This window comes from Nerophis lumbriciformis, linkage group LG02, assembly GCF_033978685.3.
Source record: "Nerophis lumbriciformis linkage group LG02, RoL_Nlum_v2.1, whole genome shotgun sequence".
NCBI lineage: Eukaryota > Metazoa > Chordata > Actinopteri > Syngnathiformes > Syngnathidae > Nerophis > Nerophis lumbriciformis.
In genome coordinates this window covers 20,080,460-20,152,548 of record NC_084549.2, presented here as the reverse complement: position 1 = coordinate 20,152,548, position 72,089 = coordinate 20,080,460, and the positions used below count along the sequence as shown (strand labels likewise).

The window sequence follows — 72,089 nt, the reverse complement described above, 5'->3', positions numbered from 1 at the left end:
GCTGGGGCTTCTTCTGTCCGCAACTGACTACTACATTTAAGACAAACACTTTATATTTGTGGTTATTATAACGATATGTGTTTGAAATTATTCAAGCCTTTATTGTGTCTTTAAAAATGCCAAGGTTGGCCTGTTCTATGGTATTCATGATATTGTAAAGACCTGGTATTGATCCGATGTTGACGTGCTAAAACCTCCTTCTTGTTTAGAAGCTTGGACTTAGACTCAGACAAACTTTAATGATCCACAAGGGAAATTGTTCCACACAGTATGTACAGTTTGCTCCACTACATACAATATTAACTGTTCTTTGTTCATGCACATAATAGGTGTAAAGTGTTTGGATGTTTTCATTAAGTCAATGTATTCAAAGCAATGTTTTGATATTGACGCATCTTAAAGGGGAACATTATCACCAGACCTATGTAAGCGTCAATATATACCTTGATGTTGCAGAAAAAAGACCATATATTTTTTTAACCAATTTCCGAACTCTAAATGGGTGAATTTTGGCGAATTAAACACATTTCTATTATTCGCTCTCGGTGCGTTGTGACGTCACATCGGGAAGCAATCCGCCATTTTCTCAAACACATTACAAACACCGAGTCAAATCAGCTCTGTTATTTTCCGTTTTATCGACTGTTTTCCGTACCTTGGAGACATCATGCCTCGTCGGTGGGTTATCGGAGGGTGTAACAACACGAACAGGGACGGATTCAAGTTGCACCAGTGGCCCAAAGATGCGAAAGTGGCAAGAAATTGGACGTTTGTTCCGCACACTTTACCGACAAAAGCTATGCTACGACAGAGATGGCAAGAATGTGTGGATATCCTGCGACACTCAAAGCAGATGCATTTCCAACTGGACTGGACAGATCAGCTTTCAGGAAAAGAGAGCGGATGAGGGTATGTCTACAGAATATATTAATTGATGAAAACTGGGCTGTCTGCACTCTCAAAGTGCATGTTGTTGCCAAATGTATTTCATATGCTGTAAACCTAGTTCATAGTTGTTAGTTTCCTTTAATGCCAAACAAACACATACCAATCGTTGGTTGGAAGGCGATCGCCAAATTCGTCCTCGCTTTCTCCCGTGTCGCTGGCTGTCGTGTCGTTTTCGTCGGTTTCGCTTGTATACGGTTCAAACCGATATGGCTCAATAGCTTCAGTTTCTTCTTCAATTTCGTTTTCGCTACCTGCCTCCACACTACAACCATCCGTTTCAATACATGCGTAATCTGTTGAATCGCTTAAGCTGCTGAAATCCGAGTCTGAATCCGAGCTAATGTCGCTATACCTTGCTGTTCTATGCGCCATGTTTGTTTGTATTGGCATAACTGTGTGACGTCACAGGAAAATGGACGGGTGTATATAACGATGGTTAAAATCAGGCACTTTGAAGCTTTTTTAGGGATATTGCGTGATGGGTAAAATTTTGAAAAAAACTTCGAAAAATAAAATAAGCCACTGGGAACTGATTTTTAATGGTTTTAACCCTTCTGAAATTGTGATAATGTTCCCCTTTAACAGTATCTGTGCATCAGTGACTAGATTACCCTTAGGAGAATTATACATCTGAAAATATAGTCTATAATGTAATGTGTACTTGTTGAAAGCTGAAAGCTGTTTCTGTGTTCAAGTAGCCTTTTTGAAATGTGGAAATCACCCCCAAAACTGCCATATGGTGTCTTCCAAAAACATTTTTGGCCATGTAGATTTCTAGCTCCTCGTTGGCCAGCTCACTTCAATTAATTGTAGTCCAACGAGTGTTGAATATAGTTCATCAGTAGAAGATAAGTATTTGAAATACTGAAAAAAATATTTTTTCTGTGTGGTACTTTCCATACTTTTCCCTACAGTTCAGTATAGACTTTATTGTATTTACTGAATGTAACTCGGTGGGCAGTTCTCCTTGTGGCTCAGTGGATTCCCTCCAGGTACTCCGGGCCTTCTCCCACCTCCAAAGATATGCACTTGGGGATAGATTGACTGGCAACACTAAATTAGCCCTAGTGTGTGAATGTGAGTGTGAATGTTATCTGTCTATCTGTGTTGGCCCAGCGGTGAGCTGGCGACTTGTCCAGGGTGTATGCTCCAGCCCCCCTGTGACCCTGAAAGGGACAAGCGGTAGAAAATGACTGGATGGATGGATGCAACTCCCCTAAGGGTGATTTAGTAACTTATGCACAGATAAGATGCGTCAATATCAAAAATTATATTATACATTTATTGATGTGTTAGTTTGACCCCAATGTCTTAGACCAGTGATTCTCAAACTGTAGTGGTACACGGGCTTCATCTAGTGGTATGCCAAAAAAATCACTTAATTATGTGCAGTTATTTTTTTTGATTCATTATTTAAGTACAATGGGTTTTTTTGTCCTATATTCAAACACAGTGTTACTGTTCAAACTGTGTGTAATGTTACAGTTTTTCCGATGGGGTCGTTCTCGTTTCCCCAAGATGCAGACGGAACTCCGGAGACAGTGTGCAGGTAGGAAAATTATTTATTTTCTACAAATGCAAAATGCAGGATAGCGCGGAAACTACGGCGAAGCTTAGAACAGGAATCAAAAAGGTATACGAACGTAACTGTTGCGTGAAGCAAACAAGACAGCTAGACCGAGTGTGGCGAAAGTCAGGAATAAATAGCTCTCTGATTAGTGCTTGGGAGCAGGTGAGCGTCCCGAACATTATTTAGAGGCAGGTGAAAATAATCAGCACCCATGGCAACTAAGGAACACAAACCCAGGGGTGCTGAAAACAGAACTAATGGAGTCAAACTAAAATAAAACGGATCATGACAACAGTGGCCAAAAATATTAAATATACTTGTTAAATAAAACCGCTGCCTTATTTTAAATGATTACTTAGGCCTACTACGCTACTGTATTTCAATGTTGGTCATTATGGTGGCACTTGGAGAGCCAACAAAAAGTTTGACAACCACTGTCTTAGACAATGCAACACTCTATACACTCGCAACAACTGGTAGTGACCTCACACATTAAGTTTGTTTACACAAATCACAACAAAGAAACACTATTTTCCAGTCTCTGAGCACTTGCGCTATTATCTGAATCGCACACTGGAAAGCCAGAGAGAGGCCGGGGTACACCCTGAACTGAACACCTGGCCATCAAAGGCTCTGTTAGAAATAATAAGATCTAGTAATTAGTACAAATTTGCAAAATGTTTACCAATGAACATTTGGTTGAATGTGTTCAACCTAAAAAGCACAGCAATGTGATGCATTGCTTGATGTATACAACACCCGTGTGATTGATTGACTGTCACTCCCACTTCCATTTGTGCAGGTTTTCATGCATCACTCAAAGAAAGACACAACAGTAGAGAAATTGCATATGGAAAATTGGCGGGTATACATGAAGCTACAGCTGCAGTAAATGGAAAGTAATTGCTAGAAAATGAGGATATTATTGATGGAGAACGCATCCATGTAGGAAGAAGACAAGCTTGGTGATAATCATACGGTAACTATTACATATTATCTTAGGAAACAATTCATTGGAAAAAACCTGCTTACGCTAATAATCTATTGCAAGAGTTGCATCAAAATGTCTGCTTTTGCAAAGGTAATAAGTAATTTATCCTTTTGATTGACCTAGTCATGATAATTTATCATTAAATAAAAAGCATTCCAATCATCTAAGAAGGACAGCTCCAGACTGGAGAAACTGATCAGGCGGGCCGGTTCTACGATCGGAATAAAACTGGACTCACTGGTGACGGTGGCAGAGAAGAGGACTGTGGAAAAACTAGTGAGCATCCTGGATGATGCCAGTCACCCTCTGCATACCGTTGTCAGTAGCCAGAAGAGCCTGTTCAGTGCTGGACTGCTTCATCCCAAGTGCAGGACTAATAGACTAAAAAACTCCTTTGTCCCACACGCCATTAGACTGTACAACTCCTCTCTGGGGATGAGGGGGGGTACGAGGATGACAGGGGATGCAAAACAATAACAGTGCAATACTTTTTCAAAACATGGTCACTACTGCCTAGTTTCTCTTGTTATATTCTTATTTTACTGTTATATTTTTATTATCATTGATGCTTTTTATTTTTAATCTTATTGTATTATTTTTCTATTTTGTTTCCATTTATACCCCCATTATTTACTTTTTACTTTTTAAATTCGATCTCAATTTTGTACACTGCTGCTGGAATTTTCATTTTCCTGAGGGAACTCTCCTGAAGGAATCAATAAAGTACTATATGTCATGTCTGTTGATCATGTTTTTGTTTGGCCATGAGCTGTTTGTTTTTTAGACTCTTTTTAGGCCGTAGCAGCTCCACGCCGCCAAGACGCACCACCAAGCCAAGACCCTCCAAGCCAAGACAGCTCCACGCCGCCAAGACGCACCACCAAGCCAAGACCCTCCAAGCCAAGACAGCTCCACGCCGCCAGGACGCACCACCAAGCCAAGACCCTCCATGCCAAGACCCTCCATGCCAAGACCCGCCATGCCAAGACCCGCCATGCCCCGACCCACCATGCCCCGACCCGCCATGCCAAGCTTTGCCGCCTGCCACGACGACGACGCGCCCACCTCCTCGTCGGCCACGGATGTGGCCATTTCCTGGGCGTCCGCCACGCCAAGTGCGTCCGCCTCCTTGTCGGCCACAGATTTGGCCATTCCATGGGCGTCCGCCACGCCAGGTACAACGACTTCCTCGTCGGCCACGGATGTGGCCATTCCCGGGTCGCCCACCTTGTCAGGTGCAGCGGTATTCTACACGTCGCCGCCACCTAACTCTGCCCCGGTGGATACGGGGACCCACCGCAATGTCCCCCTCCCGCCCTCCCATGACTCTTGTTCATTTTTTTTTGTTTTTGGACATCTAGCATCTGTCCTTAAGGGAAGGGCTCTGTCATGTCTGTTGATCATGTTTTTGTTTGGCCATGTGCTGTTTGTTTTTTAGACTCTTTTTAGTTGCTGGTTGTGCACTCTTGCTTGTTTTGTTTCCAAGACTACTCATTAGTTTCACCTGTCTCATGTTTTGCACTCAGCGCACCTGTCACTAATCATGTCGGTATTATTTAAGCTTCCAGTTGCCAGGCAGTCTGTCTGGCGACATCACCCTCTAAACACCCTTGTTATTCATGCTGATGATCCATGTTGGTCTTTTTCACGCTCTTTTCTCGTTCCAAGTAAGTTTTCTTTATTCATGCCATAGTTTGCAAGTTTTGTTTTATGCCCATAGTTATGCCTTTGTCCTAGTTTTGTTTTATTAGCCAAGTTTGTTCCCCGCCTTGTGCGCGCCTTTTGTTTTCACCTTTTGATGGATTAATTAAAATATGTCATTACCTTCACGTCGTGTCCGGTCCAGTCACTTTGCACCACGGGAAAACAAACCACACCATAGTCCTAGTCTTGACACTATCTATCTATCTATTAAAAAGGTGTATGATTAAGGTGCGGCATCTTCAGTAATGCGGACGCTGTATCGATCCGTTGTGGTGAAGAAGGAGCTGAGCCGGAAGGCAAAGCTCTCAATTTACCGGTCGATCTACGTTCCCATCCTTACCTATGGTCATGAGCTTTGGGTTATGACCGAAAGGACAAGATCACGGGTACAGGCGGCCGAAATGAGTTTCCTCCGCTGGGTGGCGGGGCTCTCCCTTAGAGATAGGGTGAGAAGCTCTGCCATCCGGGGGGAGCTCAAAGTAAAGCCACTGCTCCTCCACATCGAGAGGAGCCAGATGAGGTGGTTCGGGCATCTGGTCAGGATGCCACCCGAACACCTCCCTCGGGAGGTGTTATGGGCACGTCCAACCAGTAGGAGGCCACGGGGAAGACCCAGGACACGTTGGGAAGACTATGTCTCCCGGCTGGCCTGGGAACGCCTCGGGATCCCCCGGGAGGAGCTGGATGAAGTGGCTGGGGAGAGGAAAGTCTGGGCTTCCCTGCTTAGGCTGCTGCCCCCGCGACCCGACCTCGGATAAGCGGAAGAAGATGGATGGATGGATGGATGGATGGATGATTAAGGTTTATTGTAAAAAAATTAGAAACACATTATATTCCGATGAAGCATATTGTGTTGGATTTGACTACAAAATATGGAAAACATGTTTAATTTCATGTGCTGCCATTCATACTAAGACACTTAGGTCGCACCTGTTACATGCACTTGAGCCATTGTATTTAACATACTGTACATCATTTTTTTGCACTGAAGTTGACACTGCAATAGGCTCCAGCACACCCCCACAACCCTTAAAAGGGACAAGCGGTAGAAAATGGATGGCTGGATGGACGAAGTTGACTCACCATGAGTCAAATAACGAACTTACCGAGAGAGTTGCCAATGAGTGAGACGAAGAAGACGAGGATGTAGGCCACAATGAGAACCCACTCGTACTGTTTGGGGTGCAGGTACTCCGTCCAGATGTATCGCAAAAGTTCATCGTCGTCCACCGTGGAAAGTGCGGGGTGCAATTCCGTGCTGTTGGAATCATGGGCAGAAAAACACTCCTCACAGGTTAAATCAGCCCCCGACATGATTTGGTGTGTTTGTAAAATTGTCCTTGATTGCTTCTCACTCGGCTGAGCACTGAATGAAGGAGAGAGTGTGGCAACCAAAGACGGCAGCATCACATCCAACGTGTGGGACTGCTGTTGCTCATCCACATCTTTTTCCTCCTCTCTCTCTCTCTCTCTCTCTCTCTCTCTCTCTCTCTCTCTCTCTCTCCCTCTCTCTCCCTCTCTCTTTCTCTATCTCTCTTCTCTTTTCTCTCCCTCTGTGTCCCCAGCAAAGTACAAAGAGCATATAAGCCATTTTGCACTTAACCTTGTCCTTATCACTTTGAAACCATACCAGATTTTTACAACAAACTGGTAATTGTTGCCGTAAATTGCTTTTATAATTACAACTCCTACAAGTTCTCTTCCGACAATTCAGTATCTTCAAAATGTCCCCTAAAGACATTACTGGAATGTTGTAAGCCAGGGGTGTCGAAGTTATCTATGGCCCCCGGGATGATATTTGATTAGTATTAGAACCGCCCCCCGGGGGCCACAGCCGCCTGCTGCTGTTTTGCACGCACCAAAACTCCATCAGTGTTGGCGCTAGGAATTCTCAAAATGGGGTCCCAAGGGACCCCATCAAGTCATAAAAATGGGATGCCTCAGTAAATTTTTGGGGTCCCACTTTTTTGTAACCGTTTTGAAAACAAATGATAAATGTATGCATTATCCTGTTATATCTCACATTCTATATTGTTTTTTGGAAAAAGGTTGTCATAAACCAGGGGTGTCAACCTCAAATACAGAGTGGGCCAAAATTTTAAACTGAACAAAGCCGCAGGCCAAGGTTGAACAAATTAACCTTTTAATAGGGACCCAAACAAGTTTTGCATTGAATTTTGAACAAGCAAGGCTTATATAACTTTATAGCTCGAACTGCTTTGCCAAGTCGGCGACACCGTCTGTCATAATTTTGATGATTTATTTACTTCAAATGAATGACTAAATCTACTTCTTCTGAGTGCTGTCCTTCACACTCACTTTCTTCCTTCTCATGGTTGGAATACAAAGTTCTGTCGATAATCGTACCGGGTTCATTCTGACAATCGCTGTGCTTAACATAACATAACATGACATAACATAACGCCAAAGCATGACAATAAGCTGAGAAACAGCTCGTATCTCAAATTACTTGTTTTTTTGGACTTCAGACTTAAAATATTTTCATTTTCTCAAAAATTGACAGTGCGCCTTATAACTTGGTGCGCGTAATGTACGTATTGATTCTGATTGTGCATACTGACCTCAAAGCAAATTTATTTGGTACATAGTGTAGTGATAAGTGTGACCAGTAGATGGCAGTCACACATAAGAGATACGTGTGGACTGCAGGTTGACGCAAGTACCTGTAAGCAAGCAAAACCAAAACGTTGATGTTTTAATGAAAAGATAGAACGTAATTCACGGCGCTTAAAAATCGGTCAAAATGTTTTAGTACAACTTTGACAAGCTACGAAGCTGCAGCGCTTGATTGAAAGCAAAGCATTAGGGCTACCGTAGTCAGACGTACTGTGCTTCAGCATACGGCTAATATTATAGTGTGTGTGTACAGTATATGGACCACAAATGGCAACTGTTTGGTGTTGTTTGGAGTGTTGTTTGGCAATATTATACATGTTGTGTATTTGGGATCTGCATTAGTCCGTCATTGTAGCCCGCCCCGTAGTCAATATGCTCCTTCTTTTTCTCTAGCCTCTTGTTGTGGGGCATTCATCCTCCACTGTTGCCATTTCTAACATAAAGTAACGTACAGTTCTAACTTATGTCTGTCAGTAGACTCGCTATGCAAGCGCTAAAAACTACCGGTACAAAAAAGATAGCAGGGCGAAGGCGCTGTCGAAGTGCAGGCACGTAAATAAGACCGCCGACAAAGTGGCGCATCCTGAAGAGACGGTGAGAAAGCGGCTTGAAAATAGTCCGTAAAACATAATCAATGCAACATGTTAACCAAAGAACCATCTTTATGTGCTATGTAGACCATAAGGAAGGGTTTTAGATGTAAAAAAGTGAATAAATAAATCCTAATGTGATTATAATCCGGTGCGCTTTTTGTATGAAAATAGACCTGAAAAGACCCGCTCATCTGCAGTGCGCTTTATGATCCGGTGCGCCCTATGGTCCGAAAAAAGTGGTAAATTGCCAAAGCAAATATGGTAAATTGGGGTACTCACCACAGCTTAATTTTAAACTGATGAATATGTGGCATTATTGAGTTGCCTGTATTGGTAATATACATTATTTGACCAACACATTTCTAGTGATGTTTTAGTTTTATATGGCCGTCATATAAATCACACACGCAAGAAGATTTAAGCCCACCAAAAAACTACCCACGTAAATAAAGTTCCACTAGAAACCAATACGGTTCCAAGTCGTTACGAGGGTCTTTGGAAAGTTCCTGCAGGAAGGGTCGGTCTGTGCTGTCGAACGCTGATTACTTGTTTACAGTACATTTTGTTATATGACAGCCTACATCCAAAGTGGAATAAATTCATTTTTGTCCTCAAAATTCTGCACACAATTCCCCATAATGACAATATGAAAAGTTTTTTTTTTTCAATTTTGCTAATTTATTAAAAATAACAAAATAAAAAAATCACACATACATAAGTATTCACAGCCTTTGCTCAATACTTTGTTGATGCACCTTTGGCAGCAATTACAGCCTCAAGTCTTTTTGAATACAATGCCATTGTCGATGCACCACTGTGTTCTGCTTGTTTCAAAACAACAACAAAATGCGACAGGTGGGGGCTTAATAACATGAATATGCAGTAAATGATTGATTGTCTCCCTATGATGAAAGTCCCGTATAGTCAGAGGTGGGTAGAGTAGCCAGAAATTGTACTCAAGTAAGAGTACTGTTACTTTAGAGATGTATTACTCAAGTAAAAGTAAGGAATAGTCACCCAAATATTTACTTGAGTAAAAGTAAAAAGTATGTTGTGAAAAAACTACTCAAGTACTGAATAACTGATGAGTAACCTGTTCGTTTAATGATGACGGTAACAAATAATACATTAAAATAAAAAAAATTAAAGGGGAACATTATCACCAGACCTATGTAAGCGTCAATATATACCTTGATGTTGCAGAAAAAAGACCATATATTTTTTTAACCGATTTCCGAACTCTATATGGGTGAATTTTGGCGAATTAAACGCTTTTCTATTATTCGCTCTTGGAGCGATGACGTCACAACGTGACGTCACATCGGGAAGCAATCCGCCATTTTCTCACTTTCGTCGGTGTGTTGTCGGAGGGTGTAACAACACGAACAGGGACGGATTCAAGTTGCACCAGTGGCCCAAAGATGCGAAGGTGGCAAGAAATTGGACGAAATTTGTTCAACATACGAGGCTGTGGGGAAAGCCGACGAAATGGTCAGTCGTTTGTTCCGCACACTTTACCGACGAAAGCTATGCTACGACAGAGATGGCAAGAATGTGTGGATATCCTGCGACACTCAAAGCAGATGCTGACATCAACTCCAAAACTGGACAGATCAGTTTTCAGGAAAAGACAGCGGATGAGGGTATGTCTACAGAATATATTAATTGATGAAAACTTTATTCATTACTCGCGGTTTTACGTAAATTATTATACATAAACTGTGTTTACCAATAATTTGCCCTGAAATGGGCTGTCTGCACTCTTAAAGTGCATGTTGTTGCCAAATGTATTTCATATGCTGTAAACCTAGTTCATAGTTGTTAGTTTCCTTTAATGCCAAACAAACACATACCAATCGTTGGTTAGAAGGCGATCGCCGAATTCGTCCTCGCTTTCTCCCGTGTCGCTGGCTGTCGTGTCGTTTTCGTCGGTTTCGCTTGCATACGGTTCAAACCGATATGGCTCAATAGCTTCAGTTTCTTCTTCAATTTCGTTTTCGCTACCTGCCTCCACACTACATCCATCCGTTTCAAAACATTCGTAATCTGTTGAATCGCTTAAGCAGCTGAAATCTGAGTCTGAATTGGAGCTAATGTCGCTATATCTTGCTGTTCTATCCGCCATGTTTGTTTGTATTGGCATCACTGTGTGACGTCACAGGAAAATGGACGGGTGTATACAGGGCCGGCCCGAGGCATAGGCCGTATAGGCAAATGCTAAGGGCGCCGTCCATCAGGGGGCGCCACGCCAGTGCCACAAATGTTGGAGGAACCCCCCCCCCCCCTCTCCCCCGCACGGTGCACCCCTCCCTTCCCGTATCATGACTCTTTTTGGATGTCACCACATCAAAAAATCAACACAAGATGTCAAAACGGCCAAAACTGTCAGGTGCCCAGGGAAGAAAAAAGAGAAAAGAAGAGGAGTAGAAACGAGAAAAGACAGAGTTAGCAGGTAGGTAACGTTAGCCTACATGAAATTATTTGTCTGTTACAGAATGTGATAGTAACCTGGCTTTTTAGCATTAAGCTAATGTTACATGATTCGGCAATTGCTAATCAATACATAGCTAGTTCTGTTTTAACGTCGGGTTAATATTGTGGAGGGGGCTAAATTGTTATGGAAAATAATAATGTAACGTTAGGTAATTACAGTACTCACCTTACATTCCTCAGGGACATTTGTATTAGATCTTTTAAGCAGGTGTTTTTTGTTTACATTGTTATTGCCTTCTGATTGCTAATGTTTGCCCTGCAGGTAATAGTCACTTGTCCACCCCTTTATATATTAGGTATAGTTGTAAGTAAAAAAAAAAAGGTCAAAGACAAAGCTATTCGGTTTCTTGTGAGTATATACACTTCACTGCCGATGTGGGGGGGCGCCACCTAAAATCTTGCCTAGGGCGCCAGATTGGTTAGGGCCGGGCCTGGGTGTATATAACGATGGTTAAAATCAGGCACTTTGAAGCTTTTTTTAGGGATATTGCGTGATGGGTAAAATTTTGAAAAAAACTTCGAAAAATAAAATAAGCCACTGGGAACTGATTTTTAATGGTTTTAACCCTTCTGAAATTGTGATAATGTTCCCCTTTAACAGCACCATTGGCTCAGTAGGCAGAGATTACAAAGGAAAATAACAAGTTAGCCTTTACGCAAACCATAAACTGATAGGTGTGGGCTGCACCTGGGAACACACTGTGCACTTCTGATTGGTGTTTGTATGCATGCGTGAGTGTGTGTGCGACTGTGCGGTGTGTGTGTGTGTGTCTCTGTCTGTCTGTCTATGAGGCTGCAGTGCGTTAATAAATGTTCCCACACGATGTACATTTGACAGTGATTCATAGCAGGGAAGCTAACATCAGCCTACGGTGACAGCAATGTGCTTCCTCAAATTTGACGTTGAGTTCATGTAAGCTGAAATGTCCACTTGTTTGGGGAGACACATATGACAACGCATTACATAACCGTTTTTTTGGTTGTCTGAAGTGTGAACATACATTTTATGTGAAGCCAGGGGTGTTTGCGTTCGTTGTTGTCTCTGCCATTGTTGTTGTTTGCCGCGGAAACTTTATGTGCAGTTAATCATGTGACCGCCTGGCTCTGTTTGATTGGTGAAACGGAGTCAAACGTCACCAGTGACTGCAATTGATTGGTGAAACGCAGGCATGCGATAGATCCTACTTTGAAGGTCTGTCCAACAAACCAAAACAAACAAAGCTTGCATTAACAGATCGATAAAAATCAGTAGCGAGTAGCGAGCTGAATGTAGATAAGGGAGCGAAGTAAAAGTAGCGTTTCATCTCTATAAATATACTCAAGTAAAAGTAAAAGTATGTTGCATTAAAACCACCCTTAGAAGTACAATTCATCCCAAAAGTTACTCAAGTAGATGTAACGGAGTAAATATAGTGCGTTACTACCCACCTATGCCTATAGTACATGCAAAATCCTCATTTAAATAAAGTGATCTAAACTATTTGTCAATTGCACACGCAACGCGGCCACGAATAGTACACACAACTTTATAGTTTGCACACGTTGTTTAGCACGTGATACTTGCATCTCAGTACATCGGGCCCTTTGTTTTTTAAACTTCAGTGGAATAAATCTGGTGTAATAATTGTGTTTATTTACATGGCATCAACATAGATACTGTAATAATCTCCAATATGTAATTTGTATAAACTTCCCTGAACTGTGAAATGGGGTTTAAATAAGTAAAAATATTCAGCAGATCACAGTTCTACATAAACTAAAGACTCCAGGAACTTAAAGTTCATTAATCTAAAATCATTTTCTCAAGGGGCCACATAAAAGCCGTCAAATATTGGCTAACTGACTGAACTCAATTCTGCTTAAAATGAATAATATACATATATATTTTGGTCAGAGTTAGGGATGTCCGATAATGGCTTTTTGCCAATATCCGATATTCCGATTTTGTCCAACTCTTTAATTACCGATACCGATATCAACCGATACCGATATCAACCGATGTATGCAGTCGTGGAATTAACACATTATTATGCCTAATTTGGACAGCCAGGTATGGTGAAGATAAGGTACTTTTTTTTTAAATTAATAAAATAAGATAAATAAATTTAAAAACAATTCTTGAATAAAAAAGAAAGTAAAACAATATAAAAACAGTTACATAGAAACTAGTAATTAATGAAAATTAGTAAAATTAACTGTTAAAGGTTAGTACTATTAGTGGACCAGCAGCACGCACAATCATGTGTGCTTACGGACTGTATCCCTTACAGACTGTATTGATATATATTGATATATAATGTAGGAACCAGAATATTAATAACAGAAAGAAACAACCCTTTTGTGTGAATGAGTGTAAATGAGTATAAATGGGGGAGGGAGGTTTTTTGGGTTGGTGCACTAATTGTAAGTGTATCTTGTGTTTTTTATGTTGATTTAATAAAAAAAAACAAAAAAAAACAAAAACGATAGCAATAATAAAAAAAAATGATACCGATAATTTCAGATATTACATTTTAACGCATTTATCGGCCGATATAGCTTTATAACCTCAACGTAGCCCTTTGCAGCAGCGATGTGTAGCGCTGTTCCTCCGGACTTGACATCTGTAGTCAGAGTAATTGATGTATAAGAAAGGTAAAAAAAAAGTTTAGCAAAAACATCATTTATTTATTCAAGATCTCCCAAAACAACAGCAAAACAAAATGTGCATGTTCAAAAGTGTAACTAAAGCACATATACAAGACCTGTGCTTACACAACCACAGCACCAGGAGTAATACGAGGATGAGCTGAAATGTGTTTTGAGATGAGAAAGTGGCAGAGCGAGGCACTGGTATTAATCTTTTTTAGCATAATTTGTTTGTGTTAAAGCCTCAAAACCAAGCCTTGGTTTATACATCTTATGCAAGCGTGCTCCTCCCTCCTCCAAAGGCTTGAGTGTGCTCCTCTGGAAAAAAATCATACCTCGCATCACAATGTAATGGCTGTGATTGGTTGGCTTTTAGTACATTCATTCCTGTGTGTATACGACTTGCTCAGAGCGGGTACTGCCCAAGTTCGTGAATTCCTTCTTCTCTGATTTCGGAACAATATTTGCAATAAAAGTGAACTTGGCAACACATTGATTATTCCCAGCTCCAATGACTCTCTTCATCTCTGAAGCGAACATCATGGTTTATCACACACATGGCCTTACATACGCACAGTAGGCAAAAGATATAAGTAGCGTATGTACACGCACAACAAATTCACTTGCAAATTAAAAATCATTGTCCATTTTATCCACACATGGATTTGAATTTTCCCTATCCAATGTTGATGAACCTTAGTTGGGCCGAGGAAAATACCCAGGTTTTACTGTACTGTATATACTGTACATTGTAATATCCACAACATTTTCACTTTGGTACTTCATGCAATATGTTTAATGCTGACACGCATCAGAAATTAAACTATCGGCGAAACATATACGCTTATGTAAATGTACATGTACACCTACATACAGAATGTGCATTTATAACAACACTTAACCATGTACACATGTTCTTCTTACAAAATTAAACAACACACACATTTGTGTATGTCTGGAGTCCAATAAAACATGTATAGTCCCAACATTTGCAATGCAAAGAAATACAGTGTTAAAAATATGTGATATTTACAAAAAATTACAGAAACCATGGTGACCGACTCTTAATCGTAGCAACCTTTTGTCACTCATAAGTGCTTTGGAATGTAAATAGACGTGTCTATAATGTCTATAAGACTCATGGCGCTTTGACACAAGTACTATTTAAATGACATCTCAGTCTGACGTATTTACTGCTTGATTGTGATCATTTAAGTTATGTGTTTTCTCGAGGTCTGCCATGGTCCAGCAGGTAAACATACAGCACAGTCAGGTGCACCAGTGCACAACACAATTGGAAGAGCCCAAATGTAAACAGTGTTTGCTGGAAGCCTTCTTAATCTAAACACAGTGGTACTGTACAAATACAATACAACAAAAGAACTAGAACCTGTACCTGCAGAGTGACATAGTATCTTGCCAAAAATCTCCTGCCGCGTCATTCGATATATCATATCTGTGTTCAGATGAATTGATTTGTCAATGGCATAAGCAGACTTCGGGAAGATTGACCTAGACGCTGCACCTGGAAGTACCCACCAAAATAAATCCGCTGGCTTACTATATATTTATTTTGGACCTTGCTAATCATAAACCTTACCTATAGGTGTGTTGCTTTTGGTCAGGGGAAATGATTACCAAAACTACCTGAGTAGCTACCGACATACTTTATGTTAATAAAAATAAAAAAATCATGCGTGACATGTTTGCATTTTCTGCATCCTTGACCTTTTGCTTAAAACCTCAGAGAGCCATACAGATTCTATTGAAAGCTTTTGTTCAACAGGCCTGAATCAAATTAAGCATAAGCGATATCCTGGATATGTTTCGTTTTTTCTTTAGCTGTTAGGTTGTTTCGGGATTTTGCCCATGAAGATATCAGTTACACAGCAAAAGACAATTACAAACACGCTTTAAACCATATGCTGACAAACCAACCACACAGCTCTCCATTATGTGTCCGGCTTGCAGTTCAAAGGGGTAGTACTGTGATTTCCGGATTATAATGCTTTCCCCCCACGCTATGAACACTGCATTTTATACAATGTTGCAGCTAATTCATAGATTTTACGGTTTCATAAGCATCTCATGCAACCAGTAAACGTAGCCTCGTCACATCAGACCAATGAACTTGCCAAACGGATCACGGTGGACCAATGAGATTATTCACAGTAAATCAAACGCACTCTCACAATCATTTAGTCAGCCAATTTAGTGCATTGTGGGCTCAGATTCATCGTGGAGAAGACACACCGAAATGTACTCAACGCAACCCTGAAGCTGAAGACGATCAACCAGGCCATCAAAAAAAGCAAACAGCCGCCGAACGGAACAGAAATCCACCAACACTAACGAACCCCAATGGCCGATCTTGAAGAGAAGGCCACACTCCGGTAGGCTACTGTATGTCATGTTACAGGCACTGTCTTTTGGCAAACTTGTGAATAAACACGTGTAAATATTCCATGTTTTAATGTGTACACCTTATAGACTGTGGCCAATACCTATAAAAATATTAAGTGGGCGCGGCTTATAAGCAGGTGCACTCTATGGCCCAGGATTTACGGTAGTTTGACTTTATTGTGGGTTTATTATACAATGTTTGATAACACTGCCTGTATTGTTAATACAGGTTTTATAATGGTAACAGTTTTGAACTGGATTGAATTCAACCACTTTGAAGTCTATATTAGATATAGACTTCAAAGTGATGTAATCATTCATTTTAAATGTATTAGTAATTTAAGTTGTATTTGTAAGACGACTAGCAACGGAGTTGTATTCAACTATCTAGGTCCCACTGTGACAATATGGTAAATATCACTTGTTTGGGTACTAACTTGTGACAGTAAAATGCAGGTTCGCCAGGCAAACAAATGTTCCGTGACCTGCACCTTGGCAAGACACTCTGCTATTTGTTCTTGTGGATGAAGTTTCCCACTTTATGAAAGAATTTCTCAATCTTATTTTCATGGTGACTCCTTCCCAGCCGGTGGAAACTGTGGTCATTCACTGCCTCACTTTTAGTTTTGGTTTTCTCCGGGTAGTTGAATGGAGAGCGTAAAGGTTGCTTCTTTTCAACTGAACAGAAAGGCTCAAATCTGCTGTAGAGCCGATGGTCAGTTTTCCTGTCTTTATTCCAACCTGGTATGTCGTTGCTTTTGTCAGGGATGTCTGCCTTACTTTGTGTTTCATAGCGAGAGATTTGCGCTGGCCGCTGCTCCTCAGTGGTGAATCGTGGTTCGGAATATTTTACATCTGCCGTGTGGTTCTTGTGATAACCGCTGGATGAGTTGCTAGGGTGAATTCTAAACCCACTTTCAGAGATGGCGCTCTCATCCTCACCTTTTATAGTGTCTGTGCTGCTCTCTGACGTCACGCTCGGGGTTTCTATTGTTCTCGTTTGGCTCTCTCTTTTGTCTGGTATGTTCAAAAATGACTTAATCTTCTTTGTGCTCTTCTTCAGAAATTGCTGAGAGCCCATTATGTTGGATTTAACTGTCAAATCCTCGTCATTCCTATCCAGGGCTACATCAGACACCGTCCGAGCAGGTTGATCCCGCCAACTAGAAGTGGTGGTGCTCTTGACATCGTATTGAGAGACAGATCTCTGGTCCACATTGAGATTTGACCCGTATCCTCCATGATTGATTCCAGTTGTGCCTCGATCTATTTGCATTCTAGAAAAACCCCCATACATGGCACTTGAGGAGTCCTGCGTGTATGACGAGTTCGATCTGGAATCTGCCACACTGTGCCTTTTGTTCCAGCTGTTTGTCAGGAGGTCAGGGTTTGTGACGATCTGCCCACGTTGTGCTCTACCCAAACTGGCGTATGAAGACGGATATGCGCTTGTCCCTCCGCCATAGTCCTCCAACATCTGCTGGGTTTTTCTCCTCATTATAAATTCGTCATTGTTTGATCTGTTGCTGTCGATCGGATTCCACTGCATTGAAGAGTAGTGCAAAGCATTGTGTACTGATGACGGGTTACCTACAGAGGATGTGGGTTTTATGTGTGTGGTGATCTCCATTTGCTCCGGTATAGCAGACCTATAATTGAGGGAAGACCTCATTCGTCGATCAAATGGATCCAGATAGTCAGACTCTCCGTATGGGACATCCGGGTTTTTCAGGTAGGACTCTATCCTCCATGTGCGCATGAATGACTTGGATGTTTTTTCCAGCGTGGGCATGTTCTGCTGTATGGACAGAACGTGTTTGTCATTGCCATTGTATGACTGACGAACTTGTTGACTCCTGTACATGTGTGGCGCTAAATAATTATTATCCAATGGATAGTGGTTGGTCCCAATTCCGGTTTCACGAGTAATATTCCAGTTGCTTGCTCTGGTCCGGACATTTTGTGGGGTATATCCGTCTTGTCTCTCCCCGGCATAGCTGTGCCTTTTTAAGAAGTTCATCGTCTCTGTGGACTGAAATTGAGACATGTGCTTCTGCAAACCACTGTCATGCTCAATCAAAGGTCCGTACTGATTCCTCTCGCAGGTCTTCCGGTAGACAGAGTCCAACGTGTGCCTCAACTGGTCCCGACGATCCAGCGTTTGGCTGCAATGGGAATTATATTTTGGCCAGGTTCGCATATCATGCAGACCGTTGGAGTGGAGAGAACCCTCTGGTTGGCACAGCTCAGCTGGCACGGCGGACCTTGCGTACAGCGTTCTAAACTCCTCATCGTAGGACTTCACCAGATGGCCTGTAATAACTTGCACCATGCTCAGATTGATCCTTCCACAAGACCAAGTAAAGCTGCCAACAGACAAAAATGTGATTAATTTATCAATGAGGAGAAATCCCATTATTATTTTCTGACTTTACAATGTGTTCCAGTAGTTTGCTCGCACAATCCAGTGAGATAATACACAGAAACTTTCAGCAGAAATACATTCAGAAAGAATACCTGTGTAATTCAGTTATTTGGGGTAATTAATATCATGACAGTATAGGTTGTCTCTCACTATATCGCGCTTAAAATCTCGCAGCTTCACTACATCGCAAAGGCGTTTTTTTTCCCCCTAATTTTTCAAAAAAGCATGATTTTGGCCTAGATGAACTGTTATTTTTCATTTATGTATCTAAGGTATTACAGTGCAATATTTGTCTTATTTATTACATTATATCGATAAATACAGCAAATTAACTAAGCGCTACTTTATTTATTTTTGGTTAGTTTGAACCCTATTAAAAAAAACAGTAATCAGCCGGCTAATCTGAGCGGTGCTCTATCTTCACTGCGACTATCTGAAATAGACTACCTTTTGGCAGAACAACCTTTTGATCGACTTCATTTTCAACTCCTGCCTTATCAATAACACATCTCCCGCATTGGTGATGCTTTGACGCGAGCCATGTCAAACGACAACAGCTCGAAGTAGCTTCGGAGTCGAATCAGCCCTTTAGCTACTTGAGACTGCTATAAACGATTAAATGTCCAGCCAAAGTGGAGATTACCTCTTTTGATGCGCTACATCTTTGAAACCAATAACTACGACTAATAGCTACGACTGTCAATTTTGTGCAGAACAATTTATGTTCGAGGTTTTACCACAAACAAGCCCAGTTCTAACTTAGTTAAAGATAAAGTACCAATGATTGTCCCACACACACTACGTGTGGCAAAATTATTCTCTGCAATTGACCCATCACCCTTGATCACCCCTTGGGAGGTGAGGGGAGCAGTGGGCACCAATTCCAACCCTTGATGCTGAGTGCCAAGCAGGGAGGTGATGGGTCTCATTTTTATCATCCTTGGTATGACTCGGCCGGGGTTTTAACTCACAACCTACCGATCTCAGGGCGGACACTCTAAAGGAATTACTCTGGATGTGACAAATAATTTCCACATTGTGGCCGTGTTTTAGTGACCGGGCGACGATGCTTAGAGGATCCTCCAGACTACCGATACTGTAATCTAGAGTAAAATACACTCAATGCTATTATAATTCATAAAACAAGTCTAAAGGCACAAGTAAAGTTAGCTCGCTTATTAACAGATTTGAAAAAAAAAAATTCTGCCGTACAAGCTCTGCCCCACACTTTGAAAACCGCTGATTTACACAGTTCTACATTAATAATCAAACCATGAACTAGAACAAAACTCAGCTATATTCTATTAATTTAAAAATATTTTCATGACCAACTTGCATATGCCTTGACCTTTTTCATGATATATTTAATCATTGATTTATATTTATGGCTTTTTAAATCATCAGACTTTTTTTTTTTATTCTAAAGAAAGTGCATTTGGAAAGTATTCACAGCGCTTTACTGTTTCTGAATTTTCGTATGTTACAGCCTTATTCCAAAATGGAATGAATTCATTTTTGTCCTCAAAATTCTACACACAGTGCCCCCTAATGACAATGTGAAAAGTTTAAATTTATTGAAAAAAAAAAAAAAATCACAAGTATTCACACCCTTTGCTCAATACTTTTTTCAATACCTCAAGTCTTTTTTTTTTTATTTGACCCCACAAGGTTGGCTGTAACATAACAAAATGTGGAAAAAGTAAAGCGCTGGCATAGCTCGGTTGGTAGAGTCACTGCCGTCGTGCCCTTGGGCAAGACACTTTACCCACTTGCTCCCAGTGCCATCCACACCGGTTTAAATGTAACTTAGATATTGGGTTTCGCTATGTGAAAGCGTCTTGAGTCACTAGAGAAAAGCGCTATATAAATATAATTCACTTCACATCAGAGAGATCAGTGATCTGATGGCTGGCTACGTGCCACTGCTAGTAGTTGCCCAAACGTCTATACCAGGGGTGTCAAACTCATTTTAGATCGGGGGCCACATGGAGAAAAATCTACTCCCAAGTGGGCCGGACTGGTAAAATCACGGCACGATAACTTAAAAATAAAGACAACTTCAGATTGTTTTCTTTGTTTAAAAATAGAACAAACACATTCTGAAAATGTACAAATCATAATGTTGTTGTTGTTTTTTTACACTTACATGTTGCGGTTAATAGTATTCTATCTTTATTTGTCGTTATTTATACTTTCTGAATAAATTATGTGATAATGTTCATCAGTCAACTAATTGGTGTTAATTTTCCATTCTATCAAGATAAAAAAAATTATATCAAAATCAAATTACAGGATGTTTTTTATGTAGTTTGCTCATTTTCCTCGACTGGTGCACTAACATCATGTGGTTTATTTGTTTTTACATATGTAGCATCGTCTACAAAGATACAAAGGATTGCTATTGCGACATCTAGTGGACACATTTAGAACAGCAGTTTCTTTCATTCAAAAATTTCGGCTCATTTTTATACTCTGCAAACTCATCCCGCAGGCAAGTTAAAATCTGTTCGAGGGCCCGATCCGTACGTTTGACACCCCTGGTCTATGCAAATCTGCTCATTTAAAAAAATTAAACTTAATATTGATGCATCACAAGAAATAAAAGATCAACAGACTCGTACTTCAAAATTTGAAAGAACACACAGCTAAGCCTTGTCAAGGATGTAATTAATGATGTGTATTTGAAAAAGTTAAAAAATAGATATATTATTTTACTCAAGATCTAGCTATTTATATCTGTTATTAACACTGAAAGATTTATGAGATGTCTCACTCCAAACATGAATCATAAATGAGGGCCATTCCAAAGTGGCTTGTGATAGTTGTATTTACCTGTAGGAGCCAAAAATCACAGTGTGACAGTCCACTAAGATGAACTTCTGCTCCATTTCCCCATGAAATTTTGTCCCTGACCGACACAGATAATCTTCGCCTTTCACAGTGCGTACTCTCATGTTCTGTCGAGAGAAGAAGAAAAAAGGAGAAAAGAAAACAAATAGTCACATGGAGTTGTCAATATTTACATTAAATGTAATCACTCATAGTCACTCAGTAGATAGATGTTATTTTGAGGTGACATGTTTTGCTCATTGTTGTTGTTGTTGTGATAAGCTCTCAATGGCCATTTGATTTGTGCTTGTGTTTCTACAGGAGTTCCATCTTAGAAAATCACTGGAATAACAAAATGATTTGTGTCAAGCAGCAGAAACTTCCATAATCACAGCAGTCCTAATTTTCTGGGAAGGAACCGTTCAATCAGTCAGTAATTTGACTTATTAGGTTCATAGCTATCCTGGACTATGTACAAAATGCTTTCTGGTTAGTGCCGTGACTATGTGCAATTGTTAAAAAAAAGCTTATTTCTGGGGATACATACCATCATACCTTAAATACTGTATCTCAACCATATGGACTATGGCTCTATGTAGAAAAAACATATGAGCCACAGGAGTGTTTGAAGTAGTGCTGCAGTATGACAGTAATGGTTTGTGTTTTTGAGTCTGCATTTTCTTCCAAATACAAACAAGCACTATTTCACAAGCATTGCAAGGTGGGAGGTATATTTAATAAGAACAAGGTTGAAGTGTTTTGGCATAGTATGGTAGAACACAAACACAACACTGGCTATGATCAAAAGTGCACCAGGCGGTTGTTTTTATTCAACCTGACCTTCAATTATGGTTACAAACAAAAAAACATGTTCAAAACTCTCACAGGTCGAAGGAAGAATTCCTTAAAAGTAGCCCAAAGAAGACATCCTATTCTGCATAAGAATGGTAATGGTTTTGATTTTTTGTTTTATTTTATTTCAAACCTGCACACAGTTACAATATGATACATCACATATTCCCAGTTTCCAATTACAACATGTCCGAAAAGGAGTAAGAAGAAGCAGAGCCTACTTAATCCTACCCCCTTTGCATTTCATTGCAATTTCTAACACATTTGTTCACTTCTTGTGCTCAACTTGCAACACAATCAATCAATCAATCAATCAATGTTTATTTATATAGCCCTAAATCACAAGTGTCTCAAAGGGCTGTACAAGCCACAACGACATCCTCGGTACAGAGCCCACATAAGGGCAAGGAAAAACTCACCCCAGTGGGACGTCGATGTGAATGACTATGAGAAACCTTGGAGAGGACCGCATATGTGGGTAACCCCCCCCCTCTAGGGAGACCGAATGCAATGGATGTCGAGTGGGTCTAACATAATATTGTGAGAGTACAGTCCATAGTGGATCCAGCATAACAGTAAGAGTCCAGTCCACAGTGGGGTCAGCAGGAAACCATCCCGAGCGGAGACGGGTCAGCAGCGCAGAGATGTTCCCAACCGATATACAGGCGAGCGGTCCACCCCGGGTCCCGACCCCGGACAGCCAGCACCCCACCCATGGCCACCGGACCTGTGTGTCTCCCCTTCCACAAGGGGTAGGGGGCAGCAGAGGAGAAAAGAAAAGATCAACTGGTCTAAAAAAGAGGGGGCTATTCAAAGGCTAGAGTATACCTTTGAGTTTTGAGATGGGACTTAAATGCTTCTACTGAGGTAGCATCTCTAACTGTTACCGGGAGGGCATTCCATAGTACTGGAGCCCGAATAGAAAACGCTCTACAGCCCGCAGACTTTTTTTGGGCTCTGGGAATCACTAATAAGCCGGAGTTCTTTGAACGCAGATTTCTTGCCGGGACATATGGTACAATACAATCGGCAAGATAGGATGGAGCTAGACTGTGTAGTATTTTATACGTAAGTAGTAAAACCTTAAAGTCGCATCTTAAGTGCACAGGAAGCCAGTGCAGGTGAGCCAGTATAGGCGTAATATGATCAAACTTTCTTGTTCTTGTCAAAAGTCTAGCAGCCGCATTTTGTACCAACTGTAATCTTTTAATGCTAGACATAGGGAGACCCGAAAATAATACGTTACAGTAATCGAGACGAGACGTAACGAACGCATGAATAATGATCTCAGCGTCGCTAGTGGACAAAATGGAACGAATTTTAGCGATATTACGGAGATGAAAGAAGGCCGTTTTAGTAACACTCTTAATGTGTGACTCAAACGAGAGAGTTGGGTCGAAGATAATACCCAGATTCTTTACTGATTCGCTTTGTGTAATTGTTTGGTTGTCAAATGTTAAGGTGGTATTATTAAATAAATGTCGGTGTTTAGCAGGACCGATAATCAGCATTTCCGTTTTCTTAGTGTTGAGTTGCAAGAAGTTAGCGGACATCCATTGTTTAATTTCATTAAGACACGCCTCCAGCTGACTACAATCCGGCGTGTTGAACACAAACAATTGAAATGAATAATAAATAAAGTTCTGTTGAGTAAATCGTTGTTTATAAGTTGTGATTCACATAATGAGATGAAAAATATGATCGAATTGTTCAATAAGGTTCAAGATGAGTCTTATTCCTTGTACTTTGTGAGCGTTTTGAGTTTGAACAGTTTCTTAAACTGGATATACTAGTACATTGTTTGACTTCTGTGCTTAATTCATTTTATAATTGAATTCCACATACTGATATGATAAAGATTTTAAGAGTTGTACAGTATGTGCATATAAATGTTTTAGGATATATTTACCATAAGGATACATTTCTCTAACCTGACTCTCGTCAGATCCTTGTAGTTCGCTGAGCTCCACACAAGGATCTGGGCTCGAAGGCATTGCAAACTCCTTCCAGATAGCAAAAAATAATGAACCAATCAGGATCGCCGGGCGGGATTCCATAGATGTGACGTAGCGCCGAATCAACTGTTTGATTCAAACAACAATGGGGCCTCGCTGCGTCGTGTGCTGACATTGATTCTGCTATTGCAACTGTTTTGTCGAATCTATCGAATATTAATTCTTTAAAAGATGGACAGAGAACGGTTTTGAAGGCATTTATTAGTGGCAAGGATGTTTTGGCTCTTCTTCCGACCGGGTTTGGATTTCCCAGCGTCGCTCTCATCAGCGTCACGGGTTGATCTCGATGTGAGTGGTTAAAGCAACACGTCATTCAAGATAACGGACAAGTGGTTTATTCAATCACATACAATGATTTTTTTTACAAGTCCCCTGAAATACATTTCTTATTGAGAACTCCCAGATCAATGTGTGGAGCTCAGCGAACTACAAGGATCTGGCAAGAGTCAGGTTAACATTTCTCCTCTTTTGTGGAAAATAATTGTTATGCATTCTTAGGTAGCAGGTTAAAATTGGCTTTAACTTTACAAATGTCATTTATATTAAGATTGAACAATTTCGGTCCCAGTATTGATCCCTGGGGTACGCCGCAAGGTATGTGCAGAGCCGTAGACGTGTTGTTGCCTAGCTTCACGTATTTCTTTCTGTTGGTTAAGTAGCTTCTTACCCAGTTCAAGACCAACCCTCTGATGCCATATCGTTATAATTTTTTGATAAAAATATTGTGATTAATTGTGTCAAATGCTTTTGTTTAGTTCATAAACACTGCACACTGTTTACCATGTATGCATTGGTAACCTCTTCCTTTAGGTCAGGGGTGTCAAACTCAAATAAAGAGTGGGCCAAAATTTAAAACTGAACAAAGCCGCGGGCCAAGGTTGAACAATTGAACCTTTTAATACGGACCCAAACAAGTTTTGCATTGAATATTGAAAAAGCAAAGCTTATATAACTTTATAGTGACATGTAAAATTGAGTTTCAAATAAAAATAATAATAATTAAAAAATATCAATGGCATATCAAATACAATTTAAATAAAAATTGAATGCCTCTTTTCTATTTGCAGCCTTCTGAGGTAAATATCAGCATTAACTTTGTCCACAGGCTAATAAATTTGACAATAGAATAACAATGAATAAACCAACCATTCAGGACTTCAAACTGCTCAGTTTGCAACACATTGATCTAATCTGATGTGCCCAAGCCAGATACCTGGCATCTTTTCTTGGATGCTAGTTCATTAATGTCGGGGCTCAGGCTTTGAGCTGAGGCAACCTTCATTATCGAACGAAGGTGTTCATCAGTCATTATATCTCGTAGTCCACCCGGCCCACAGTCTTGGGGGCGTGCCTTAAAGGCACTGCTTCTAACGTCCTCTACGAGCTGTCGTCACGTTCGCTTTTCATCCATTCTAACAACATGCCGGCCCAGTCACAAGATATGTGCAGCTTCTGTACGCACACACACGTGAATGCAATTCACACTTGATCAACAGCGATACACGTTACACTGAGGGTGGCAGTATACAACTTTAACACTGTTAGAAATATACGTCACACTGTGAACCCACACCAAACAAGAATGACAAACACATTTCGGGAGAACATCCGCACCGTAACACAACATAAACACAACAGAACAAATACCCAGAACCCTTTGCAGTACTAACTCTTCCGGGACGCTATAAAATACACCCCGCTACCACCAAACCCCGCCCCCCCACACACACCTTGTAGCGTCCCGGAAGAGTTAGTGCTGCAAAGGGGCACTGAAATTTGGGAGTCTCCCGGGAGGGTTGGCAAGTACGAGAATTAGCAGTGAATGCGGTGTTACCGCGGCACCGCCGCTGTATATAATCGGCGGGCCAGCTCTAGTGTTAATTATTTATCGCCTCAAAGGCCAAGTGAAATTACACGGCGGGCCAAATTTGGCCAGAGTTTGACACCCATGCTTTAGGTCGTGGCATCGGAATAAGTTTTGTAATAAAAATGTATGTAGTAACCTGAGGAAGACTTAATTTTTTGGGTTTTAGGAAGTAGTTATTAATGATCAATTTCAACTATTAATTTCATTAATTTGTTTGTAGTAGAGATGCGCGGATAGGCAATTATTTCATCCGCAACCGCATCAGAAAGTCGTCAACCATCCGCCATCCACCCGTTTCTAACATTTGATCAGAACCGCACCCGCCCGCACCCGCCCGTTGTTATATATCTAATATAGACGATGTAAGGCATTAGTGAGGTTATAAAGCTTTTGCCTGTTAAAGAAAGGAGACTGATCCAATGCAGCACAGACATTCGCGTGCCACGCTGTCACGACCCAGACGCACACCAGTGCGCAATCATATGGGAGCCGCGCTGAGCGCACCTCCAAGCGCGTCTCGCTGCCGGCGACGGCCGGGTATGGGCCCGACGCTCCAGCGCCATCCATTTTCAGGGCTAGTTGATTCGGCAGGTGGGTTGTTACACACTCCTTAGCGGGTTCCAACTTCCATGGCCACCGTCCTGCTGTCTATATCAACCAGGGTGAGCCCCACCCCTTTCGTGAGCGCACTGCGCGCGGAGTGACCCCTGTTACGCGCCCCCGGCAACAGGGGTGGCGGGCAGGTAAGGTGCGCGGGCGGAGCGCGCGGAGTGACCCCTGTTACGAGCCCCCGGCCACGGGGGTGGCGGGCAGGTAAGCTGCTTACCTGCTGCGCGTGACGCCGGCCGCGGCGAAGGCGGACGAGGCGGGGTGTCGGTGCGGTGGGCGCGGTGGTGACCCTGGACGTGCGTCGGGCCCTTCTCGCGGATCGCCTCAGCTACGGCTCCCGGTGGGGCCCTCTCGGGGGAAGGGGCCTCGGTCCCGGACCCCGGCGAGGCGTCCCTTCTCCGCTCCGTAAAAGTGTCCATCTCTTTTTTTTTTTTTCTTCTGTTGTGGCATATGCAGCAGGTGCCTGCTCGTTTTTCGTATGTGGGTAACAACATTTAACTATGTATATATATTTCCGAATTGGTTTAACTGCCACCCGCCAGAATCTATTTAAAATCTATTTATTTTTTATTTCAACCGCCCGACCCGACCCGCGGATAAAATCTTTTTTTTTTTATTTCATCCGTCCGATCCGCTGATAATCCGCGGACTCCGCGGTTGTGCCCGCAAACCGCGCATCTCTAGTTTGTAGTTATTCATATCAAATCCAAATATACTCTCCAATGCAATGTAATCATCTGAAAAAAACAACATAATAGTAGTATTAAAAGAACATTTAAAAAAGAAACATGATGTGTCCAAAAAGGATCAGGAAGAAGCAAAAGCCAGTAATGTCCTTCCTACCTTTTCACTCAGATGTAATAATATGATTCGTTATCAACAATACAATACATAATGACCTCACATAAACAACTTTTAGTATATACTTACAGTATAGATAAGTATGATTACATCTTTGTATAATCACAATAATAAACCCTTACAGTATGGATGTGAATCTTACAACAACTCAGGATTTGATTATAATTCTTAGACTGACGATTCGATTCTGAATCGATTCTTGATACAAGAAAAACTCAATTCAAACCAATTCTCACAATATGTTATTTAGTAAAATTATGATGAAACCTTTTCAAAACAGTTTACAGGTTACAAAAGCTATTCTTGGCTTCTGATTTATGAGTATACACGCAGCAAGTAAGCCAGAGATGGCTTAAAAAAACATTTTTTTTAATTGGTTGACATTTTTTTTTTTAAATCAATTAAAAAAATGTTTTTTATTGATTTAGAATCAGAATGAATAAGAATTGTGGGTCGGATGAGAATCACATTTTTCATCATCCTAACCACTCACTATTGCATCAAATGTAGTTTATAATACATTACATATATGTTATGTTTCCTCCTCCTTGTTCTACCTATCAAAATCAAGTTGTTTTATATTCATTTTTTAATTGTATGATGTTATTGCTTTGTTTGATTTCCCCACTATTAATAGCCTACATGATAATACAAATATCTGTTACAACTACCTAGTTTATGCAGTTGTTACACAAATGCAAAATGATACCGAAATATTTATAATTTGATATCAAGGTACCTGATACTAGTAAGAACTCTCACACTTCAGTATGAATAATTCGACACATTTATGGAAGATGTGTGGTTGAAGCAGTTGGATATGATCCAGTGTTTTTCAACCTTTTTTTGAGCCAAGGCACATTTTTTTTATTGAAAAAATCCGAAAGCACACCACCAGCAGAAATCATTAAAATTTTTAACTCGATATTGACGATAAAAAGTCGTCGTCGCAATTGTTGAATATGAGTTTAAACCATAACCAACCATGCTTCACTATACTTGTCTCAAAGGTCTTGTCACGACATGTCACATCACGCCGTGACTTATTTTGAGGTTTTTGGTGTTTTCCTGTGTGTAGTGTCTTGCGCTCCTATTTTGGTGGCTTTTCCTGTTTTGTTGGTATTTTCCTGTTGCAGTTTCATGTCTTCCTTTGAGCGCTATTCCCCGCACCTGCTTTGTTTTAGCAATCAAGACTATTTCAGTTGTTGCTACCCTTCTTTCTGTGGACATTGTTGTCATGTCATGTACGGATGTACATTGTGGACGCCATCTCTGCTCCACACGCAGTAAGTCTTTGCTGTCGTCCAGCATTCTGTTTTTCTTTACTTTGTAGCCAGTTCAGTTGTAGTTTTGTTCTGCATAGCCATCCCTAAGCTTCAATGCCTGTTTTTAGGGGCATTTGCCTTCTGTTTATTTTTGGTTTAAGCATTAGATACCTTTTTACCTGCACACTGCCTTCTGCTGTCGTCGTCATATTGTGATATCCATCCTGCTATGGCGCCCCATAATACACCTGCTGTGAACCTGTTTTTATGTTTTTATGTTCTATTTATTTTTATTTTATTGATTTTATTGATTTTATTTGTTTTATTTATTTTATTTATTGATTTTTATTGTGCTCTGTTTGTGTTGTATTGTGTTTGCTCGGTTGTCGTATCATCTTTTAACCTGCCCATTGTACAGCACTTTGGCTACCCCTGTGGTAAATTTTAAATGTGCTTTATAAATAAAGTTGATTTGATTTCATTTGATTTGATCATGACAAACCATGTTCCCTACGTCTACAAAGCAATTAGCTACCTGCTGCCACCGACTGATATGGAAGAGTATTACACGGTTACTCTGCCGAGCTCTAGACAGCACCGACACTCAACAACGGCACATTAGTTACGGATTATAAGTACTGGTTTGCAAAAAATATTTTTAACCCAAATAGCTGAAATTAGATAATCTCCCATGGCACACCAGATTGTATTTTACGGCACAAAGGTTGAAAAACACTGATTAAATCAATCAAGAAATATAATTTGTAAATGGCTATAGAATTTTGATAATATTGTAAAAAAAAAAAAAAAAAAAAAAAGCTATACAAATGGAAATAACCTCTAGGGTCTTTAAATGGTGTGGTCAAAACATTTCATTAATAGTTGTAACTGTAACCACCTGGTGTAATTTTTATTATCTCCACAAGACAGCAGTAGCTGCAGCTAAAGTATCATGAGTGGGTATAGCATCAATCAGCTTTATATACTTCTGAATTTATTTATTTTTAAATTGTTGTTGTGTTGTTCAGCAGTTACACTTGTATGCGTACTGTGGTTTACAATGAACTCATCAGTGGTAATAATGCTGACTGGGCAGTTTGCTGCTTACTGCTAATAAAACATCAGTTCTGTTGCTGTGTTGTGCAAAATATTTGTTATTAAATGAACATGTGGTCAAAGAAAGGGAATTTCATTGTTCTCATTAACTCCAAAACATTATTATATTTTTCAAAACTTAAGTTGTACTTTACACAGTCGATACATGAATTTCCGCGAAGTAAGAATCGTTAATTATAAATCACATGTTTTTGTTATTTTGCATTCCCTCTCGACATGAAATAACACCCTTTAGTCACCTTTGCACTCTTTGATCCAACATACTGTATTTTTCGGAGTATAAGTCGCACCGGCCGAAAATGCATAATAGAGAAGGAAAAAAACATATATAAGTCGCACTGGAGTATAAGTCACATTTTTGGGGAAATTTGTTTGATAAAACCCAACACCAAGAATAGACATTTGAAAGGCAATTTAAAATAAATAAAGAATAGTGAACAACAGGCTGAATAAGTGTACGTTATATGACGCATAAATAACCAACTGATAACGTGCCTGGTATGTTAACGTAACATATTATGGTAAGAGTCATTCAAATAACTATAACATATAGAACATGCTATACATTTACCAAACAATCTGTCACTCCTAATCGCTAAATCCCATGAAATCTTATACGTCTAGTCCAGTGGTTCTTAACCTTGTTGGAGGTACCGAACCCCACCAGATTCATATGCGCATTCACCGAACCCTTCTTTAGTGAAAAATACAATGTTTTTTTTTTTTCAAATTCAAGACAAAGTTATATGTTTTTGGTAACACTTTAGTATGGGGAACATATTTTAAGTAACAAAGACTTAATTTAGAGTTTTTTGGACACTAGGGGAACATATTCTAAGTAACAAAGACTTAATTTAGAGTTATTTGGTTAGGGTTAGGGTTAGGGTTAGAGGGTTAGGGCCAGGCAGAGGTGTGGACTCGAGTCACATGACTTGGACTCGAGTCAGACTCGAGTCATGAATTTGATGACTTTAGACTCGACTTGACAAAATGTAAAGAGACTTGCAACTCGACTTAGACTTTAACATCAATGACTTGTGACTTCACTTGGACTTGAGCCTTTTGACTTGACATGACTTGCCACTTTCCCCAAAATCCAAAGCTTAAAAAGTTATTTGGGAGCGCTCCGTATTTTTCATTTTCTTCGTCTGTCTATCAGCGTGTTGTTCCTGTCAGCTGGTGTGCTCTCGGTACAACAGCCAATCAAATTAGATCTACGTTGTTTTCATCGCGCAGCATTCATCCAATCAAATTGCAGTACAACCACTGAACAAGAGTTGTCCAACAACGTGCCAGTGATAAACAATTATGCCAAAGTTGGTTTCGTTCGGGTATAAAAACTACGACTTGGTCAACAAAAAACGAATTGCCGTATGCAAATCACGCAGTTCGAATATTACAGACGGAGACGCAACAACTTCCAACTTCGTTCGACATTTGAAGTTGCACAAAGAAGGGTAAGTTTTGAATGTAAGATAACGTTTATTGGCTAAGTAACGTGACTTTTATTTGCTGTGTAGTTAAATCAGTGAGGCTGCAAACTCACTGCTAACGCTATAACCATAGACATCTTATAAGTAGACGCAGCATGGAGCGCTACTGCCTACTGGCGCAGATGAGGCGCGGGGCCGCCATCTTGGAGTGGTGATCCGCTCCACTCAGTGCAATTCATTTGGCAGGAGCAATGAACGGTCAGCGCATTTAATTCATCTTACCTCACTGAATACCACTGATTTTCACCCCCTTTTTTGTCATACGTGTAGCTATGATAACAGACACATGTTTTGGCGTGTTTTATTATTCATAGTTTGCTTAACAGTAATATAATATTCTTATACACTATAAGTGACCAGACGTCCGAGATCAAAACTGGGAATATAATCCCAGAGAAGGTGGAAAAAACGGTAAGCTATTTTTAAGTTGAAGAAACAATATGATTAGGTTATATATACATATGCGTGTATTCTACATAAACAATGTATGAATACATTAGATATCTATATATCTTAGGGACCTACCGGTATAGACCGTATCTCTGTTGCTTCAGCAGCAGAGCGTTTATTCTGTCTTGACACTTTGTATTGATATTTTCTATTACATTCTTCCCTTAAATGATAATGTTTGCAGTGATTGTTTTATACGTATTATTTTATGTAAGTCGCTTTGGATAAAAGCGTCTGCCAAATACTTAAACATATACAAACACCTGAAAGTCTTCATATCAGCTAAAACCACCAATCTGTTTCACTGGATTCAGAATAAAACCAAATTCTGTTTTACCCAACAATGTTAGTATTTGAATATTGTTACTTGAAGACTTATTCCTAGTTACAATTATACTGTTAAGAAAGTATTGTCTTATACTTTGCCTAAAATGAGAATGTATCATAATCAGTGGCGGCTGGTGAATTTTGTTTTAGGTGGGGCTGAAAGTTTGTAAACCAAACCCCTGTAGAGGCGTCATCCTCCCCCAGAAGATTTCTTTGTGATGATCACATACAAATATTGAAGATCTTTGATCCTTCTCAACTCTGTGGTAATATTATTTTCATAAGATACAACCAATAGTACGTTAATGTTAAATCTTACTTGTGAAAAGTAATCCCCCGATTCCTATTTTCAACAGTCCGCTCATTTGAGCAGGAAAACGCTGAACACCGGCATCTTTGTTTTCTACCTTTCAACTGTCAGTTTAGGCTGCTCGCCGGCTCCTCATCAGCACTTCAAGATGGCGGGCAAATTGCTCACGTCACAGCAACCAATGCTGCGTCTACTTATAAGATGTCTATGGTTATAACGTCATTGCAAACACGGCAATATGTTGCGTCCACTGCAGTTTGCTACCTTATTGATACTTTTTGTCAAGTGATTTTTTTTTAAGCAGGGTTGCATGAGGTACCTACACATAACGTAACGTTAGTCAATGTATCACACACAGTAACATTACGTTAGTCAATGTATCACACACAGTAACATTACGTTAGTCAATGTATCACACACAGTAACATTACATTAGTCAATATATCACACACAGTAACGTAACGTTAGACGGCAGTCAGCAGCACCGCGTTTTTTAGCCACCTACAAAAAGACAAACATAGTCAAATAAAGGTCAGTTAAAATGTATACTATATTAAGAATATGTGTACATATTGCATAGGGTCCTGACATCTAAAAAGTACAACTCTGTTCATTGTTATGTTCATATATTTGTTATGTTTTTCATGTGTACGCACACATAAACACACATACAGTATGAGATGAGATCAATGAGATAAGGTAAGAACAGGATAGAAACTGCTGTGGAACTAGTTACAATGCAATATGCCATGGAAATACAATGTTAACACTTTTGTGCAAATAAGTACAGTTGCACTTGTTTTTTTCAAATGTGTTTATTCTGTAAAGGAATGAGTTACATGTTTAAAATGACTGGTTAATAGTGCTATTTTGAAGTGCAATGTCAGCACTATCTTTTTCCCTGCAATTTCAAATGCACTTGTTTTAATAAATAAATACAGCAATTTAAAAGCATACACAATCTGTGTAAATATATTAGTCTGTGGTTAAACGACTTGAAAGGACTCGAAACTCAAAATGCAGGACTTGGGACTTGACTTGAGACTTTCCAGTCTTGACTTTGGACTTGACTCGGACTTGCCCTGTCTTGACTCGGGACTTGACTCGAGACTTGAGGGCAAAGGCTTGAGACTTACTTGTGACTTGCAAAGCAATGACTTGGTCCCACCTCTGGGGCCAGGGTTAGAGGGTTAGGGTTATAATAAGGCCATGCCGAATAAGGCATTAATAAGTACTTAATAATAACTAGTTAAGAGCCAATATGTTACTAATTTGCATGTTAATAAGCAACTAATTAATGGTGAATATGTTCCCCATACTAAAGTGTTACCATGTTTGAACCGTGCATGAACATCACCTTGTTCAAAGAACAAAACCAACACAGTGCATAAACCATACTTGCCAACCTTGAAACCTCCGATTTCGGGAGGTGGGGGGCGCAGGGCGTGGTCAGGAGTGGGGCTGGGCGTGGTTGGGGGCGTGGTTAAGAGGGGAGGAGTATATTGACAGCTAGAATTCACCAAGTGAAGTATTTCATATATATATATATATATATATATATATATATATATATATATATATATATATATATATATATATATATATATATATATATATATATATATATATATATATATCTACATCCTGAAAATATGCAAACAAAACTGTGTTTAGATAATTGATACTTCAAACTTGCATAAATAAATACTAAGGAATATAAGATAACTTGGCTTCTGAGAGCTTCAAAATGTAATGAATAAAATGCTAAAGTTGTTGATAAACAAGCAATTATCTTAATAATTAAATATGGTCATTTTAAATGAATTATTATGATAATTTAAAATTAATTATTTCAAATATGTTTATTTTAATGTATAATTCTATGGCTGGATGTAATAAGGAGTCAGAAAAAATACATTTAAAAATACAATTAATTTTGATGTTTTTAGCTAAATATAGTAAAACAATTTTTTTTTTTTATTTTTTTTTTTTTTATTAATAAATATATTTATTTTTAGGTAAGATAAACATAATAATACAATTTATCTCGAGTCTGGATGATTTAGTTCTTGTCATCCTGTTGTCCTCCCGTCGTGAAAAAAGGCTATCCTCACTCAGGTCTGCAAATCGGGAGATTTTCGGGAGAATATTTGTCCCGGGAGGTTTTCGGGAGAGGCGCTGAATTTCGGGAGTCTCCCGGAAAATTCGGAAGGGTTGGCAAGTATGGCATAAACTCACAACAAATTTCACACCTACAAATCAGTCTGATTTCTGCTGTTACCGTAACCGTAATACGCCGATAGGGAGAAGTTTTTATTTACACGTTGAGTCGGGTGTGTCTTGACCTCCGCCAAACCCTTAGGGTTCGATCGAACCCAGGTTAAGAACCACTGGTCTAGTCTCTTACGTGAATGAGCCAAACAATATTATTTGATATTTTACGGTAATGTGTTAATAATTTCACACATAAGTCGCTCCTGAGTATAAGTCGCAGTCCCCGACCAAACTATGAAAAAAACTGCGACTTATAGTCCGAAAAATACGGTAGTAATGCTGCCTGAGGCTAAGCCAATCAGTGGCCATGATACTGAACAGCATGCTCTCTGATTGGTTTGGTCTCCCCTGATGGCCAATAGTACTGTAGTATTGATATTTGATCTAGCAATTGTTACGACCAAAAAAAATGGTAGAATATGCTGTAAGAAAAAAAAATGTGGTGAAACCGCAATATATGAAGTGCGATTTTGTGAAAGATGACTGTAATAACTTTTCGGAAATACTAGCCTAGCATCCAGTTAACGCCCCAACCTTCTTAGTGTGTAAATAAACACAGTGACTATAATTAGAGCATGTAAGGTACAAGTCATTATAGAGTTTTATTTGACAACTGATATGGTGTTTATTTTGCTGACATGTTGAAGACATGGGACGGTGTGGCTCGGTTGGTAGAGCGGCCGTGCCATCAGTGTGTGAATGGGTGACTGTGGAATTAGTGTCAAAGCGCTTTGAGTACCTTGAAGGTAGAAAAGTGCGATACAAGTATAACCCATTTAATGTTGCTTTGCTAAAATATTGTTCTCAACTCTGTTTTACTCAATATCGTATCGGTTAAATAAAAAAAGAAAATGAGAATGCAGAGTCTCCTTTCTGTGCAGGAGAGCAATTGTGGTGTTATCTGAAATGTCAAAGCACGTCATGCGGAGGAGACTATTTTCCATCTGAAATCAGCAATATCAGGGCGAAGATAGAGAATAGGATGGATGGGATCATTTCACAAACACGCCATTATTTCGGCCTTGGTGCTCGTACAGAATGTTCTACAACTTCTGCATGCGGGCTGCATTATGCCACTCATACAAGAATGTTGCAACGTGCCTTAGTGGTTAGAGTGTCCGCCCTGAGATCGGTAGGTTGTGAGTTCAAACCCCAGCCGAGTCATACCAAAGACTATAAAAATGAGACCCATTACCTCTCTGCTTGGCACTCAGCATCAAGGGTTGGAATTGGGGGTTAAATCACCAAAAATGATTCCCGGGAGCGGCCACCGCTGCTGCCCACTCCCCCCCTCACCTCCCAGGGGGTGATCAAGGGTGATGGGTCAAATGCAGAGAATAATTTCGCCACACCTAGTGTGTGTGTGACAATCATTGGTACTTTAACTTAAATTAACTTATTATCTGCTGCCATTGAGCTATGCTTGGAATATTTCATGGCCGTTTTTGGCGTCACTTACATTAAAAACATCCTGCTGTTAATGGCTTAGTGGTGCAATGTTGAACACGTGTTGGCGACCTTCACTTCCAAACACTTTTAAAAAGTCTGACTTCCCAGTACAAATTGTTCAAACATTGTAGCAAATATAAGCTTAAATTATCTCTATGTAGTTTTGAACTGTGATGATACAAACTGAGCGGCTTTCTAGCAATAAGGGGATCTTTAGCGCCGCCCTAGTGGCTTCCTGGAGCTTTTCCAAAAATGTGTGAAAATGGAAAAAGTTTTGTTTTAGTATGGTTTTTGTAGGACAAACATGACACAAACCTTCCTAATTGTTAGAAATCCCACTGTTTACATTAAACATGCTTCACTGAGAGTATTTCGGAAGTCCTTGAACGCACCGTGGTTTGTTTACATGTACAACCTTCCTTGATGCTGCCACTGAAAGACAAGTTTTATGCCAAACCTTCTTTGTCTCCATTTGTCCATCAAACGTTTTAGGCTGTGCGTGAATCCACAAAAGTGAGCTTTGTTGACGTTACTGACTTGTGTGGAGTGCTAATCAGAAATATTTGGTCACTGCATAACTGCAAGCTAATCGATGCTAACATGCTATTTATGCTAGCCGTATGTACATAATGCATCATTATGCCTCGTATTTTAGGTATAATTGAGGTAATTTTATTTGTAGTTTCTGTTTCTTGAACACAGACATCTTTACCATTTCCAAGAGTTATCAACCTTCTGAAAAGTCTCCGTTTTAGTAATGTTTTCCAATGTTGTAAAAATGTGTGGAATAAATATTACATTTCAACATTTCTGTCAATGAAGATTTGCATCAGCCTGCGACACAGTCATTTTGATAGTAGGCTAATATAGCTAATATAGACACTTACATAATGTGTTGCCTTCATTATAACACTTACATAAGGCTTTACATTGTTTTGCGGCTCCAGCCTGATTTTTTTTTTTTGTATTTTTGGTCCAATATGGCTCTTTCAACATTTTGGGTTGCCGACCCCTGCATTAGGAGAACACTGATGATTATGTTTTGAAGACATTGTGTTTTATTTGGAAGAAATTGTGTTTTGTTCGCTTCTAATCAGTAAAAAGGCTAACTCCGTGTAATCCCAAGTGTTTTAAATGTAGCACAAAGGTCAAACTCTTAGAAAGGAGGAACTAGCCTTAGATATTACTATTAATATAATAATATTTGAGTTAGCTTCACATCATATAGTTTTAATTAGTTACACAAATTATTCTCAACGATTCATAGCATCACTGAAAGGGGCTGATTTACTAAAGGTTTGCGCGTACTAAAACACGTGCAAACTTGATACCACACGCAAAGCTGATCTACTAAACGCTTCTGTTAAGTGAGCATAGTCATTTTGCATCTGTCTTCGTTATTATGAAAAATATGTGCTGATCATCAAGACGGCCACAATGCTGGTAGGAGAATATGCAAATACAATTACGCAGCACACGCAGTGTGATTTATCAACTCTCATCACCGTTTTTTAGCACTATATAGCGTTTTATTTGGCACTTCTGATAAGTACGTGCAAACTGATACAGTAAAACACATCTGCTGTAGTGATGAGTTGGTCGCAAACTCTTTTAAGTGAACGACGGGAGCCGGCTCGCGATGGAGAAAGCCAGGTTTCTATCGTTTTCGCCAACCTACCGCGACCCACCGCATGTGCACAAAGGCAAATATTTCAAATATTTTCCTCGGATAAAATACCCATCGAAAACAGCGTCTCTCTCTTCTACACTCCTCGTGTAGACATTGTTACTCCACAAGTAAGTAGTCATTTTAAACAACATTGCATTCACTGTATATTCTACATGTGCATTTTCATTTTAATCACCGTTTAAACAAGAATATTAATTTCGTAGACAATTACTGCCTGAGATAGTTCACATTGTATTGTATTAGCTGACAGTAAGCATATAGGACAAGGGTCCCCAAACTACAGATACGACCTGCCAGCGTCCAAAATCTGGCCCAAGTCCCAAGTTTAAAAAAAAAAAAATATATATATATATATTTTTTTTTTTTTAATTATAGTTTAAAAAAAAAATCTCTCCTTTGTAATCCATTTTATACCGCTTGTTACTCTCGGTGTTTCCTAGTCGCTCAGGCAAATCATATTGTCTAAAAATGCATTTTCCCATCAATAACGTGACATCATCGGCAAAGTGCGCGCTCTTTCAGTCAATTAGTGCGCAAGGAATATATATATATATATATATATATATATATATATATATATATATATATATATATATATATATATGTATGTATTAGGGATGTCCGATAATATCGTTAAATAAATGCGTTAAAATGTAATATCGGAAATTATCGGTATCGTTTTTTTTATTATCGGTATCGTTTTTTTATTTTTATTAAATCAACATAAAAAACACAAGATACACTTACAATTAGTGCACCAACCCAAAAAACTTCCTCCCCCATTTACACTCATTCACAAAAAAGGGTTGTTTCTTTCTGTTATTAATATTCTAGTTCCTACATTATATATCAATATAGATCAATACAGTCTGCAAGGGATACAGTCCATAAGCACACATGATTGTGCGTGCTGCTGGTCCACTAATAGTACTAACCTTTAACAGTTAATTTTACTAATTTTCATTAATTACTAGTTTATATGTAACGGTTTTTATAATGTTTTACTTTCTTTTTTATTCAAGAAAATGTTTTTAATTCAATTATCTTATTGTATTAATTTTTTTTTAAAGTACCTTATCTTCACCATACCTGGTTGTCCAAATTAGGCATAATAATGTGTTAATTCCACGACTACATATATCTGTTGATATCGGTATCGGTTGATATCGGTATCGGTAATCAAAGAGTTGGACAATATCGTAATATCGGATATCGGCAAAAACCCATTATCGGACATCCCTAGTATATATATATATATATATATATATATATATATATATATATATATATATATATATATATATATATATATATATATATATAACATCAGTTGTCTACCAATCTAAGGTAATACGCAAGGACATTAACACATCCGACACATATGTAGGATTAACCGAGGGAGAATTCAAAACCAGATGGAACAATCACAAGGCTTCTTTCAGGAACAAAAACCTGCGAAATACCACAGAACTCAGCAAACACATTTGGGACCTCAAAGACAATAATGTTGAATATTCAATAACATGGCAAATTCTTGCATCCAGCACACCTTACAATAGTGGTAATAAAAGATGCAACCTATGCTTGAAAGAGAAACTGTTTATTATTTACCGTCCAGACCTGTCATCCCTCAACAAGCGCAGCGAAATTGTAACAACATGCCGCCATAGACGGAAACACCTCCTAGGTAACACATGAGCCAATCACCACGCCCCTAGGCCAGCCTGTACCCACCCACTCTGTGCCCTATATAAACCATGGTATGCGAATGCTCCCATTAAAATCTCCTGATGATTGAGGGTACCCCCCCTCATGAAACAGGCCTGTAGAGATGAAATAGTCTTGTGATTTCCCACACATACATATATTGCGCTCTACTACGGTATCGAGCACTATTTTTTGGATAACCTTATTAAGACATATATATATATATATATATATATATATATATACAGGTAAAAGCCAGTAAATTAGAATATTTTGAAAAACTTGATTTATTTCAGTAATTGCATTCAAAAGGTGTAACTTGTACATTATATTTATTCATTGCACACAGACTGATGCATTCAAATGTTTATTTCATTTAATTTTGATGATTTGAAGTGGCAACAAATGAAAATCCAAAATTCCGTGTGTCACAAAATTAGAATATTGTGTAAGGCTAATACAAAAAAGGGATTTTTAGAAATGTTGGCCTACTGAAAAGTATGAAAATGAAAAATATGAGCATGTACAATACTCAATACTTGGTTGGAGCTCCTTTTGCCTCAATTACTGCGTTAATGCGGCGTGGCATGGAGTCGATGAGTTTCTGGCACTGCTGAGGTGTTATGAGAGCCCAGGTTGCTCTGATAGTGGCCTTCAACTCTTCTGCGTTTTTGGGTCTGGCATTCTGCATCTTCCTTTTCACAATACCCCACAGATTTTCTATGGGGCTAAGGTCAGGGGAGTTGGCGGGCCAATTTAGAACAGAAATACCATGGTCCGTAAACCAGGCACGGGTAGATTTTGCGCTGTGTGCAGGCGCCAAGTCCTGTTGGAACTTGAAATCTCCATCTCCATAGAGCAGGTCAGCAGCAGGAAGCATGAAGTGCTCTAAAACTTGCTGGTAGACGGCTGCGTTGACCCTGGATCTCAGGAAACAGAGTGGACCGACACCAGCTGGACTGCTGCTGAGTGGTCCAAAGTCATGTTTTCTGACGAAAGCAAATTTTGCATTTCCTTTGGAAATCGAGGTCCCAGAGTCTGGAGGAAGACAGGAGAGGCACAGGATCCACGTTGCCTGAAGTCTAGTGTAAAGTTTCCACCATCAGTGATGGTTTGGGGTGCCATGTCATCTGCTGGTGTCGGTCCACTCTGTTTCCTGAGATCCAGGGTCAACGCAGCCGTCTACCAGCAAGTTTTAGAGCACTTCATGCTTCCTGCTGCTGACCTGCTCTATGGAGATGGAGATTTCAAGTTCCAACAGGACTTGGCGCCTGCACACAGCGCAAAATCTACCCGTGCCTGGTTTACGGACCATGGTATTTCTGTTTATTGTTAGGCAGTTTCATTAACGTCCTCCCAGCACGGTAACAACACACAACAACAGCAGTCACATTTTCGTCTACCGTAAAGCAGTTCGTCTGCCGTAAACAGCAATGTTGTGACACTCAATATATATATATATATATATATATATATATATATATATATATATATATGCAATACTTGACTTAGTGAATTCTAGCTGTAAATATACTCCTCCCCTCTTAACCACGCCCCCAACCACGCCCCCGGCCCCAACCGCGCCCCCCGCCCCACCCCCAACCATGCCTCCCCACCCCCCCAACCCCCACCTCCCGAAATCAGAGGTCTCAAGGTTGGCAAGTAAGCTGCCTGGTATTGCTAATGTGAGCAGGACTGGTGGTCTAAAAGCCAGTCTTTGACTGCTTGTGAGAAGATGTGAAAACTACAGTTGTTCTTTAGATTGTCTGGAAAACCATTCCATTCTTTGATATGAAAAGGCTGATTGGTAGAAGGCAGACATTATTTTGTCTGTAGCATCAGCCAGTACATCACCACCACAGCCACCTGGCAGATCTACGACCCAGAGCTCTCTGAGCCAGTTTTTACAAAAGGTTATTACCCCAACAAAACAAATTAAAAAATGTTTATTTAAAATGCATTTATGTATATGCTAAGTGTATTAATAAAGCCATATAAGTAATATACACATGTGTGGAGGGGGGCGTGGCCTGCGGGCCTGCAGCGGAACAGGGTGTGCCAGGACCGGCCTCGAAGTCAGCGACAGGTGCGTAGATGGCCCAGATGGGCCTTATTATCTAATCACCTGTCGCTCTGTTTAAGCAGCAGCCGGGGAGGGGAGAGTTGGTTGGATCTGGGGCGAGAGCGTGAGAGAGACACTTTGTGCTGAAAACCAAAATAATGGACCAACCCTGCATGCCCATTGGACCAACCAGGCATGCCCAAAGAGTCCATCGGGCATGCCGGGTTGGTCCAATGGGCATGCCGGGTTGGTCCAAAAGGCATGCCGGGTAGGACTCTTTGATGGGCATGCATGTTATAATTTATGTTTGTTTTACATGTGTCATTCATTTTACACCTAATTTGGTAAAAAATCAATTTACCGTATTTTCCGGTTTCTGATTTTCTCAAAACTCAACATTGCACCTTATAACCCGGCGCGCCTAATGTACGGATTAATTCTGGTTTTGCTTACCGACCTCGAAGCAATTTTATTTGGTACATGGTGAAATGATAAGTGTGACCAGTAGATGGCAGTCAAACATAAGAGACACGTGTAGACTGCACTATGATGGCAATATGACACAAGTAAACAACACCAACATTTTATATGTTCCATTGAAAATATAGAACATTACACACGGCGCTCAAAAATCTATCAAAATGTTTTAGTACGACTTTGGTAAGCTATGAAGCCGCACCCCTTGATGTGCTTCAAAATACGAGTATTATTATGGTGTGTGTATAAGGTAAGACATATTATCCTGAAAAATTGCGCGCGTCCGCCTTTGTAGTCGGTGCCGACACCGTAGTCAATAATCTTCTTCTTTTTCTCTATCTTCTTGTAATGGGACATTCATCCTCCACTGTTGCCATTTCTAATATAAAGTAGTGTAAAGTTCTTACTGTCAGTAAACTCGCCATGAAATTGCTAAAACATACCGGTGTAGTGAGTTGACATTATTCACCCAAGGAACTTTAGTTATTAAAGAGTTCCGGTCGGACGGTTTTTCACGGGACACATTTCCAGTGTTGTTGTTTCCGGATGAGGAGATGCTGCTCCGTTATTGATCTAAGTAAAGTCTGAATGTCAGTTAGCTTCATCTTTTGACACTTCTTCCACCCCCGTCCTTGCACGCTACACCGCTACAACAAAGATGACGGGGGTGAGCCACGTAAATAAGAAAAAAAACGGCGCATCCGGAAGCGATTGTCAGAAAGCAGATTGAAGATGATCTGTAAAACATAATTTATGCAAAAATTTGACCAAAGAACCACCATTACATGTTGTGTAGACCACAAGGAAGTGTTTCACATTTAGAAAAAATTAAAATAAAAAATATGACTCCGTTAATGCGCCCTATAACACGGTGCGATCAAAAATAGACCATTCATCGGCAGTGCGCCTTATAATCCGGTGCGCTCTATGGTACGCAAAATACGGTTAGTGATAAAAAATCTGAGGAGCCACTTGAGAGTCTTTTTAATGAGCCGAGCCAAAAGAGGCGGAATTCCCATTACTGACTGTTCGCACGGTCTGTCAGAAATAAAAAATATTGACATATCGTCTATATTTCCATCCTTGTATAATTTTATCGATGAATGCTGGGTGACTTAAGGGGCTGATTAAAACAAATTCAATCGATGCGTTTTTTCAATAGCGTTCGCATATTCATTTAGAATATATATTAACTTATGTCCCATGTGAAAAAAAATATCCCTAAAGTATGCATTGTTTTGCATCTTGAGCGCAATAAGTGCAGGCTCTCTCCCATTTAGTCGCATCTGCAGCACACACAAAAAGTGAGTATCCTTGAGGATGCCCTGCAGGACTGTTTCTAAAACGTGCCTAAGAAGTGGTACGTGTCTACTGCCTGTTTGACAGCAAACCCCCACAGGTAGGAGCATGATAACGTGAATGTGCAGTAAATGACTGAGAGTGATAAAAGATACAGGCAAAATCCTTTTTTTGGAATAAGGCGGTCTGCACCAGTTAAAATAACACAAGCAATCGCACGCAACACGCCCACTAATAGTACACGCAGTTTTTTATGTTGCACACGATGTTTAATAGTAAATCAGGCCCTAAGCGTCTCTCAGTGGTCTTGGACTCCTCATGAGCTGTCGTTGCGCCTTTTTCCTGGAGTCGCCCCCACTTTTGTGAGTACTCATTTGTCTGTATAATCACCGCCATACAGCAATAGATGATATCTGTCTATTACCTGACCGCTTCTATATTAGCTACCTCTCTTTGTTTATAATGTATATTTTCTTCTCTATTTTATGCTGCTCTTTTTTTCTTTTTTTTTGCTGCAGCTGTTACATATACTGTAATATTGTACATGGTAATTGGGATTTGTTATATATTGTATATATTATATAAAAATATAATATAATATGATAATATAATGTACCAGTATATATTAAATACTGTAAATAGTTTATGTAAATATTACATATGTTATATTTTATATTGCTACTATGGTACATTTTTAGTCTACTTTATACCTTTTGTTTTCACCCTCTTTTTGTGCCCTTGTGTGCATCATCCTTTCCGTCCTTATCCTTTCCATCCTTTGTAACTGAGCGACTGTGTGATTGATTGATTGATTGATTGATTGATTGATTGATTGAGACTTTTATTAGTAGATTGCACAGTACAGTACATATTCCGTACAGTTGACCACTAAATGGTAACACCCGAATACGTTTTTCAACTTGTTTAAGTCGAGGTCAACGTTAATCAATTCATGGTACAATTTCTCTTGTGGATCAATAAAGTTTGTCTAAGTTGGGGGTCGGCAACCCGCGGCTCTAGAGCCGCATAGCGCCGCCCTAGTGGCTCTCTGGAGCTTTTTAAAAAATGTATGAAAAATGGAAAAAGATGAGGGGAAAAAATATATTTTTTGTGTTAATATGGTTTCTGTAGGACAAGGGTCGGCAACCCCAAATGTTGAAAGAGCCATATTGGACCAAAAATACAAAAAAATAATCTGTCTGGAGCCGCAAAAAAATTAAAAGCCATATTACATACAGATAGTGTGTCATGAGATATAAATTGAATTAAGATAACTTAAAGGAAACAAAATGACCTCAAATATAGCTACAAATGAGGCATTATGGTGCAATATGTACATATAGCTAGCCTAAACAGCATGTTAGCATCGATTAGCTTGCAGTCATGCAGTGACCAAATATGTCTGATTAGCACTCCAACAAGTCAATAACATCAACAAAACTCACCTTTCATGCACAACCTTAAAGGTTTGGTGGACAAAATGAGACAGAAAAAGAAGTGGCATAAAACACGTCCTAGAAAGTTATACATGTAAACAAACTACGGTGAGTTCAAGGACTGCCAAAATTAGTAGGACAAAACTGCGCTCGCCAAATACTCGAATCAGTGAAGCATGTTTAATATAAACAGTGTGCTTTATAACAATTAGGGAGGTTTGTGTCATGTTTGTCCTCCTACAGAAACCATATTAAAACAAAAAATTGATTGTTTTCCCCTCATCTTTTTCCATTTTTCATACATTTCTGAAAAGGCTCCAGAGAGCCACTAGGGCGGCGCTAAAGAGCTGCATGCGGCTCCAGAGCCGCGGGTTGCCGACCCCTGCTGTAGGAGGACAAACATGACACAAACCTCCCTATTTGTTATAAAGTACACTGTTTGTATTAAACATGCTTCACTGATTCGAGTATTTGGCGAGTGCCGTTTTGTCCTACTCATTTTGGCGGTCCTTGAACTCACCGTAGTTTGTTTACATGTATAACTTTCTCCCGACTTTCTAGGACGTGTTTTATGCCACTTCTTTTTCTGTCTCATTTTGTCCAGCAAACGTCTTATGCTGTGTGAATGTACAAAGGTGAGTTTTGTTGATGTTATTGACTTGTTGGAGTGCTAATCAGACATATTTGGGCACTGCATGACTGCAAGCTAATCGATGCTAACATGCTATTTAGGCTAGCTATATGTACATATTGTATCATTATGCCTCATTTGTAGCTATATTTGAGCTCATTTAGTTTCCTTTAAGTCATCTTAATTCAATTTATATCTCATGACACACTATCTGTATGTAATATGGCTTTTAATTTTTTGCGGCTCCAGACAGATTTGTTTTTGTAATTTTGGTCCAATATGGCTCTTTCAACATTTTGGGTTGCCGACCCCTGGTCTAAGTCTAAGTTTGGCTATGTTTCCTTGGGACCTTGGGCTTGCCTGCTTAATTAACTATAAGAATATCGAATAGTATTTTTCGATAGTGAGACCAACGTTCTAATGTTTACCTGTGGCCTGTTTTGAATCAGGTATGTGAAATGGAAATGTACGTTTTTAAACATGAATTTTTGCATCAAATTATTACTCCTTTTAATGAAATATCCCCAAAAAATTAGATTCAAACAAAATTTGTTGAACGCTCGCTGTTTCTCCTGCCTAATCGCCGCACTGGATTGCATGACGATCAGGGGCGTTGAATCAAGCTCGCTAGTTAGCATAGTTAGCATCATGCAGCTGGCTTACTTGTTGTTGTCGCCGGCGTTCGCCCTCGGAGCCACAACGTTGACGGCTTTCTACTTTGCTGCTAATCATATTTGAATGGTTACAATCAGAACACTGTTGGTTCCAAATCAGGCGTAGTTCTAGAGTAGGGTTGTACACCGGTACTAGTATAGTATCGCGGTACTAATGAATCAAAAACGGTGCTATACTCTGGCATGACGGCGCGTCGTCACGTCGTGACATTGCTGGTTTTACGAGCAGAGGAGCGTGTTCGGCAGCGCACAATCACGGATTACTTACCAGCAGACACAGAGTGTGGACAGAAAAGGGAGAACGGACGCATTTTGGCCTAAAAACTGACGATAAAGGTGAAGTTATAACACTGAAACGCCCTCAGGAATAAATGATAAATGATAAATGGGTTATACTTGTATAGCACTTTTCTACCTTCAAGGTACTCAAAGCGCTTTGACACTATTTCCACATTCACCCATTCACACACTGATGGCAGGAGCTGCCATGCAAGGCGCTAACCAGCAGCCATCAGGAGCAAGGGTGAAGGGTCTTGCCCAAGGACACAACGGACGTGACTACGATGGTAGAAGGTGGGGATTGAACCCCAGTAACCAGCAACCCTCCGATTGCTGGCACGGCCACTCTACCAACTTCGCCATTACATTTTACATAGACAGATTAGTTTCCTGTAAAATCAAAAAGATGAAAACTTTTAAAAGTGTATATGCTGTGTTACGTTTTGCGCAATTTTTCCTAAGTAAAAGAGGCAACAAAATGTATCCTTTGATAGTAAAGGTTGCAGACCCCTGGTCTAAGTTCTTCGTACCAAGTATCGCTCCTGTGAAACGCGGACGTATACTACAAATATAATAATCTCGTTTATCGTTTTCGCTTTGCGGGATTACCATTTAAGTCATCTTCTCACCAACATTTTTATTATAAAAGCTACAAAATGACCTGTGGTCTGTGGTGTTTGGCTTTGTGTCGTACAACTAACTGCGTGCTAAGTATCTAAACTAGCACAAATCAAAAGACAAAGCAAAGACACAGGACAGTTGGTTTTACCTTAAAATGACCGACAAACGTATAATTAAAACAAATAAGCATTTAAATGAGAAAAACATACGCTGCGCAACAGTTTGTTTGTCGGCTGCTAAGTGTTATTAATAGCTAGAGGTGCTAGCCAAATGCGCTATCATAACAGCAGCCTGCTAAGCTAGTGTTCGCGAGCTGGTCTGTGGCCACAATTCAGTTATCTCGACAATTAACCAAAACACATGGAAATTACACTCAAAATCCAACACGCCAATGTTTTCTCAAGTAATGTAAGTTCCGTTCAGGAAGAGGTGCTTTAAGACATGGCTAGCTAGCTAGCTAGTGGCTAACGACCATCCCCAGTCTGCAGTGTTTTAGCTACTTCTAAATCACTAATCCTCACCTCCATGGCTACAAATAAAGTAAGTTTCTTACAAGTTTCATCCCTACAGGACGAGGGACATCTAAACATGCTTCACTACACACCGTGGGAGGATACAGCGGTGTCACTGCTAACAAAAGCTAGAGCACCTGAATATAAACAAATGCCATGGGAGGATCTACACCTGACAGCCACTGTAATGATACCAAGTACAATAATGTATCTAGTCCATACTACTATGATTACATCAATGTTTTTTATCGTCCTTTTTTTTAAATTCAGATTATGTTTGTAAACTCAGGAAATACGTCCCTTGACACATGAGGACTTTGAGTATGATCCTGTAACTACTTGGTATCGGATCAATACCTAAATTTGTGGTATCATCCAAAACTAATGTAAAGCATCTAAACAACAGAAGAATAAGTGATTATTACATTTTAACAGAAGTGTAGATAGAACATGTTGGAACGGAAAGTAAGCTGATATTAACAGTAAATTAAAAGTGGGTTAATAATTCATTTTTACAGTTTGTCCCTCATAATGTTGACAAAATAATAGAATGATAAATGACACAATATGTTACTGCATATGTCAGCAGACAAATTAGGAGCCATTTTTGCTTACTTACTAATAAAAGACAAGTTGTCTTGTATGTTCACTATTTTATTTTATAATAAGAAACATATGTTTAATGTACCGTAATATTTTTTTGTTAAAATAAAGCAAATAATGAAATTTTTTCGAGGTCCCCTTTATTTGGATACGTATCGAAATACATTTTGGTACCGGTACAAAAATATTGGTATCAGGACAACCCTATTCCAGAGTATGTATTAGTAGCCAGCGAGAGGGTATATTTTTGACGCGACGGATGTTAACACGGGTCACAACACCGGAGGTGTGTTACCCGAGGGGGCGTGGCTACAGGATAGAGTTGCCAAATGGTAAACGTTGTCTGTTATAGAATTTTACATTACATTTTCAATGATAATTATGTAAGTAAATTATCCATCCATCCATCCATCCATTGTCTACCGCTTTTTCCCTTCAGGGTTGCGGGGGGCGCTGGAGCCTATCTCAGCTACAATCGGGCGGAAGGCGGGATACACCCTGGACAAGTCGCCACCTCATCGCAGGGCCAACACAGATAGACAGACAACATTCACACTCACATTCACACACTAGGGCCAATTTAGTGTTGCCAATCAACCTATCCCCAGGAGCATGTCTTTGGAGGTGGGAGGAAGCCGGAGTATCCGGAGGGAACCCACGCAGTCACGGGGAGAACATGCAAACTCCACACAGAAAGATCCCGAGCCTGGGATTGAACCCCAGACTACTCAGCACCTTCGTATTGGGAGGCAGACGCACTAACCCCTAATCCACAGTGCTGCCCGTAAGTAAATTATGTACAATAAAAATAAAAATAAAAACGTATGTGGTTCATTACGAGGGACATGTAAGTGTCAAAAAGGTTGGTAAATGAAAATAAATCTAAAAGTAAAATAGAGTGTAGAAATTCACCCAATTGCAGGAAATGTAGTCTTGATTTTCAAAATTGTCTTTCGGGGCTCAAAAGGTGCTCACATGCCTGTTGAATAAATCTTGTTTGGTGTGGGTTTACAGTGTGCCACATATTTGTAACCAATTAATAATATAAATCCATTTAATAAAGTCAAATACAAATAAGGCAACAAGAGAAGTTTCCCACCTTTCTCTTTTGTAAAGTAAATTTGTACAGCCGGTATGGGCATCTACATCAACTATAGGATTTGCCTGAGTAGCTGGACAGGACAAAAAAAAAGAAAAAAAAAAGAAGATAATATTTTTTTAATTTCCAAGCAAAGCGCACCGAGGTATCTTCAAAATGGTTACATGCTGAACCCCTCAAGGCACTTGACAATAATAATAAGGCCACTGGCCAAGGAGGAGCTGAAAAGAACAAATGACAAGGTCAACCTATATCAGGAAGTTAAAACATGCTTTTGGAGACCAAAACATAAGTGGGTGAAACAAGTGGACTAAGTATATGAGGGACAGGACAGTTAATCGCAACAAGGTTTCAACAACAACAACAAGGAAACATGAGCACAACAATGACTATTATAACATCAATATTACAACAATACAGTACATCTCAGGTGCCCGGCGCTCTCCAAAGTGCACTTACCCTCAGTTGTTGAATTTTAACATCTTGATTTTCAGCCGTTGTGAGGAAATGTTTCAAGTGGGAATCGTTCAAAAGCACGTAGACCGGTATTCCTCGTATGGATGCGTCAACTGCTTCTTTGAATATATCGACATCGGTGAACATATCCATCACAATGCCGATTACCTGCGGGTAGGAAAAGGGATAAATAGTCAGCAATTCATTATTCCATGAATACAATTGTGTATACAAATTGTTAGTGTATTCTGTTTGGAGGAACAACACCTCACTGTTTTGTAACGAATGGTGTCAGAAGTGGGATACCCAAGACAGGTGACTTTTATTTATCCACATCGACACAGTATCCAACTAATGTGTCATCAATTTAAAGGTGAATAATTTCATGTCAAGTCATCATTAAATGGCCCTGATATGTCAAAAAGCATTATTAAATCATGTTCTTTTGGAATACCTTTATAACTGATAACGGTAGTTCAGCCGGGATATGCTCATTTCAAAAGTAGATTTACAGCCCCGAAAATTTGTTATTGTTTTCATTGCGATGCCACGCCCTCCACCGTTTGACCAATTACAAAGTCCGTGAGTGTGTCACATCCAGGTTGCCAGTTACGCACCGCCACCTTCGTCGAGCTCCTGCCACCGGTAAAGTTACTAAACATGTCAGACCTGAGTAAATCTAAAAGCCGTCATTACGATTCTCAACTTATTCATGACAAAGTCAGGAAGACAACGAGGATTTGTATTGGGGATGCCTTTGAAAGATGGAGACGATTGAAGGCGGAGAAGATTTTTTCATCTGACGCCAAACTTGCTAATTTCCTCCTTGATAGGTAAGTAAGGCATTTGCGTTTTCTTATTATTTGTAATAGATGGAAATGGAAATTTTGTATGTAAACTTTATTGTCCAATACAGTCTATGATCTTGTCTAACAAAGCTTGTTTGTGCAACAAATGCTTATAGTGATAATTTAATGCTTAGTTAGCATGCTAGCCTGGTCAATGACACATCGGCATACAGGCTGACGGGGGAATATATGCCCGTTAGACTGTATGTCGGTGAGCCATCCAGCTGACAGGGCAAAATATATTTTCTACTTTGTGTATTGACATGCTTATTGACAAAGCTTAACATGGTGTTTGCGTAACATGGTTTGGCTCATAGAATTGCACTCTGCACTGAAATATGGTGATGTGCGTACATGGAAGAAAATGCAATGCATAATATATAATAATCATATATAATTATTTCGATGGTGATCCATATGGTCAAATTAGACGTTTTAGCAGGGTAATGCCAACGATCTGTCCCGACTCCCAACGAAAATATTGCTGTGTAACTTTACAAATACATTTGGTTACTCGACATCAGTAAAATGTGGCATAATTACTTTGTAAACAAGAGAAACCTACAGCATAGGACTTGTCGATTGCCATTTGAAGTTCCTTGGAGTAGGATTCGGATTCGGCCGCGTATCTGGCAACCTCAGTCATGGAGACTGGGAGGGGACTACAGAATTTTGACCCTGATTTCAGTACCATTTCTGGCCACATTACTACATATGACACCTTTAAGCAGAATAAACATCTCACTCAAAGAGACGCAACAGCAAAGCTGCAGGCAATCTTCAATCAGGGCACCTGGGACTAATTACAACAAGCAGTATAAAGACTAGCAGAACCAAGGAGCCTACGCCGGAACGTAGTCTAACTCTTTGCAGTAAGCATCCCGTTCCGTCTCTGGCTTCCCCTCCCGCGTACTTGCGCTCCTTGCTACCTCTATGTCCTGTGTCTCATGTCCTTAGTGTTCTCCACGGTGTCCTTCCTGTTTCCCCGTGTTCGAGTTGTGTACCTCGACTTCCCTCTGGATTCTGGACCGCCTCTCTCGATCCTCGACCTCTGCTTGGACACAGACCTCGTTACCTCTCTCCAGCCCACGACCACTTGCCTGCCCACGGACTACCTATTTGCCTCGTCCCTCTGGACAAGTGAAAGATTTATCTAACACGCACTTACAACAACCCTGGTAACATTTACATTATTAATTCTGCACATCGTCTGGCACCACACACTTAGAGTAGCATGCACCTCCCACACACTCATCAAAGATTGAAATAAACCTGTTGACTTGATCCTCCTTGTGGTGTCGTCTCCTTCCCCCACTGTATGTAACAGTTAGGGCTGACATGATCACCGTTGATTATGCAATTCTTGTGAAACCTTAAGACGGATTGTCCACTTTTAATCTTGGGATCCAAAAGGGACTCGCTTATGAAAGCGACACAAGACAGCAATATGTTTTTATTATTTTTGTTTTATCTTTTAAAAACTTTAGATACATCTATTGATATAAAGTTTTTATAATGTGTTTTTCTTATGTTAAACTGTTTTTTTGGGGGTTTTTTTTAATATGAAAATGCAAAATAAATCTATAAATAAGTTGCAGAGTGGAATATTTGAGAATGGGTGATTACAGCCTTTAATAGGTCAAATAGACACAAACAATAATATGTTTACAGTGTCTACAGAGCTAGAATGAGAGATAAAGCATGCTGTATGTGGTTTAGTTTGGGTCCACATAAGATCTGCCATGTTATATATAACTGCCCATAATCATTGTTAATGCATTTCAGCAGTTTAATGCCAGTTTAACTCATTTACACATATCAAAGCTCTGATGATTATGCATCATCTGGTGATTGAGGAATGTAATTGCACCAAAACATTATTTTCATGTTTTTTTTCCATCGGCAAGAATGAGATTTAATTAATTTTCATGAAAAAGAGCATAGTAATATACCTAGATTACAGTCTGTTTAAAAATAGCAGTTATAATGGGAGTCAATGGGACCGAAAGAGGTCTGAAGAAAAAGTGTGTATATTTTACATGTGTATTGTATTCTAACAATGTTGCAATCAAAAACACAATGCAATTTTAAAAAACATGTTAAATACTTCCTGGGGAAATAGACTGCTAACCTTCATACTGAACAATCATTTTACATTAGGAACACATGTAATGGCAGTTTTGGGCCGTAGGGTTATAAAAATTCAAATACATAAATGTGTTGTTGTCGATGAGTCGCTTAGTTACATTTTAATTGATAGAGTAGCAGCAATGTTATTGTTTACATTTTTATTCCTTTAGGTAAATAATTGCAGATAAATAACCCCAACAGTACTGAATGTCATTGTTTACAGGACATCTTACGCTTAAGGTCTGTGGTTTTACTTTTCACTGTGATTATTCACCGTATTTTACGGACTATAAGGCGCACTTAAATTTTTTTTTTTTTTTCTCAAAATTCGACACTGCGCCTGCCTTATAACCTGGTGTGCCTAATGTAAAGAATAATTCTGGTTTTGCTTACCGACCTCGGAGCTATTTTATTTGGTACATGGTGAAATGATTAGTGTGACCAGTAGATGACAGTCAAACATAAGAGATACATGTAGACTGCAATATGATGGCAGTCACACACAAAAGATAAGTGTAGACTGCAATATGACTCAAGTAAAAAACACCAACGTTTTATGATCCATTGAAAATATAGAACATTACACACAGCGCTCAAAAATCTATTAAAATGTTTTAGTACGACTTTGGTAAGCTATGAAGCCGCACCGCTTGATGGATTGTACAGTGCTTCAGCATACAAGTATTATTGTGGTGTGTGTATAAGGTAAGACATATTATCTGGCGTTTCGTTTTGCAATATTATGCAAAAGCTATTTTTCTTACCCTCTGCCACCTGCTGATCTATATTTGGGATCTGCATAGGTCCTGTGACCCTGAACAAGATAAGTGGTGGAAAATACTCATCCTTGTTTATGGGGTGAAAATGCTTTTGAAAAAGTAACCCTAATAAATGCTTGTTACGCTCGGAGTTCACATATTTTACATACCCATATTAATCTGATATCACCTCTCGGGGAATTATTTTTAATTTTTTTTCCATACTTGCATGTTCGAAATAAACTCAAACTCAAACTCAAACTCAAACTTCATAGCACAGTAGACTCTTTAATGCAAGTATTGTGTCAATGCTGGGAGTGTTGCATTTGGTTACAAAGCACAAATCAGTTCTCCGGCTGCATTTATTGAGGTAGCCTTTGCTGGATGATGGTGACTCATTTTCTTTCAGCTCGTCCGTTACTGAGGGTCGATTTTTTTTTTTTTTTTTTTAGACATGACAGTCCTTGTATTCTTTACGAAAATGTAAGCATTTGACAGAAACCAGGCATCCCATGAGACTAAAGATGTCCGATAATATTGGCCTGCCGATATTATCGGCCGATAAATGCTTTAAAATGTAATATCGGAAATTATCGGTATCGTTTTTTTTATTATCGGTATCGTTTTTGTTGTTGTTTTTTTTTGTTTTTTTTTATTAAATCAAATTAGGTATAATAATGTGTTAATTCCACGACTGTATATATCGGTATCGGTTGATATCGGTATCGGTTGATATCGGTATCGGTAATTAAAGAGTTGGACAATATCGGAATATCGGATATCGGCAAAAAGCCATTATCGGACATCCCTAGTTTTTTTCCTTCTTTATTATGCATTTTCGGCAGTTGCGACTTATACTCCGGAGCGACTTATACTCCAAAAAATACGGTACTAAAAAACCTACAATTTCATGTATTTTAGCAAAACAAATATTTTTTTTATTTTTTTATTACGTTTACCCAATCAACATGAAATTCGGCTAAATGTGCGGAAAAGTCAGAAGACCCCCAAAAAATGTAGGCCGGTATTATCGGCCGATAAATGCTTTAAAATGTAATATCGGAAATTAGTGGTATTGTTTTTTTTTATTATTGGTATCGTGTTTATTTATTTATTTTTATTAAATCAACATAAAAAACACAAGATACACTTACAATTAGTGCACCAACCCAAACAACCTCCCTCCCCCATTTACACTCATTCACACTCATTCACACAAAAGGGTTGTTTCTTTCTGTTATTAATATTCTGGTTCCTACATTATATATCAATATATATCAATACAGTCTGCAAGGGATACAGTCCGTAAGCACACATGATTGTGCGTGCTGCTGGTCCACTATTAGTACTAACCTTTAACAGTTAATTTTACTCATTTTCATTAATTACTAGTTTCTATGTAACTGTTTTTATATATATATATATATATATATATATATATATATATATATATATATATATATATATATATATATATATATATATATATATATTTTACTTTCTTTTTTATTCAAGAAAATGTTTTTACTTTATTTATCTTATTTTATTTTATTGATATTTTAAAAAAGGACCTTATCTTCACCATATCTCGTTGTCCAAATTAGGCATAATAATGTGTTAATTACACGACTGTATATATCAGTATCGGTTGATATCGGTATCGGTTGATATCGGTATCAGTAATTAAAGAGTTGGACAATATCGAAATATCGGATATCGGCAAAAAGCCATTATCGGACATCCCTACATGAGACCATTGTTCCCACTTTAATTGCACTCTAATGAAGAGGAGAGCGAAGGCCGTTCTTCAAGGTGCTGTGAGTTAATTAGGGAGCGGGTGCAGCTGCCATGTATTTGCATGCAACGCGGTACAAATTGTCTGGTGACCATTTGTGAGTCAACCATTATGTAAAGGATTTAATGTAGTAGTAGTAAGCTGCCTGTTCCCACACTGTCTTGATGAGAGAGGTTGTCAAACTGGATTTGGGCCATGAAATGCCAGCAGACACTCCCTGCCACTGCTACACACTGAAGGTCTAAGGCAGGGGTGTCAAACTCATTTTAGATCAGGGGGCCACATGGAGAAAAATCTACTCCCAAATGGGCCGGGACTGGAAAAATCATGGCAAGACAATTTAAAAATGAAGACAACTTCAGATTGTTTTCTTTGTTAAAAAATAGAACAAGCACATTGTGAAAATTTACAAATCATAATGTTGTTGTTTTTTACACTTACATGTTGCTGTTAATAGTATTCTACCTTTATTTGTCGTTATTTATACTTTCTGAATAAACGATGTGATAATGTTCATCAGTCAACTCATTTGGTGTTAATTTTCAATCTATCAAGATAAAAAAGAATATAAAAATCAAATTACAGGATGTTATTCATGTAGTTTGCTCATTTTCTTCGACTGATGTATTAACGTCATGTGGTCTACGTTGTTTACATATGTAGCATAATCTACATTGATACAAAGAATTGCTATTGCGACATCTAGTGGACACATTTAGAACAGCAGTTTCTGTCAATCAAAAATTTCGGCTCATTTTTATACAAACCCCGTTTCCATATGAGTTGGGAAATTGTGTTAGATGTAAATATAAACAGAATACAATGATTTGCAAATCATTTTCAACCCATAATATGCTACAAAGACAACATATTTGACGTTCAAACTGATAAACATTTCTTTTTGCAAATAATCATTAACTTTAGAATTTGATGCCAGCAACACGTGACAAAGAAGTTGGGAAAGGTGGCAATAAATACTGATAAAGTTGAGGCATGCTCATCAAACACTTATTTGGAACATCCCACAGGTGAACAGGCAAATTGGGAACAGGTGGGTGCCATGATTGGGTATAAAAGTAGATTCCATGAAATGCTCAGTCATTCACAAACAAGGATGGGGCGAGGCTCACCACTTTGTCAACAAATGCGTGAACAAATTGTTGAACAGTTTAAGAAAAACCTTTCTCAACCAGCTATTGCAAGGAATTTAAGGATTTCACCATCTACGGTCCGTAATATCATCAAAGGGTTCAGAGAATCTGGAGAAATCACAGCACGTAAGCAGCTAAGCCCGTGACCTTCGATCCCTCAGGCTGTACTGCATCAACAAGCGACATCCGTGTGTAAAGGATATCACCACATGGGCTCAGGAACACTACAGAAATCCATTGACAGTAACTGAAAAGTACATACAGGTTTTGGAGCAACATATGTTGCCATCCAAACAACGTTACCATGGACGCCCCTGCTTATTTCAGCAAGACAATGCCAAACCAAGTGTTACATCAACGTGGTTTCATAGTAAAAGAGTGCGGGTACTAGACTGGCCTGCCTGTAGTCCAGACCTGTCTCCCATTGAAAATGTGTGGCGCATTATGAAGCCTAAAATACCACAATGGAGACCCCCGGACTGTTGAACAACTTAAGCTGTACATCAAGCAAGAATGGGAAAGAATTCCACCTGAGAAGCTTAAAAAATGTGTCTCCTCAGTTCCCAAACGTTTACTGGGTGTTGTTAAAAGGAAAGGCCATGTAACACAGTGGTGAACATGCCCTTTCCCAACTACTTTGGCACGTGTTGCAGCCATGATATTCTAAATTAATTATTATTTGCAAAAAAGTTTAGGAGTTTGAACATCAAATATCTTGTCTTTGTAGTGCATTCAATTGAATATGGGTTGAAAAGGATTTGCAAATCATTGTATTCCGTTTATATTTACATCTGACACAATTTCCCAACCCATATGGAAACGGGGTTTGTACTTAGCAAACTCATCCCGCGGGCCACATAAAACCTGTTCGCGGGCCTTACATTTGACACCCCCTCATTAGCATATGTATAGAAAAAATATCCGATTTGAATCAGCATTGAGCTAGTGCATTTTTTTAAAAGTGGAGCCTTACTGTATTTTCTTAGTGCCTTCTTCTTGCTTTGTTGTCATGGAAAAATGTATCATTACCTAGAGACAGTCCGGCTGAGTCTGCTTCAGTGCTTGTTTCCCGGCCAAGTGTTTGAGACAGTGTCGAGTTTGCAACCCATATGGCACTGTTTGATTCTAGGTGAATCGCTACCCGGTAGTTCCCATGGATTACAGTCGGTACCTATAAAATTACCGAATTTGGTACCCATTCCTACAATATACCCTGTTACTATTATTATTATTGGTAGGAATAATACCGGTAACACTTTAGAATGGGGAACATATTGACCATTAGTTAGTTGCTTATTAAAGTAACAAAGGGGAACATTATCACCAGACCCATGTAAGCGTCAATATATACCTTGATGTTGCAGAAAAAAGACCATATATTTTTTAACCGATTTCCGAACTCTAAATGGGTGAATTTTGGCGAATTAAACGCCTTTCTAATATTCGCTCTCGGAGCGATGACGTCACAACGTGGCGTCACATCGGGAAGCAATCCGCCATTTTCTCAAACACCGAGTCAAATCAACTCTGTTATTTTCCGTTTTTTCAACTGTTTTCCGTACCTTGGAGACATCATGCCTCGTCGGTGTGTTGTCGGAGGGTGTAACAACACGAACAGGGACGGATTCAAGTTGCACCAAGATGCGAAAGTGGCAAGAAGTTGGACGTTTGTTCTGCACACTTTACCGACGAAAGCTATGCTACGACAGAGATGGCAAGAATGTGTGGATATCCTGCGACACTCAAAACAGATGCATTTCCAACAATAAAGTCAAAGAAATCTGCCGCCAGACCCCCATTGAATCTGCCGGAGTGTGTGAGCAATTCAGGGACAAAGGACCTCGGTAGCACGGCAAGCAATGGCGGCAGTTTGTTCCCACAGACGAGCGAGCTAAACCCCCTATCGACCCTAGCTTGCTGACATCAACTCCAAAACTGGACAGATCAGCTTTCAGGAAAAGAGCGCGGATGAGGGTATGTCTACAGAATATATTAATTGATGAAAATTGGGCTGTCTGCACTCTCAAAGTGCATGTTGTTGCCAAATGTATTTCATATGCTGTAAACCTAGTTCATAGTTGTTAGTTCCCTTTAATGCCTAACAAACACATACCAATCGTTGGTTAGAAGGCGATCGCCGAATTCGTCCTCGCTTTCTCCCGTGTCGCTGGCTGTCGTGTCGTTTTCGTCGGTTTCGCTTGCATACGGTTCAAACCGGTATGGCTCAATAGTTTCAGTTTCTTCTTCAATTTCGTTTTTGCTACCTGCCTCCACTCTACAACCATCCGTTTCAATACATGCGTAATCTGTTGAATCGCTTAAGCCGCTGAAATCCGAGTCTGAATCCGAGCTAATGTCGCTATAGCTTGCTGTTCTTTCCGCCATGTTTGTTTGTGTTGGCATCACTGTGTGACGTCACAGGAAAATGGACGGGTGTTTGTTAACGATGGTTAAAATCAGGCACTTTGAAGCTTTTTTTAGGGATATTGCGTGATGGGTAACATTTTGAAAAAAAACTTCGAAAAATAAAATAAGCCACTGGGAACTGATTTTTCATGGTTTTAACCATTCTGAAATTGTGATAATGTTCCCTTTTAAGAGTTATTTTGATACCAGGGGAACATACAGTATAAGGGTTAGGGTTAGGGTTAGGGTTAGGGTTAGGGGTAGAGTTACTAATAAGCAATAATTCTAAGGTTATTGAGCAAAGACTCTTAGTTAAAGGCTTACTGGTTGTATAATAAGGCCATGCAGAATAAGGCATTAATAAGTACTTTATAATGACTAATTAAGAGCCAATTTGTTACTAATTTTCATGTTAATAAGCAACTAATTCATGGTGAATATGTGTTCCCCATACTAAAGTGTTACCATATTACCATTATTATACAACTTTGGATTTTTGTGGACTGGTTTCAGATGATGCTAATGACACCGTTGGACTACCAAATGTTTTTATTTTAAAGGATTTGGTTTCTTTCATTCAAAACATTTTGGCTCATTTTTATACTTCGCAAAACTCATCCCGCGGGTCGGATAAAACCTGTTCGCGGGCCTAACCCGGCCCGCGGGCCTTACGTTCGACACCCCAGGTCTAAGGGTAGCGCTGCCTTCAGGGCCTAAGAATGATCATGGAAAGGAGCACGTTTTTACCTGTCTTGCATTCCTGATATTCTTGAGAACCACTTCTTTAATGGAGGGGCTGTTCTGTCTCGGGGGATGATAGAGTAGATCTATGTTGGTGTCTTGTTTTTCCTGCACGACCTCCGGCCACCCCAAGTCTAAATTAGGAGCGTCCACGTCGGAGTTGACGGGCCAGTACGTCCCCGAGGACGATTTGCTGCTCTCCGTGGGTGCGTTGTCTTCCTCGGCGTTGTTCTGAGGCGGGAGCTGCTTGGCGTTGGTCGTGATGAAGTCGAGCTCGTCTTCGGACAAGAAGCTCCCGGTGCGTTCTCCCTTGAGGAACTCGGCATAACTGTCTCTGCCGCCGCTCAGTAAGCAATCGATGGCCAGCCGATACGACTCCTTGTAGTGGGATTGCATGTAATCCCCGGATGCATACTCTCCCCTTATGGACGACAGCGAAGAAAAGTTGGAAGACTCCATCGCTACAAGCGGCCTCAGTTAGACCTGATGCAGAACACACAAAAAATGATTATGGAGACCACATTTCATCACTTTTTTTAATTTTAAATTTTTTAATTTTTTTGGTCCTGTCCAGCTAATAGGCAAATCATATTGTTGATGTAGATGCCCATATCGGCTGTGCAAATATACTTTACAAAAGAGAAGTGTGGGATACTTCTCTTGTTGCCTTATTTGTATTTTAATTTATTAAATGGATTTATATTATCATTTTGTGCAGCTACATTTCATCCCTGAGTTTGATTGATTGATTGATTGATTGATTGAGAAGTTCATTGACATGTAATGCTTTAAAAAGGCAAACGGATTTCACAAAAAGCCAAAAGGCTTGTTTCCATCGTGGTCCATTAAATATTTACCACATTTGATACATTCAAACATAGAAGACATATAACCTGTAACATGTATATACAAAAATACGTTAAAAAAAATGGATAAATTATGTCATACTTGCCAACCTTGAGCCCTCCGATTTCGGGAGGTGGGGGGCGGGGGGCGTGGTCAGGTGTGGGGCGGGGCGTGGTTGGGGGCGTGGTTAAGAGGGGAGGAGTATATTGACAGCTAGAATTCACCAAGTCAAGTATTTCATACATATATATATATATATATATCCTGAAAATATGCAAACAAAACTGTGTTTAGATAATTGATACTTCAAACTTGCATAAATAAATCTTAAGGAATATAACAAAACTTGGCTTCTGAGAGCTTCAAAATGTAATGAATAAAATGCTAAAGTTGTTGATAAACAAGCAATTATTTTATTAATTAAATATGGTCATTTTAAATGAATTATGATCATTTAAATTAATGATTTCAAATATGTTTATTTTAATGTATAATTCTATGGCTTGATGTAATAAGGAGTCAGAAAAAATACAAATAAAAATACAATTAATTTTGATGTTTTTAGCAAAATATAGTAAAAATGTATTTCGTTTTTTTTTGTTTTTTTTATTAATAAATATATTTATTTTTAGGTAAGATAAACATAATAATACAATTTATCTCTAGTCCGACCCTGTTGTCCTCCCGTCGTGAAAAAAGGCTGTCCTCACTCAGGTCCGCATGGAGCTGGAGGGGGCGTGGCCTCCAGCTCCGGCTGAAAATCGGGAGATTTTCGGGAGAATATTTGTCCCGGGAGGTTTTCGGGAGAGGCCCTGAATTTCGGGAGTCTCCCGGGAAATTCGGGAGGGTTGGCAAGTATGAATTATGTACATATGTCAGGTGATTTGAAAAACAATATGTACAAAAAATGGGGGGGGGGGGGGTATATACACTATGTACATGACACTATGTAAATGACTATGCACATGTTGACTCCAAGAGTGTGCATAACAGAATGAGAAAATATATATAGACTATAACCACATATTGTCATGTCCGTGTAATCATGTTTTGTCTTAGTCATGTTTTGTTTAGTTATTGGACTCTTTAGTTTCTGACTTTTCACTCCCTTGTCTTGTTTCCATGATTACCCATTAGTTTCACCTGTTCCACGTTTGGACTCATTGTGCACTCTTTGTCACCATAGCAACCCATTAGTTTTCACCTATCACGTCACGCACCTGTTTCACGTTTTGAGTCACGCACCTGTTTTCGTTAATCATGTCTGTAGTATTTAAGTTCAGTGTTTTCAGTTTGTCTTTCTGGTGACATCCCCGCATTTATGCTTCTGCACACTCTCCACACCCTTATGATCCTTGCTGCTCTTTTTTCATGCCGGTTCCATGCCAAGTAAGTTTTTGTTAATCAAGCCACAGTTAGTGTTTTTTGTTGTTCATAGTTTCTGCCTTTGTGCAAGTATTTGTTTTCATAGCCAAGTCGTTTCTCCGCCACTGTGCGCGCTTTTCGTTTGTACTTTTTTTTGTAGTTATAGTGTTTAAATAAATCATGTATTCCCCTTCACGCCACGTCTGGTCCAATTTTCGTTTGTACTTTTTTTTGTAGTTATAGTGTTTAAATAAATCATGTATTCCCCTTCACGCCACGTATGGTCCAAATCTTTTGCACCTCGGGAGAACAAACCACGCCATAGTCCAAGTCGTGACACATATAAACCTGTCTGATGCTTCGGAAAGTTGCTGGTGATCAATTTGGGTTCAGATCAGGTAGAGGTTGAGCTGAGCCATGATTTTACTGTATGGCAGTTTTAAAATTTAGTAGGGAAGTTCAAATTTTAAGGTCTGTTGGTAGTGCATTGCACTGTGTGGTGGCAAAATAGTAGAATGCATTTTTTTCCCATGAGAGTCTTGAATTTAGAGGGGGGGAGCGAGGTCTGAGGAACTCCCTCTCGTGTAGTACCTGTGAGCATCACTTACTCTGGTGAAAATGGTTGGGCAGGTACTTGGGGACAGTTTCTCTGAGTATTTTGAATACCACGCACATTGCAATTTGGTGTACTCTTTCCTCAACTCTTAGCCATCCCAATTTGGTAAAGTGGGCTTGAATTAGGTGAGTCCTGTATGGGAGGTTGAGCAGGAGTCTCACTAGCTTGTTTTGGGAAGTTTGCAGTTTCGTTTTTAGTGGCTTGGGGATACTGGTGAACCATGAGGTGCAGGCGTAGTCAAAATGACACTGTATGAGGGCACCGGCAAGAGTCTTAAGTAGGGATGATGTTTGATAAGAAATTATCGAGTTCGAGCCTATTATCGAATCCTCTTATCGAACCGATTCCTTATCGATTCTCTTATAGAGTCCAGATAGGTTGTTGTATATGGGAAAAAAAACACAATATTTGGTTTAACAAAAGCTCACTTTTATTATATAAGAAAAAAATAAAATCTAATAAATAAATAAATATTGACTGTTACCCCCCCTAAAAAATTAAATAAAATAAATAAATATTGACTGTTGTTACCCAAAGTATATTAAGTGGGATTTTTCAGAAAAACAAATATATACAGTAACACAAAAACAACCTGTCCCTGTGATCACTATAGGTGTATAAATAATAATATAGTGTTAGATAAAATTAGTCCCTTGGGCACAAAACTGAAAATAATACAGCTCTCCAAAAAGTGCACTTCTGCTGCTATTGGAACATACTAACTACAGCTATTACTCAGGAAAAGGCTCAACAGGACTCAGCTGGACCTGCAGAACTTGCTGACACGGAGCCTGACCTTGCTGACCAAGGACTGACAGCAGTGTCCGCGGTACCTGCTGTTGAGAGACTGTCTAGACCTAAGAGACATGTCCAGCCACCTAAGAGGCTGATTGAGAGTTGTTAAGAACTCTTGGTTTTTTCGAGTTGTTTAAAAAAATAAAAAAAATAAATAAATAAATAGTGTTGACATAACTGTTTGTTATGACGCTTTGACATTTTTGCACTTTATTTCTTTATTGAAAGAAAATTCTATGAAGGGAAAAGTTGTTTGCAAATGTGGTTACAATGCTAAAACATTAAAAGTTAAAGGTAAAAAAAAAAATACACTTTATTGAGTTAACATTATTTCTTTATAGGGGGAAAGATGTGATGTTATGAGCTAGGGAATATAACAACTACACTACCCAGCATGCAACGGGAGTGACGAGCATGCGCGGTAGCCCCGAAAAGTGTTGTTGCATGTCGCCACCCGGCAGCTAAGAATGAGGTTATGAGCACGCTGTGAAAGTAAACGTCAAGAACTCAGCCAACACGCCTCCTCTGCATTATTTATAATTAGACAAACAACACATATACAGTGTGATTTTGTTTTGTTTACAAGGAAAGAAAGACAAAAGTTAAAAAAGGGAGATGTGTTGTATATATATGTATGTGCTGCGGTTGCTTTAAGAACGTTGCGACAGCTGCCGTAAAGGAGGTGCATTGCTAGCCTGGTTGCTATGTGTCCGGTTGGTCGTAAAAGTGTTCGTCAAGTGTTTGTACCCTGCTCAAATCTCTCAGTAAAGTTATTCATTGGATTATACCTTTTGTTTTGAACTTTATTACACTTTGGAGCGCTTTTTACGGTCCATTTTTTTCCTGTTTTCGCTATCTGCGCCTAATGACTGAGCTACGTGACGTCATTTCTTGTGATGTCCCACGGAGCATTTCTGGTCGGAACGGGATTCGTTCCCAGGGATTCGAATAAAGAACCAACTCTTTTTCTTTACTATAGTGGTCTCGATAACGGGTACCGGTTCTCAAAAAGGGATTCGAGTCCGAGGACTCGGTTCTTTTCTTATCGAACAACCGGGAAAACCGGTTTCGAGCATCATCCCTAGTCTTAAGTGTATCCCTGTTGATAAACGCAGAAATCCTGCCCAAAAATCTAGTTTTATTATTGATCTTGGTTTTCACCAGAGAGAGTGTTGTCCAATATGCAACCTAGGTAAATGACCTTGTCTTTGCTGGTGATTATGGTACCACCTGCTTTAATTGTAAAGCCTGGGAATTTACCTAGGTTGTGCCTGGACCCAAATAGGATGGACTCTGTTTTACCCAGGTGTAGTGACAGTTTGTTATCGGAAAGCCAGAGACAGAGATTACTTAGTTCGGTGCTGAGTCCAATTTGTCCCTGTCCGAGGCCAGGATTGCAGAATCGTCCGCGAACAGGAACAAATTGCTGTTACATGCTGATTTCATGTCAATCACGAATAACAATGGTCCCAGAATGCTCCCCTGTGGGACACCACAGCTCACCTTGAGGACGGTGATCTGTTCTTCTCGACCACCTGTTCTCTATCTTCAAGGTAGGACTTCATCCAGTTTGTGGCTTTGCTGTCAAAACCGATTGCCCTCAACTTGTTTAACAGTATTGAGTGGTTAACTGTGTCAAATGCCTTTTGAAGGTCCAGTATAACCATTCCACAGTACTTGCCCATGTCTATCTCTCGCCTGATGTAGTCAGTTAGGTACAGTAGGAATGTATCGGTGGAATGTGATTTTCTGAATCCTGATTGACATTGGAATAGGAGCTTGCGATTTGATAGATAATTATCCATTTGCTCATATATTAACCTCTCTATAACCTTTGAGATGGAGCAAAGGATGGAAACAGGGTGGTAGTTGCCCGGGTCTAATTTGTTTGCTTTTTTATACAGAGGTGATATTCTCGCCAGCTTGAATTCTTGTGGGACATGACACTGGTTGATAGACAAGTTGGTGATATAAGCAACCATTGGGGCAATCGTCTTTGAGAAATCTGGTGGGAATATTATCATGTCCTGTGGCTTTGTTTGGCTGCAGTGAGCTAAATTTCTTTAACACGTCATCAGTTTTAACTTTGACAAACTTGAAGTCATCCCTTGCGTACCCCTTTGTTTTTGTAAAAGTGTAAAACTAAAGAGAATTTTTAGTCATTAGCTGTCAATGCCCACGCAAATGTAATCACGCTGCCTGTTTCTAAATGATAAGGCTACTACGGCTATTACCGTGTTAATTGCCGAAGATATTTCAAAGGAAATAGCAGGAGTTCCTCCGCGATACAATTCGACTCCAAATGTAAATATAACCAGCCTGTTATCGCCATCTAATTACAGCGCTTGCATGGCGACTAAACACGCCTGATGGGTTTAAAACGACCAGGAAATGAACATCCAACAAGTACTGTAAGTAAGGTCATTATCTTTATAATCGCTTCACCACAACTCCCTGTAACCGTGACAACCGAGTCAGATCAATGTTTACTCTAACCAGGATGCCACTGTCATAATATTTGCCGTTCGACCCGACGCCGCTCGGTCTGTGGGTTAAAAATGTGACTCACACAACAGATTTTCTTCACAGAAACTCCCTTATCACCACTGAAACTGTTCACAGGTGAACTGCAAAAAGGGGGAAAAAACTTCACCTGTTGTGAACCTGAATTTAGGTCTGGTTCAGTAAATGTGCAGGTAGTGCTTATATGAAGCAAATATGTGATTGCCAACAGCATGAGTTGTAATCTTGTAGAGCAGGGGTGTCAAACTCATTTTAGACCGGGGGCCACATGGAGAAAAATCTACTCCCAAGTGGGCCGGACTGGTAAAATCATAACTTAAAAATAAAGACAACTTCAGATTGTTTTCTTTGTTTGAAAATAGAACAAGCACATTCTGAAAATGTACAAATCACAATGTTGTTGTATTTTTTTTTACACTTACATGTTGCGGATAATAGTATTCTATCTTTATTTGTTGTTATTTATACTTTCTGAATAAATTATGTGATAATGTTCATCAGTTGTTATTTTCAATTTATCAAGATAAAAAAATAAGGCAGCACTTTTGTATGGGGAACATATTCACTATTAATTATTTGCTTATTAAAGTAACAGAGACTTAATTTAGAGTTATTTGGACACTAGGGGAACATATAAGGGTTAGGGTTAGGGTTAGGGTTAGGGTTAGGGTTGGGGATAGTGTTAGGGTTAGGGTTAGGGTTACTAGTAATCAATAATTCTGAGGTTATTGAGGGAAGACTCTTAGTTAATGGCTTATTGGTTGTATAATAAGGCTTTGCAGAATAAGGCATTAATAAGTACTTAATAATGACTAATTAAGAGCCAATATGTTACTAATTTGCATGTCAATAACCAACTAATTCATGGTGAATGTGTGTTCCCCATACTCAAGTGTTACCAAAAATAATATCAAAATCAAATTACAGGATGGTTTTTATGTAGTTTGCTTATTTTCCTCGACTGGTGTGGTTTATTTTTATTTATTTTTTTACAAATGTAGCATCGTCTACATAGATACAAAGAATTGCTATTGTGACATCTAGTGGACACATTTAGAACAGCAGTTTCTTTCATTCAAAAATTTCAGCTAATTTCTATACTTAGCAAACTGATCCCGTTTGACACCCCTGTTGTAGAGGGATTTACTGAGAGACAGTGGCCATAAATATAATTTACCAAGACATTCCATTTATTCCAACAAAAGTCCCTCCAGTCATGTTTGTAGGCAGGGACAAACATTGTTTTCCTTATGAATACAAATAAGTCTTTACCGTCACTTAATGAGTCAATTGGTCTATAAATATGTATATTAACAGCCTTAGGAAGGCTCTTATTAAGACTTCTAAACATTCTGTTTTCTCAGTGTGAAGTGCACATGCCCCAGGGGGCGCCAGAGATATCAGGGGATGCGCAGCAACACAAGAAGAAGAAGAAGAAAAAAATATGCAAAATTTAGCAATGTTTGTTGGAACCCTTCCATCCATCCATCCATTTTCTAATGATTGTCCCACTCGGGATCGGCCAGGGAGATATTTTTAAAAAGTCAAAGTAGAAAATGGAGGATTATTACATCATATACTGAATATTAGGGATGGGTATCTTTCACTTTTGGAATTTATACGCTACCATTTTACATCACTTTTGTGTGTTCAAATGTGTTTATATATATATATATATATATATATATATATATATATATATATATATATATATATATATATACACTGTATATAATTTTTATTTATTTAACATTCAACACTGCATTGTGCTGTCCAATTGTTATCTTGTTTTCTTACACTTATATGTCTCATTTGCAAGTACTGTACTGTAGTGTACTGTATTATATAGTAGACTTTGCATGCAGTTGCGATCCAAGACGTTAGATGACAGTAGTGTGTTGTCTACGGTGTGTTGCCTTAGCCGGGAAGTAGTCTTTGCTATTAAGCTGTAAGTGCCGGTCTTTTCTTTTGTTGAGTCCTGCTAGGTGTATGTACTGTAAGTATTGTACTTATTACACACCAGCTGTATGACTGTAATGCACATCTTGGTTGTAGTTTTAATTGCTACATTTGGAGGTGTTGAAATAGCCATGTAAAATCGCTAATGCTAATCATTAGCATGTGTATAAAAAAAATATACAATTTCAATCAGCATTGAGCGAGTGCATTTTTTAAAAGTGGAGCCTTACTGTATTTTTTAGCGCCTTCTTCTTGCTTTGTTAGCATGGAAAATTGCAACATTACCTAGAGACATTCCAGCTGAGTCCGCTTGATTGCTTGTTTGAGACAGTGTCGAGTTTGCAACCCATATGGCACTGTTTGATTTTACGTGAATCGCTACCCGGTAGTTCCCATGGACTGCAGTCGGTACTTATAAAATTACCGAATTTGGTACCCATTCCTACAGTACCCTGTTATTATTATTATTATTGGTAGGAATATTACCATTATTATACAACTTTGGATTTTTGTGGACTGGTTTCAGATGATTCTCATGCTCGCTAGCTAATGACACCGTTGGACTACCAAAGGTTTTCTTTTAAAGGATTTGCAGTCGCACAAGAAGGTTTATTAAACAAACATGTATTAGGTTAAATAGAAGTACAGTGACTATAGTACAGTACAGTACTGTACCTCCAAAAGTACAAAAATGCCAAGACGCTGCACAAGTGTTACAATTCTGAGTCAAACCTACATTTTTTTAAATGTAGGTCTGAATATATATATATATATAAATAAAAATATATCTCAATGAGGTTTGGCGCAAGTTTTTGAAAAAAATCATCATGAGTGGCAGGAGCAGATCTTAAAAAAATGTTTAGCTTAGTTAATGTGTTTTTTTCCCATTTTTTTGTGATGCCGATGTCTGACCTGCTCAGTAGAATATCAATACAATTAATTAGATTGATCAGATGCAGAATTTGACCAAGCTAACATAAATGTGAATGACTAGCATAGCAATGACCATGTACTTGCCATAAAAAATTATGTTATTTCGGGACTACCTGCATAAGCCGGGAATGTTTTCCTCCGCTCTGGACTCTGCGCTTTATACAGTTTATTCAGCTAGTTTTATGGATTTTACTGGGTTCATGAGTCTCACTTGTCGCCAATAACTTTATCCTAGTCACATCAGACTAATGAAATTGCATTCGCACAATCATTCAGTCAGCCATTTAGCGCGTTATGGACTCACCATTCCTGTCCTTCACTGCATTGATTTTAAATTACTTTTAATTGTTTTTAAATCACTAAATTTTTATTTAGCAAATTTTTACTTTTTATTCAACCCCTTTTACCGTATTGCTTTTGCACTACCTTGTTCAGCTCATTCATTGTTTATGTTCTTTGTTTTTTTGTTGTATTTTTTTTGTTTTGTTTTTTGATCTATGCTTTTTTAACCTGTAAAGCACTTTGGTTCAATTTAAAAGTTGTCGTAAACGTGCTATATAAATAAAGTTGACTTGACTTGACTTGACATCATGGAGAAGAAATTACAAAATGGATGTGACGCAGGCCCAAAAGCAAAAACGATAGAAAAATCCAAAGAAAACGGCACTAGCCTAAAGGCGACATCGCCTCGAGACAAAAGTAAAAGCAAAAACGGCTGCGGCTGTGTTTGGCTGCACCCGTTGCAAGTCATAATGTGTAGATTATGTTTGCTGAGTCTTGAGTTGCATGTCATAATGTGTCGTCTTGCAAGTCTTGAGTTGTATGTTATAATGTGTAGTCTTGCAAGTCTTGAGTTGTATGTCATAATGTGTAGATTATGTTTGCTGAGTCTTGAGTTGTATGTCATAATGTGTAGTCTTGCAAGTCTTGAGTTGTATGTCACAATGGGTAGTCTTGCAAGTCTTGAGTTTTATGTCATAATGTGTAGATTATGTTTGCTGAGTCTTGAGTTGTATGTCATAATGTGTAGTCTTGCAAGTCTTGAGTTGTATGTCACAATGGGTAGATTATTTTTGCTGAGCTTATTTCCTAGTTCCACAGAACGCCCCCTACAGGAACATAGTTTGCGTTTCGCTTTTCCACCCCTCTTCCCTCCTCAAGTTGTTCTTTTGTTGCCCATCTTTTACGGGGCGCCGCCCTCGTGGCGACCCATCAGCCTCCTGTCATAAGTCTGTTTCCTGGACGGGTTGACTAAACAAATACTGTTGAACATGTTTAAGTGCAATTAAGCATCTTGTATCTTGTATATGCACAAAATAAAATGTGTTATTCCTATTTAGGTGCAGTTTATATGTTTTCTATTGTCAAACAGCAATGTAAACAGAGTAGACCATACTTGCCAACCTTGAGATCTCCGATTTCGGGAGGTGGGGGGTGGGGGCGCGGTCAGGGTTGGGGGGGGGGGGGCGTGGCTACGAGGGGAGGAGTATATTTACAGCTAGAATTCACCAAGTCAAGTATTTCATATATATATATAATTATATATATAAATTATTTTATTATATATATATATATATATATATATATATATATATATAAATAAAATAAATACTTGAATTTCAGTGTTCATTTATTTACACATATACACACACATAACACTCATCTACTCATTGTTGAGTTAAGGGTTGAATTGTCCATCCTTGTTCTATTTTTCTAACCATGCTGAACACCCTTCCGCAGGTACCCAGAAAGGTTTCGAGTACCACCAAAAAAACGGAATCTCTGAAGACAGTATAAAAATCTGTGTTAAAGGTGTACAAATACTGTTTGTATAATAAGCATGTTATTGTTTACAAATGAGGGTTAAGAGTTCAGTACTAAAAAAAAAAAAAAAAAAGAATGTGGCTTAAGTACACTTTTTTAATTGAGCTGCTGCATTTTTTTGGTTGGGTTGTTTATTTATTTTGAGGAACTTCTCCATTTCTAAAAGGGGAGGAATGTTATAGAGTGATCTATGTTTGTCTGTTGCCATCTCCTGGTGAATGTTGGCTATAGCGTACTGGGGTTACTTTTTGGTTGGCCAACGATTTGCGCACCTGACGTCAAGTGTGTGAGTCTGTTCTGAAGTCTACAGTAAAGAGACGTACTTCATCACCTCGCCTGGTTATTGCCTCCAACTCAATATATTACAACAACATTGCTGTTTACGGCAGACGAACTGCTTTACGGTAGAATAAAACATGACTGCTGTTGTTGTGTGTTGTTACCGCACTGGGAGGACGTTAATGAAACTGCCTAACAATAAACCCACATATGAAACCAAAAACTCGCCCTCGATCATTCTACAGTTATAACGTGTGTTGTGGGAAAGCGGACGTGAATACAGGCTGTTGACACGTCACTCAGGTCCGCATGGAGCTGGAGGGGGCGTGGCTTCCAGCTCCGCCTGAATTTCGGGAGATTTTCGGGAGAAAATTTGTCCCGGGAGGTTTTCGGGAGAGGCGCTGAATTTCGGGAGTCTCCCGGAAAATCCGGGAGGGTTGGCAAGTATGGAGTAGACTACTTGAGCAGTACGAACAGAGCCATGTGACATCACAACTGCGTGGGCGTGTGCTGGCTTTTCATCACGTGAACATGTGAAAAGCATAATTCATATTGAAACTATATTAGTTAGTCCAACCGTTGCCATCATCTAATGCTTCAATAAACATTATAACCTTCCAAACTGTCCTGTTCCTAGCACGTAGAAGAAGAAGTCATACAATAATATAATGTAATGTAATATGGTAAAACGCTCCTAACCCTAAAGACAAATATGTTTTATAAATGTTACATCAAATAAAAATGGTGATGCAGGAAAGTGTGCCTTGACAAAATATAAATATGAGTGTGTTGTCAGGATGAGAGTGTCCCACAATGAACTCAAGATAATCTTATCCAAATATAATCGAACAAACTGTTTAGCTGTGTATGCAATTCTTACCGGTGTAATCACTGCCAAGACAACAGCAAGATGTAAGCAACTTACATTTAGAGTGGGAAAATCCTGCTGACTACTCCAAAAATATATCCCAATGAGGTTTATGCACAGGCTTCAATAATTGTGCTTCAACATTTGAGGAAGCTACTGTCCCTTCGGCTGGAAGCAACAAAGACAGGAGGGAGTTGTCTGAACATGATGAGCAGTGTGCTGAGTACGGAGGGTGTGGGTTCCAGTTTTGACATGCAAATGGTCGGTTTGGTTAGAAACTTGCTCACAAGCTACCGTAAACCTGTTTGATACTTGTTTTTTGTGTGTGTGTTTTTTCTTTTGCCACTCCTCTTTTCTCCTCTCTTCCTCTACTTTATGGACAAAGTTCAGCAACGGCGAAAATCACGACGGTGACAGTCAGACAGACGTCAATACTGCAGAAATACATCATTCTTATGCATCCAATACGGTGTGGGGGTGTATTTCTTCCGAAACACGCCATGCAATCGATGCATAGCACAGTAAATGTATGCACTAATGACTTTGTGAGGTCAGCTACTCAGAGCCTCTTGAGAAACTGTCATTGTGTAATGTCTG

The 72,089-nt window shown here is 39.4% G+C and overlaps 2 protein-coding genes across 3 annotated transcripts in view; both read right to left on the bottom strand.

The window, feature by feature from the left end:
• hcrtr2 (hypocretin (orexin) receptor 2) overlaps positions 1-6,691 on the bottom strand; it is a 52,847-nt gene extending 46,156 nt beyond the window's left edge. Inside the window, exon 1 of the mRNA XM_061960731.1 lies at positions 6,320-6,691. Coding sequence (XP_061816715.1) covers positions 6,320-6,620 — 301 coding nt within the window. The 5' untranslated portion in view covers positions 6,621-6,691. The remainder of the gene's footprint in view (positions 1-6,319) is intronic.
• Positions 6,692-13,607: 6,916 nt separating this feature from the next.
• On the bottom strand, positions 13,608-71,736 carry fam83b (family with sequence similarity 83 member B). Of its 2 annotated transcripts, none has more exons than XM_061956964.1 (5): positions 71,505-71,736; positions 59,491-59,967; positions 49,659-49,823; positions 21,225-21,349; positions 13,608-18,333 (listed from the first exon to the last, which is right to left on the bottom strand). In XM_061956964.1, exons 2-5 carry the CDS (start codon positions 59,941-59,943, stop codon positions 16,476-16,478), a joined length of 2,601 nt encoding a protein of 866 aa, XP_061812948.1. In that variant the 5' UTR covers positions 59,944-59,967; positions 71,505-71,736; the 3' UTR covers positions 13,608-16,475. The 2 variants fall into 2 exon arrangements, with proteins under 2 accessions (XP_061812948.1, XP_061812876.1); XM_061956892.1 differs by having other exon boundaries at positions 71,550-71,736.
• Positions 71,737-72,089: the final 353 nt, after the last annotated feature.

What these genes read in the sequence shown, in the direction of transcription:
- fam83b (XM_061956964.1), bottom strand. Translation starts at nt 59,943, where the DNA reads ATGGAGTCTTCCAACTTTTCTTCGCTGTCGTCCATAAGGGGAGAGTAT. An exon ending in ATATCAGGAATGCAAGACAG is followed by an intron (nt 49,824 to 59,490) that starts GTAAAAACGTGC and finishes TCCTACCCGCAG; the next exon opens with GTAATCGGCATTGTGATGGA. An exon ending in GTGATTTTTGGCTCCTACAG is followed by an intron (nt 18,334 to 21,224) that starts GTAAATACAACT and finishes GTCTGTTGGCAG; the next exon opens with CTTTACTTGGTCTTGTGGAA.